The sequence below is a fragment of the Anoplolepis gracilipes genome, chromosome 14, assembly GCF_047496725.1.
Source record: "Anoplolepis gracilipes chromosome 14, ASM4749672v1, whole genome shotgun sequence".
In the NCBI taxonomy this organism is placed as follows: Eukaryota; Metazoa; Arthropoda; class Insecta; order Hymenoptera; family Formicidae; genus Anoplolepis; species Anoplolepis gracilipes.
The window spans coordinates 7,824,372-7,896,460 of NC_132983.1; the positions used below are offsets into that span (position 1 = coordinate 7,824,372).

A 72,089-nucleotide genomic window follows, 5' to 3' on the forward strand; every position below is an offset into this window, starting at 1 on the left:
AGGTCTGATGGTGAGAGAGGAATGTCTGTCAACTGTTATAGATAAAATAATCACCCCACTCTGTTTATCCATAATGTATATTTACAATAAATAATTACGTTCGCAACGTGGTAGAGGGAGACGGTGCGATAGACGTTCGCAACGCGGTAGAGGGAGAAGGTGCAATAGACGTTCGCAACGCGGTAGAGGGAGAAGGTGCTATAGGCGTTCGCAACGCGTTAGAGGGAGACGGTAATATAGGCGTTCGCAACGCGTTAGAGGGAGACGGTGCGATAGGCGTTCGTAACGCGTTAGAGGGAGACGGTGCTATAGGCGTTCTATATAGCGTAGGACAAGGAGAGTATAACGTGGTGTGAGAAGGAAAGCGCTGTATGTGTATGACAAGAGAGTGCATGATGATAGGAAAAGGAGAGCATGATGGTAAGAAAAGGAGAGCATGATGGTAGGAAATGGAGATATGGGTGCAAGAGAAAATAATAGAGAGGAAGAAGGATAGCGAGAAGGAGAGCGTGTTATGGGGTGCGAGAGAAAGAATAGAGAGAAAGGAGGATAGCGGAGGCGCGATAAGACGGAGGCTAAGGCGTACGCGAGAAAAAAGATAATTTTTTCATGTTAAGTTTTTTATAATGTTAAATGTTATCTTATTATCTAATTATATCTAATACAGAGGAAGAAGGATGGGATAGATGATGAAGGTGGATAAGTAATAAATATATATAAGTTTAACATAAATTTTATTTAAAAAGTGTGTATGTGTATACATATAAAGTGTGTGTTTTAAAATTAAAAAAAAATAGAAATCGTAATAGAAAATTTAAAAAATTAAAATAGTTATATGTTTAAATATAAAAATATAAAAAAGAATTAAAATTATAGTAGAAAATTTAAAAAATTAAAAATCTGTAGGGGCGATGCGCCATGGGAACTCGTCATAGCTGCGTCTGTAACAGGAAAAAAAAACATTTTTATTAGTACTTTAAAAATATTTTCTAAAATGATAAAAATTATAAATACTCACAATCTATTCGGAGTCTCTCTCATCTGACAACCTGGAGTCCTGCAGAGTTTCGGGGAGCCACGGTTCCTCTGTCTCCCACACCTCATACGGAAGCTCACCAAAGAGTTTCCGCAAACAAAGACGATCCTCATTAAACTGAGGAGTCACCTCCTCGCACCTCCGGTTTTCGGGAGTGTCACCCCAAAGATCGTCACGCACCCATGCGTATAACTCTCTCTCGTGGCGCCGGAACATCCTTTTAATTTGTCTATTATAAATATTTACAAATCCCTTAATTTTTACATCAGCCTGTGACTCGTACTGTAAAAAAAAACATTATTATTATTATTAGTACTATTAGTAACGCTATTAGTACCAATATTATTTAAAAAAATAAATACTTACGTTTTTAAATGCTACTATATTTAGCACAACTCTTATTAATTTATGTGTGAGATCCCTCATCGTCCTTGCCAAATAACGCCAGTTTTGAGTAAAAATTATATCCACTAACGAACACATCTCGTGGTGTGGCATCCTTAAAACTTGCGCACTTTAGTCGTTCACAGACTAACACAGTCTTGATAAAAGTTCTAACGGAGTTAGCCAACGTCTCGGGAAAGAAAAGTAGGGGATGTGTAGCAGCATCTAGGCTTAAATTACGCAGCGAGGTCGATAGACAGAAGATCCTTTGAGCCTTTTTCAGTTTTTTTCAACACATGTGTGTGTGTATTAAATGAGTTATGTACAAATCGCTTTCTTCTTTCTTCTAAAAAGGCTTTCCTTCTTATTCTTTTTACCAGTCGCAGCCTCATTTTTTTAAGATGCCTCATTTCCGGAATATGTTTTAATCGCGTACGTTCTATATCGGTATTTTCATCGATCACATCACATAAAAAATCTATTTCGTCACGGATCTCGAAAAACAGTTCTAACGATCTTGTGTAAGTCTTTGGTAAACCAATTTCACGATTTTGTAAAAATTGCACCACAGAATTCATGGCACTACCGAAGGCGTTGTAGTTTATGCGATACTAAACTATTCAAAAACTCAAACGCCGTGTGTGCGGCTGTCGTATGATGAAATCTAATCAAATGTATACAACGATTGAAATATTCGGTTACAAATGTATACGACAAAGCGTGAGATAAAATTTTTGGCTAAATGATAACATAAACAGACCGTCGACAGTACGGATGTTTGCGCTAAAGAATAACATGTCGCATAGTGGGTGGGCATTATCATGTATATTTGACTATAAATATAAATAATAAATATAATTAGGCGTTCTATAGTACGATGTGGTGTATGTGTAGGACAAGGAGTGTATGATGATGATGACAAGAAAAGGAGAGCATGATGGTAGAAAAAGGAGATATGGGTGCGAGAGAAAGAATAGAGAGGAAGAACAGCGCGCATGGTGAGAGAAAGAATAGAGAGGAAGGAGAGCGCGCATGGTGAGAAAAGGACAGCGCTATAAACGTAGGACAAGGAGAGTATGATGTGTAAGGAAAGGAGAGAGCATGATGGTAAGGAAAAAAGGTGACAGTAAAAGAAATATAAATGTATAAAAATTCCAAATTTATTTAAAATTAAAAAAATTTAATTACAGAATATAGAAAATAATACTTGAACTATAGTTTTTTAATGTAAATATGGGTTGATTGAACCTTCATGATGATGATTCGACCACCAATTGAATATTTTAAATACATTTTGTAAAGCGCAATTTCGTACATGTCTATCGCAACACAGAGTAGCATCTAAATTTATCTAAAGCAGAAACGTCATCATAGTCGTTATCCAATGTCTCGATAATAAGACCGATTCTCGCATCGTCTTCCAGTAAATTTGCCAACCATTCTCGTTTTTCATGTCCTTTGACATACACTCGAGAAGATGTATCTTTCAACGTCACAGCCTCAGTGATTAAACGTTTAGCCATGTAGTATGGAACGTTTCCATCTTCCCATTGCAGATTGTGATGTTTTCCAACCAACCATGCAACCTGAGATCTCTTAGACCTTGTGAGTAAACGGAATGGTATAAGACTCGTAAAAATATAATGAGACAGTACAGATCCTTGAGTCAGAATCGCAATTTCTTTCACGATAAATTTTTTATCGATAATAAATCCTTGAAGATCCACAAACGTTGGCACAACCATAATGAAGAGATATTAGCGAGAACTATGACGACGAACGACTGACGTTAATCATCGAGTATCGCAAGTTTTTATGTTATATGATCCTGTATGCGATTCTCCAATTTCGTTTACAGAAGAATCGAACGTTGGTTGGTTGATAAGACGAGCGTTCCTGCTCGTGTTGATTCATGTAATTTTACGTACTACATTCGTTAGAGGATTGTATTCGACAACGCGATCATGCAAAATGAGACAATAAGCGGTAGTGTTTGCCGGCACATTTTCCTTACAATCAAATTCTATTCTTACGTCTACGGTAGCATTTTTCACCGATTCGTTTTGTCGAGAACAATCGATGATTACAAACGGACCGTAAAGTAGAAACAGTGAGACGGTGAGGCTCGGTTCGAGGTACTCGTATCCGTAATAATTTTTGCAGAAACGCGCGTACGTGTCGTATAGAATCGACCATCTGTTTTTATCGAAATCCAGATTCATGTCGTACGGATAACATTCCGAGTTCAGATAAAGTTTCACGTTTGTTAATTTGCAGTCGTCGAATTTACTCATATCCACGAGCATAACATTCTTCCGACCTGTCTGCAGAGCAAAGATAACGTATCGTGGTTTTTCCAGTTGAGTCGCGGTCTTAATGGCCCACGAATGCTTGGTTGTACGCTGCAACAGCGAAAACTCGTACAGATCCCACGAGCGAAAACCCATGCTGAGGTAACATCCGTTTTCCAGAGCGCGCAGTATAGACAGCTTCTTAATTTCACTCAACAGCACATGTGGCATTCGCCATTGTATCTTGAATATGTTGATCACAGGCTCCACCGCCGAAGCTCCAACCAGACAATTGTTGTCATTGCGCGATCGTATTAAGATCAACTCGTGACGAGCGTTAATTACTATGCGTCTATAATCCTCGCAAAATCCCAATAACATGTAGAGCGGTACGCAAAAATTAAAGTGTCCATTTACAGTAGTTGGATCACTCCAGCCAGCATTTCTCATAATCACGCTTTTATCGGATGATATTGTTACATAGTTTTTGAGCATACTCGTTATTCCCACGTTTCTGTTGTGATCAATCTCCACGCCATTGAGTTCGTATCGAATCTCGTCAAACATGAATGCTACGCAATTATTTTGCAGTACCACATTAGATCCGTCAGTTGGATTGTTTATCTTCAATTCTCCCTCGATGTATAAGAAACTCTCGTACGGCAATGTATACAGATCCTGTTGTTGTATGGGTATTCTTATCTCGTCACTGTGTCCGAACGTTGTGTTGGCGAATGGGTTGTATGCGTGAGTCTCAATCTTGACGATGCGATCGTCAAAGATCGGTTCGTCCGCGATGTTGAGAATGTCAGTCATCGTTTAAATGTTTCGCACCGCGAATCCCAAAGATTGTAAAAACGCAACGTTTGATGCGTTCAATTTCTTTTTTTTAGCGCAAGATGATTGCGTATTAGCAAATCTCGATGTTGTTGTTGTTGTTGTTGTTGTCACGGGCGTCGTAAAAATTGTGTTGTCTCTCACGTCTTTCGATCCGTTCAGCACGAGCATCACACGCTAATTTTGTCGCCGTCGTACATGCACTCTAATGGTGATCTCTTCTCCTCGAAAATCAAGTAATCGTCCTTCCTGATCGACAACGCGTAACGTTAAATCCGTAATGCTCCGTACGATGATCGGTAGGTAAATGATGTGCGCCGGTGTTTTCGATATCTTATATCCTGGTGGTACCCCCGGTGAAAATTCATGTATCGTATGAACGAGTTTACCGTTGTTGTACGCACCCGCGGTGACATTACATTCGACGCGGATAATGTTCACGTTGATAATGTTAATCGGCACGTCCAACTCGTACCATTTTCGCGGCTACAGTATATAAGTTCGAGAATCCTAGCAGCGATCCAATGTTGTTAGGCTTGCTAAAATTTATTCTGTAGGCGCATTTGATCTCGCTCCGCATCGTATTGTAATTAGCGCGGAGCACTATCGGCCATTCTCCAGCCTCGAAGTCATCGTCGTCAGTTTGTTTTTTATCACCATCACGAACTGTGTGTTGCGAACGTTTTCGTGAAATTGTTTTTTTCAAAAATTCATGTATCGCAGCTCGTACGATCCCTCGGAAATCGTAATTTCCGCATCATCTTTGCCAAAGTAAAATTTATTATTCGAGGAATTCACGTTCGATATCGTGTGATAACTCTCAAAATCCGCTAGATCGAGCTCGTATTCACCATCGCTTAAATCTACGGTGGGAGAGTAATTTGCCGCGAGAACGCTGCTCTTCCCAGTCAGCGTGAATGTCATAAACATGTTGACCAAACTGTTTAACGAATACTAAGTTAAATAGCGCAATGTATGTCTCTAAATTCACGTGCCTCGACCGTTTGGAGAAACTGCAAGCACAATTGTTCGCAGATGCTTTGACTATAAGTTTGATAGGATGTGTGATTATACTCTATTTTTGACACATTTAAATATCGTATCAATTCATTCGGCGGACGAAGATTGCCAAAACTGTCAAAATATATAGCGCGATTCCCTCTCTTTGCATACGCTACCCAGTGAGTACCCGAGCCTTTAGCGTTATCCAAATTTATGATGCCGCTCTCATTTCGATATATACCACCGATCGGTAATGAGTCACGCATAGAAACACCTCTAAAATACGGAATGCGCATACGTTTTGCTAGTTGAAGCAGTTGTATGTTGGTAGTTGCACCCTCTGGCATTTTTAGTGTCTCTTTTTTTTTTCTTCTTTCTCATTGAGACTCCTCGTCCGTATTTGTATGGCGCGAGATACAATCCGCGACCTTCCATGGCGCGATTGTGGCGTAGCATCTCTTGAAACTGACGTTGCGTAGCTTTTCCGTCGTTTATCATCTTTGCTACACCAGTCGCTCCACCAATCAGAGATCCGAGAGCACCCAACACTGGTAGAATCGGTAATACGCCTCCGCGTTTCGCTACCGGAAGTATTCGTTTTTTCGTAATCTTTTTCTTCATCGACGACTTTTTCATCCCCATACCCATTTTCATCTTTGCTTTCATGACCGTCCAAACGGCCGTGGCGGCTGCTCTTTCGCCAAAATTCGAATCTTTCGCGGTAATACGTTCTTGCGCCCTCGCAGCTAGTATACTATCCACTACGTGTCGTTCGCCGAGGTTGTTGCTTCGCGAGTAAGCTAAATCGTGTTCGCGACACGCGACGTCCAATGGGTTGATGCCTCGATCGCCTCTAACCAATCGTTCTTGTAAACGAGTTTCCGGTCCGCAAAACTGATATCCAGGAATATGTAATTCGATAAGGAGTGCGTTTATCGCGCGATTCAAGACCACAGCCTCTTACGGTTTTCGCTGACAATCGTAACAATCTTTTATCATCGGCGCTGGACCGTCAATGTGCGTTCGTTGCCACGGTCGATTGTAATGTTCGAAACAGCGACGATAGGTCTGAACCTCCGAATCCGCCTTTATGTATTCCGGAAGTTTGTCCCACAGACGTTCCACGTAACGACCAAACTGTTTCAATAAAATAATCTTCGGTATATATTGCAACTGTTCTGAGGTAAGGTTGAGAATATCACAGTTATCCGACAGTGAAAGAAACATGTTTGATACTGAGCGGTTTCGATTTGATGCGCATCTATAAATAGGCTCTCCTCACCCTCCTCCTCCTCATAAAGTATCGTTAAGTCTGATTAGACAAGTCATGCGATTCGTGCTACAACCAACGGTAATTAAAGTAACAAATTTTGACAATAGGCTAATGCCTGAAAAAGAAATACACAAACATGGAAAAATGTTACCGAATACAATACGCGGTCTCATTTGCGGCCCTTTGAATTGCGGTAAAACTAACTTGTTGATAAGCTTGATAGAAAGTCCAAACAGCATACGCTTTGAAAATTTATACATATATTCAAAATCGCTTCAACAACCAAAATATCAATATTTGGAAAATTTACTATCATTGATAGATGAAATTGGTTACTTTACGTTCTCTAATAACAACGATGTCATTCCATCGAGAAAGGCGCTTCCGAATTCGGTTTTTATCTTCGATGACGTGGCATGCGACAAGCAAGATACGATAAGAGAGTACTTCTCAATGGGTCGACACTCAAGCGTCGATTGTTTCTATCTCTGTCAAACGTATGCCAAGATACCCAAGCATCTTATACGCGACAATGCTAATCTGTTGATTTTATTTAAACAAGACGGTACAAACTTGCGACATGTGTACAACGATCATGTAAATACTGATATGTCGTACGATGATTTTAGCACGTTATGCCAAAAATGTTGGCAGCACAAGTATGGATTTCTAGTAATTGACAAAGACAGTTCAATGAGCAATGGACGTTACAGAAGAGGTTTTAATGAATTTGCGGTACCGTAAAATGATCAGTTGCTATCGAAACATTGACAGAGCAACGTCTACATAAAAAAAAAACATGAGTGATCGTGAAAAAATTGCGCGAAAAATTGTACAGACGAGCGAGTCAATTCGCAAAAAATATCGCGCGTTAAAAACTGGTAAAATTGAGGAAGATGTAGCATTGGAGAAACAGTTTAAGCCGATTAGCGAGCCTCTAAAACAGCTTGTTCAAAATACCATCGATGTAGAATCCGACGTATCAAAAATCGAGCCGTTCGATATACTCGAAAAAGACCATGTGGAAAAGAAAATTATTAAAGTTAAAAAACGACCAAGAATCTCATTGAATGATTTGAGCTCAAAGCAAAAACGATTAAACGTCTCATTAAATGATTTGCCGATAACTTCTACACCGAATCAAAGACGAACGATACCGGACACATCTACTCAGATAGAAATTGCGCAACCGCGTCAATTATCGTACGAGCTACCACCCGTCGACGAAATTTTTGAAACCACACCCGATTCGTTGGTTACAACGGTACAACGTGAATTGCAAACGTCCGCAGGTGTAAACATATTTCGAGAGCATTTAGGTCCACTCGGACAAAAATATATATTAACTGTTATGAATCAAGATAAAGATAAAGCTATGGATTATGTGTACGGCATTAAGTTTTCTAACGATGGAATAATCCTCGGTGATAAACATTTTGACGTAGACAAAAATGATAATATAATTATCAATGAAGTAAAATATACGGGAACGCCTGGTCTCTATGAATTAATTTTCAAAAAAATCCCCGACGATGAAATATACACCGAAGATGATTTGCTTAAATATAAAAGTACTAGCGACAAATGCGCATAAACGTGGGAACAAAGCATATAATCCAGTATTAGGGACTAAAGGATATAAGTATAAAAATGTAATTGCACCGTTATTGTCTAGCAGAAAAGCTGGAAAAGGTATACTACCGCGCGCTATGACTCTAAACGACAATAAGATCGACTACGTGCATTGGAACGATCTAAACGAGTTGGTAGATCGTCTGCGATTACTGGATGCTTCACATCGAGCCGGTAACAATGCTCACGACAATGAAATCATGTCGATTATCGAAGAACTTCGCGAAGATGGTCTTATTATAAATTGAATGATGTATCGACAAAACTAATCAGTCGATCAGCGTCGCGTGGCACTTTACGAAGCGTCAGGAAAAAAAAATGCCTATCAACAAATTTGGCTTATTCGATTCAAGAAATGATGCAACCGGTACAAACGGCTCTTGGGATAGATTGGTAAAAAGTTATGTGCACGAAAACGCTCTGTGTCGCGTCGTTACTGACTTCGATGCGAGGTCGCGTAAGATTCGCCGTGTAGCGCAACCTGAGGCTGACACCAATGCCGTCAACAAATTGTACGTGCAGTCCTGCGTTAAAAGATTAATGAATCGACAGAAAGAATCAGACGAGAAGCTTACTTCGCTTGAGAAGGACGTGCGAGTATTACAGATTGCGCTAAACAATCTTCAACGCGCGGCTAACGCTAACACAGAGACAGCTATCTACCCGAATGAGCATCAGTGAACGGGTTAGGAGCGGCTATCGAACGGTTATCGAACAGCTACGAAGGAGTATCGAACGGCTGCGAACAAGAATTGCCGCTACGAAGAATTACCGAACTGCTATCTAACTACAATGAGTGGCAGTGGTAGTGAACGACCTAGCAGCAGCAGCAGCAGCAGCAGCAACAGCAACAGCCTCGAACGAGGCTATCAACATCTCAAGCAGGGCTGCGAACGAGGCTACGAACACGTTCTTCACGGCTGCACTCAAGGTTACAAACAACTCAAGAACTCCTACGATCGTTCGAAAGACGTCTGTGAACGAGGTTACGAACGGGTCAAAAGCGGCTACGAACGAGTCAAAAACGACTGTGAAAAAGGCTGCGAACGGGTCAAGAACGATTTTCGAATGGGCGAAGGACGGCGGTGAACAACGCAAGAACGGATTAAGAACGGATCAGAAAACGTGAAAAAAATAAAAAACATAGAAAAAACGGAACTTAAAGAACGGTTATTAAAGGACGATAAACGAAAAATGAGTGATAAAAAAGCAAACAACAAACAACCATCGAGAAAAACTGGCAAAGCAAAGAATCAACATAGTTTGGAGAGACAGCAGTTGGTAAACAAGCTGCACGCGCCACCGAGAAAAAATTTTCCCCGAAGACACGTAATAGTGCGGGGATACGATGATCTGTGGCAAGCCGACATCGTCGAGATGCGTCCGTATGCTCGAGTCAACAAGGGATACAATTACATACTCACTGTTATCGATGTGTTGAGCAAGTATGCGTGGGTCGTACCGCTCAAGAGTAACGGTGGAACCGAGACGGCCGATGCGATTGCAGAGATAATTCGAGACAATGCGAGATGCCCGAAAAATTTTCAAACCGATTAAGGAAAAGAATTTTACAATGCAAATGTACAAAACCTCATGAAGAAACATGATATTAATCATTATTCGACATATTCCGTCATGAAAGCCTCGATCGTGGAACGTTTCAATCGTACTTTGAAGAATAAAATGTGGAAAATGTTTACGCTCAATGGAAACTACAAGTGGATCGACGAACTATCGAGACTCGTTGAAGAGTACAACACGCAAAAACATCGCACTATCGGTATGAGACCTGTCGATGTTACTCCAGTCGTCGCGGAGAAACTTTTACATACGGTGTACAGCAACGTAAAGATTGCGGCGCCGGCGAAATTTAAAATAGGCGATTCGGTGCGCGTGAGTAAATTCAAGACTTTATTCGAAAAAGGCTACACACCAAATTGGACCACCGAAGTGTTTGAAATTGTTAAGATACAGAAAACTAATCCCGTGACATATATATTAAAACATTCGCGCGGAAATCCCGTCGCCGGTGGATTTTACGAATACGAACTACAACGCGTTGCTAATCCCGAAATATATCTTGTGGAAAAGATATTGAGGAAGAGAGGGGATGAAGTTTTTGTGAAATGGTTGGGATTCGATAGTTCACGGAATTCTTGGATACATAAAAATAATGTATTGTAAAAATATAACAAATATTATATAAAGTTTACATATATAAATATATATAATATTCAAATATATACACTTTTTTCTGTTTTTACAACGGTATTCTGTAATGCCCCCATGGTAGCTTATCGATACTTTTAGGTATTATATACTGTTTATCATCGTGTGGACTTAGAGCAATTTTTTTCTGCCGCATGGTATATACTTTATGCATTTTTGATCTTATACTCGATTGCTGTCGCGTCATTTCAATTCCTTCGTTCAAACACTGCATGTAATCGTCAAATGTTATCGTTTTCGCGACGACGCTATTCTTGACACCTTTTACCTTTTTCGTATCCTTTTTACCATCTACTTTTAGCGTATACATTTTTGCTCTAAGCCCGACAAATTCTGTCATTATCATACCGTTGTTTTCATCCTTCATCAGACCCGGTACCTTTTTATTCACGAGCGGTATACCGTACGCATTGTCTATTGCATAGTCGCTCGTGTCGAACTTGCCGATGTCGCGCTTCATATTCTCGTACACGTCTTCGCACTCAATGTGATATATGAGACTATCCGTGTCGGTGTACATGACTTTACATTTTTCTTTATACATTGGAATCATGTAATCGTGATGAAATTCGTACAAACACATCTTGGATACATCAAGTATACACATACCTACATAGATTGGTTTGTAAAACTTCACCTCGAGTCTACACAATTCCACAGCGATTAAATTTTCCGAAAAAACGCTCCTGCTATGAAAATTTGGTTTTGCGATCATTGCCTCTGCGTCATACCTATCGTCCCATTTTGTTATAAGTTTAATATCTACGCGATTGCGCACATTTTCCATCGTTTTGCCGAAAACTGCATTATTCATTAATTTGTATAAATTCTTTTCAAAATCATTTTTCGCCATTGTTCTAAATTGCGTGTTTAATTCAATATATGTACGTAACCATGGAGATTGCGCGAATTGTAATATGCGATGAATTTTTGTAACGCAAAGACCGTGTCGCGTACATTGCTGCAGATTGCGGTAGTGTATTACGTATCGTTTCTTATCGTATAAGGTTGCGAGCAACTTGTTCTCTCTCTTGCTGGGTGGTTTGTCACGCGTCGGACAAAACGGTAAGTCAGTATGCGCGTCGTGAAGATGTTGCGGGTACTCGAGATCGACTTCGAGGATATAGCCTGTAGGCGAATCGGACGCGATCGATGATAGATCAAAATTGCATATATTGTCGACCTATTGAAAACTAGCGTAAGGCAAAGGTTGACACATTGCCCATCCGTATAAATTATTTACATCGAAATACATTAGATACGATGACGGTTTCAATGGGTCGTATGACTGCATGTACTTGTTATTAGCATGCGCGTATCTGTTGGAACATTGACTCAAACCACCGCGTATACCTCGTTCTATAAACATTACCATATTGATGTCAGTGAGCAATTCAAACTTAATATTTGTATGCTTCAACATGGCATCCCACGTGTATCCGGGCAGAGTATAGTAATGCGCAGGGTCGAGCCCGTAACTCTTGATACAATTATCACGAAAATTTTCAAAAACATCGCCTAATAACAAGACATCGATTTTTAAATATAGATCGCTATATTCGCCAGCGTTCTGATGGAGAATCGGTTCCAAACAGTCTCGGCGTGCGCGTAATCGCTCTCGGATACTGTGTCATCGGTCAAGGAACTGTAAAATAATTCGCGCGAAGGTAAACATGTATCGTGCAATTTATCTACACAATCGATATATTCGTACGGAAAGACACCTTTTCGCGTTAACAGATCAAAGTCTTCTACCCGCAAATTTTGATATTCAGATTGTAAAATTTTTAATTTATCTTTACTGAGAAAAGATGCTAATTTATTGAGACTTGTTGTGAGAAATTTAAAAGAATCGATGAAACGTAATTTAATGTGATTTCGCGAATTGTCTTCCGTAAGTTTAACATCTTTCGTAAATGAAACGTATTTTTCTTTAGTTATCGGAAGTAGATCGATTCTTCCTTCGAACGCTGTAGCTATTTCCTCGATTATAAAATGTGAATCGTAACCGGATAAATTGTGGAAAATAATTGGAATATAAAAGGATTCCTTATAATTTAGATTGCAATTTGAATGCGCGGGACCTCTGTACCGCTCAGTGAGGTGGCAATGATCGTGTACGCGCGTATCGTCTTCCACGAATGGTTTCTCACATATGTGACATTGAGTAGCGCTGTTAAACTTTTCCAATTTTTCACGCGTCAAATTTATCATGGGAAGATTTGTAGATAAAATTGTTTTCACGCTCGTTGCTAAATTTTTTAATTCTTCAGCAAACCATGCGACGCAATTGGCTTCGCGACGAGAATGATACGCGGACAACGAATTATCGTACGAGCAATGTACATAATAAGCGATACTAAACACTTGATGATGCTGGTATAAATTTTTTTCTGCTTCTTTTTCTTTGTCCGTCTTTCTCAAAACACATTCCAGGTCGGCATACACGACGAAAGGAACCTGCTCCTTCCTGTTATAGTTGTTAAAAGCGAGCCACTTATCTTTATCGCTCGATAATCGAATAGCGCAGTCATTCATCTTCCCGCAGTCTACAGTATGTGACTGTAGTTTCTCATTCGAATAAAAATAATGTAGACATCTATAAAAAAGAAATAATAATTATATATATATTTTAACATTTATAAAAAATAGAAATAATAATTATATATTTATTTTGAAAAAAAAATCAATAATATTAAATATACATACCGATCACAGATATATTTTTCCATTGTGTTTATTGAGTTGCGAACTCACGAGTCGCGATAAATTCTTGATCCACGCGAAATGTCCGATATCTTGCACATCTTGAATGTAGAGCAAATTGGCGTGCTTGTCCCTCTTTTGCTCCGAAAGACGAATAGGAACAATATTTTCGTTTTCGATGATATACACATTGATTGACATATTGTTGTTAATTTCAAACTTTTTAATTTGAGTCACTGGAAACTCAATGTCTCGAAGATTTAACACATCCGTGTAACGCGGGTACGATAATTCTCGTTCAATCCTTCTTTCAGCGGGATACATAGCAGCAGTCACTGCCCATGCAAAACATGTATTGTCTTTGGATCGCACGTTAACTATCGCTCGCTTCATCATTATCTTTCGCGGTAATATAATATGACATCCCGCACGCATAGGATTATATTTATTTATATTTACAGTCAAATTAAATATACGCGATAATGCCCACCCACTATCACGTTCTTGAAATTCTTCGAGAAATGCTAAAGTAGGCTCGATAACACGTTGCTCGTACCATTCGCGTAAATCAGATGTACGAAATAGTTCACAGTTTTTTGTACTTACACTTTTATCGTCGTGCTTTTCACCCGCCACAAACTCACCGTTAAACATAGTATTCACTTTCACACTGCAGTGTGTTTCGATAGCGTCTCGCACATGTTCGAGCACGATATCACTCGCGTCTTCGAGAAACTGGCGAGGTTCGATATAATTGCTATTGATTATCGCACCAGTCGATATACGGTTCTCGAACGCTGTATCAATTTCTCGCCAAAATAGTGCAGCTTGATGCGCGCTGTGTCCAGCACCCGCGTGTACGAAACGTTTGCGCAACGCATTTTTCAGTCCTTCGAGTCGCGCGATCTTTGCGATCAACAATTGTCGATATCCGATCGATATTCGCGGTCGTTTAATTCGACTCTGCTCTTCCAACGACTTGATATAATCATCGCATCGCACCTCCCACGCAAAGTACTCCTCCACCGAATTTATCAAGGTGGATTGATGCGTTAAAACCTGCTCCATTTTTTTTACATATATAAGGTACACTCGTGCAAGCTTCGACAATAATGGCGAGATGTGACTCTTTGTTCTGATTTATATCTAATCTTTATATTCTTTTCACGTTGCGAAAACGTTATTCTTTCGTATAAACATCCGTCATTTCTATAATATCACGTCTCTTTATCTCACGCATATTTCGTGGTAATGTAATATATATAATATGACATCCTCTACGCATATGATTATATTTATTATTTATAATCAAATTAAATATACATGATAATGCCCACCCACTATGCGACACGTTATTCTTTAGCGCAAACATTCGTACTGTCGGCGCGTTATTCTTTAGCGCAAACATCCGTACTGTCGACGGTCTGTTTATGTTATCATTTAGCCAAAAATTTTATCTCACGCTTTGTCGTATACATTTGTAACCGAATATTTCAATCGTTGTATACATTTGATTAGATTTCATCATACGACAGCCGCACACACGGCGCTCGAGAAAGCACATGGGGCGCGATTTTTAATAATTTCTAGCAGCCTTACATTGGCGCTTGCAAAATTACGTCACAAATACTCCCCTCCTCATTACGTTTTGCGATATTACAAATTGATCGCAGTACTTTCAATAGTTTAGTATCGCATCAGTTGTCCGTGCATAAGGTTGTGCTAAAAAAAAATGTACTCCACAAAAGAAACCAGCAAGATGAATTTTTACATTCCGATTGAGAACGGTGAAATTCAATCAAAGAAAATGTAAGTTTCAATTATTTTCTAAATATTATTTCCTAAAAATTATTTTCTAAATATTATTTTTTAATATATTTCAATATTTTATATAGCGTTTCATCTCGTCGTGCGGTTTACATACTTGGAAGAAGGTATATCTTAACCCCGACATCTTACAAATATTTGGAGATTGGAATAAGCGTTGGAGCTATGTCGTATGTCGAATTGATACTTGGTGACAACCAAGGTAATCGATTAGTATTGCCTATCATACTCTGGCACTCATTGATGCAGAAACGTACAGACATTGAACGACATGTACAATCGACTGAAAGTCAACCATTATGGATCTATGTATCCAAATGATCGCATTAAACGGATCGAGAATTATTAAATTAACATTATCTAATAAGCCTTTGTGTATGCAACCTCAAACATTATTACATTTATTCGATTTTGAAGATTGTATCGATCATATGCATTCATGGTTGTGTCAAAATACACATTTCGTGAATGAAAAATTTAAACAATTTTGTAACGTTTTGCAACGTAACAATATTACTGATGTAAATGATGCTGTGAAAGCGATTCGCGAGAGTGACGCGTTCGATAGCGGATCACTCGTAGATTGCGAATTGTTGGCGTGTGCTATAAATAATATACTTTATGATACTTGTAACAAATGAAAAATAAAAAAATTATTATTAACATTAATGTTTTTCTTCACACTATTTTATTCTACGACTCTTCCTCCTCCTCCTCCTCCTCCTCCTGGCGCTCTCTTAGTCTCAGTCAAACAAAGACGTTTACCTCTCATAGGATCATATGCATAGTCTGTTTAGAAAGAGATACTCTATTTAGAGAGAGATGAGATATGGGATCTCGTGTATATATTTGAGATAAATGCGCGTGGTTAGTTTTTTCCTATACGCTCTAAGAAGAAGCTTATTACGTGCTCGTGTCGCGAGGAAATCTATGAATTGTGCTCGTGTCGCGAGTAAATCTATGCGTTGCGCGTGTGTCTTCCGAATATGGATGAAAATAATGGTGATGATTATTTTATGATAATTTCCGATGAAGAAGACTCCGACATTGAAGTGCCGCTTTTAGAACTATCTAGTGATGATGATGACAATAACGCCAATATTGGAAATATCGGTTTCGATGTTATCGAAAATAATGGTGATATTAATATGAACAATTCTGACGAAGAGGGTGATTTGGACGTTGAAGTACAACGCTTAGCTGACAGTGACTATGAAAGTGATGAAAGTGTTTTCGAAGACAGAATCGATCGTGATTTGGACTTAGCGGATATTAATTCGTATAATGAACTAACAAGAATGTGCTGCATATATTTTTGTTATGCAACTGCAGATGGCACATACTTCTGCACATCGTGTTTTATAAGAATGGCGTACCTTTTTGATGAGATTTGTGCTGTGCGGGAACATTCGATTAATATTTACGCATTAATACTCGGATTATTTTGTAGTGAGTGTCGAACTCCATTATTTCAAATTTTACCTTCCAATATGTGTCCGATTTGCATGACTTAAGACTTGTGTGAATACTACAAAAAAAAACTATTATTATTATTATTGTGTAAATGTCGCACATACACCGAGGACTTATGTGTAAAAACCAAACAAACTATTATTGTTACACATGGGTGACATTTCTGAGAACCGGAGGTGCGAGGAGGTGACTCCTCAGTTTAACGAGGATCGTCTTTGTTTGCGGAAACTCTTTGGTGAGCTTCCGTATGAGGTGTGGGAGACAGAGGAACTGTGGCTCCCCGAAACTCTGCAGGAGGACTCCAGGTTGTCAGATGAGAGAGACTCCGAAATAGATTATGAGTATTTATAATTTTTATCATTTTAGAAAATATTTTTAAAGTACTAATAAAAATGTTTTTTTTTCCTGTTACAGACGCAGCTATGACGAGTTCCCATGGCGCATCGCCCCTACAGATTTTTAATTTTTTAAATTTTCTACTATAATTTTAATTCTTTTTTATATTTTTATATTTAAACATATAACTATTTTAATTTTTTAAATTTTCTATTACAATTTCTATTCTTTTTTAATTTTAAATCACACACACACACACTTTATATGTATACATACACACTTTTTAAAAAAAATTTATGTTAAACTTATATATATTTATTACTTATCCACCTTCATCATCTATCCCATCCTTCTTCCTCTGTATTAGATATAATTAGATAATAAGATAACATTTAATATTATAAAAAAAACTTAACATGCAAAAATTATCTTTTTTCTCGCGTACGCCTTAGCCTCCGTCTTATCGCGCCTCCGCTATCCTCCTTCCTCTCTATTCTTTCTCTCGCACCCCATAACACGCTCTCCTTCTCGCTATCCTTCTTCCTCTCTATTCTTTTCTCTCGCACTCATATCTCCTTTTCCTACCATCATGCTCTCCTTTTCTTACCATCATGCCCTCCTTTTCCTATCATCATGCACTCCCTTGTCATACACATACAGCGCTTTCCTTCTCACACCACGTCATACTCTCCTTGTCCTACGCTATATAGAACGCCTATCGCACCGTCTCCCTCTAACGCGTTGCGAACGCTATCGCACCGACTCCCTCTAACGCGTTGCGAACGCCTATCGCACCGTCTCCCTCTAACGCGTTGCGAACGTCTATCGCACCGTCTCCCTCTACCGCGTTGCGAACGTCTATCGCACCGTCTCCCTCTAACGCGTTGCGAACGCCTATCGCACCGTCTCCCTCTAACGCGTTGCGAACGTCTATCGCACCGTCTCCCTCTAACGCGTTGCGAACGTCTATCGCACCGTCTCCCTCTACCGCGTTGCGAACGTCTATCGCACCGTCTCCCTCTAACGCGTTGCGAACGTCTATCGCACCGTCTCCCTCTAACGCGTTGCGAACGTCTATCGCACCGTCTCCCTCTACCACGTTGCGAACGTAATTATTTATTGCAAATATACGTATGGATAAACAGAGTGGGGTGATTATTTTATCTATAACAGTTGACATTCCTCTCTCACCATCAGACCTCCGCAGTCAATCGGAGAGGACACTCCCTCCACCTGCGGAACCATATGTATGCCTCCCCCCTTCCCCTCCCCCTTCTCAAGCAGGGGGGGTATCACCCTTCCCCCTCAGTCTAGGGATACATTTGCCCCTCCCTTCTGGTCAGTACGGGTGGCGAGGTACCTCGCCTCGTCTTCCCCCGCTTACCTTACCCCCCCTCAGATCCCAGGATTAGAACTCTCTTATATTATCTACTGAATGTAACATTATCTTGAATGTATTTAAACATGCTAAAAAAAAAATAATTTGTATTTCTTTTAATTTCTAATCAGCGAAATTTTTTAATTTATATATGTTAGAGCTATCAAGAAAGGGCCGGTTATTTTAACTTCTTAGTAGGTTTATTCATCAATCACTTATTAGGTAAATATCATACTTACGGATTAAATTATTACCAAAAGATAATTTTATTCACTACTTTAACCACTGAATAAAATTGCCTTTTGATAATAACAATTTAACTCGTAGATATAAACTTTATCAGTAGATAAAATAACAGTTATTAATATTTATCTACAATAAGTAAATAATTGATGGGTAAACCTAACAAGAAATTGGAACATTTTATAATTGCGGTCATAGTATCTGACAATATTATTAAAATCCGGTAATCTAAAGTACTCTGAATTAGATGAGCTAATAATAGATTCATATTTTACATATTCTGCTTTGTTATTTGCTGCTCGAGGCCTCTGTATATTTCTTGATTTCTTGATTAAATTTTATCTACACGTGAAAGTATCGAAAGATGAGATCAAGGGAAAGATAAATACATTATATTTTATTTATCCACAATATTATTTAGAACTTTCAAGAAAATACCAAATTTATGTGTCATGCAGCATTTAAAACAGAATTTTAAAAAAATTTTAATTTTAAAGTAATTAAAAAAAGCGAGCAAAGTTCTGTTTTTATAAAAAAATCTGTAATATTTATTTCATGTCTCACATAAGCATCTTCTTTTTTCTAAAGTTCTGAATTTATTCTGTGCTTATTTTCATTAATTGCATAAACCTATAATATCAGATTTTACACTTAAAATACATTTATTTAGAAAAACATTTTGCGTTATAAATAAACATGCTAATTTTACGTTTAAATGTATAAGAGCAAGCTCAAATGTTCTCCAATATTGTGCAAAAATATATATGTTGCTAAAATGTACATAATATTATTTAAATCCGCTTTCCTTTCTGCAAAAATAATGTTATAATTTTTGAAAATTACGTTTAATAAAAATAAAGAGACATGAGCACTATACAATTTTAACATGTTTCTGAAATGTTAAAAATTTTATATAATGAAAATATTAAAATTCAAAGATATGAAGATGTCAAGGAGATATAAGAAGAAAAATATCAAAAAGCAATAAAAAATTAATTAAAAGTGAAATATATTTAATATAGAATATACACATTTATTTATTTGATCACTTTATTGGAAATAATATTTTCAATATCTTGAAACATGCTAATAGAAGAATAAATTTGTATAATATGTATACTTTTTCTATTTCCAATCGAAAAAATTTTTTAATGTATATTTATTCGAACTATCGATTAAATATACATACTAATTAAATCTATTATAAATCTAATCAGTTCTGGAGTTATTAAAATTTAATAATCAAAAATATTCTGAACTAAATGCTGATTGGGTATAAATTCTTCAGAATCATATTCTGCTTTTATATTCGTTGCTTGAGACTCACCTTTGTCTCTTAATTTTAATAAAATTTTATACGTACATGCAAAAGTATGGAGAGATGAGATCATTGAAAGATAAATATTTTATATTTTTTATTTTTATATTTTATCTACTCACGATGTTATTTAAAACTCTTAAAAAATACTGTTTATGTATCGTTGTAATAATTAACATAAAAACGAACGATCAACTTCTGTTTTCAATCTGTAATGGTTATATTTCTCACAAAATCCGGCTCTCTTTTAGAAATATTTTTCCTTCTTTTCCTTTTCCTAGTAATTCTTTTTACTCTCTGTTACCAACTGTACATTGGCAAAAAAATGGAGACATTATGCGTTTAAATTTTTCAAAATTGAATTATTCATCTTAATTCTCGATAACTATAGTATAGTCTGTTATCATTTGCTCATAAGTTTCTTATTAACCAAGGCAGATTGAAGGCATATAATTATCATTTTAATTATTTATTTTCTTATCATTTTTTCAGTACTTTATTTTTGAAATATCACCGTCCAATTGATTGCTCAAAGTAATAAAAGATGAGAGGAATACATTTGTGTGTTCCGAGACAAAAAATCGCGCAACATATTTACATACATAATGTATATTTTCTTGATAATATTGAACGTATAATATGCGTAATCATTTTTCATCATTTTTGCAATTTATCAACTTTTATACTCTTGCATGATATTCGTGCTAATTTTAAACGGCTATTTGTGATTAATTGGAATGAATTTTATATAAACCGGACGTGAAGGACAAAGAAGTAATCGACCTTTAACTGCATATTTTTTTAAATAACCTACGAGTTCCAAGTAAAAATTGTGCACCAAAGATGCTATTGTAGCCTTCAACTCCAGCAGAGCGAATCGTTGACCTATTATACAATTCAAAGTCCATTATTGACTATCTAAAATTGTCGACACGAGCAGAAACGAAAATAACAATTCATCTATACAATTCCTCGGTCGTGCGCTGAACGGTATATAAGAATATGGATGATGATTCTGTATTCTCTCGAGCAAAAATCTGTCCGGATCGAATTTTTCTGGATTTGGCCAAAAATTGGGATCTCTGTGAACTCCGTAGATATGAAGATGTATGACTGTTCCAGCAGGTATGACATATGATTCTGAAAAGCCTATTATAAAATTACAGAATATTGAAATTTACCTAAATGAAGGTTTCTTTTAAGAAAATGTACATAATATTATATTTTTAAAAAGTTAAAGCATTTAAATTTATTTTACATTCGATAATATATACTTTGTGTATGTAACAATATACAACAAAAAATGGATTACATAATTTTATATGAATTTTGTATGAATCTGAATCATATAATAAAATTACAAAATATTGAAATTTACAAAAATACGAAATTAAAAAAAAATAAAAGATACAAAATATTGATATTCTTAAAATCAAGCAATTTAATTTATTTTACATTGTAATTAATTATTCGCTTGTAAACTTCTGATGTGCAACTAATTAATTCATAGTAGAAAGGCACAAATATAAACAAAACTAAAGCAGCAGGTTAGACTAAAGGGCGGTAAACCAATTATATTCAATATTCTTCTTTAAGGTCAACTGTGATTGGTTAATTCCTTGTGGCCCACGACTTATAACATCTATTGTAGACGGCCCAACTCTCTGGTATCGCGTATTTATTTAAAATTTTTAACTTTACTTTAGCAAGATTTTAATTCACTTTTTTCTTTTAATTTTTATATTCCATAACTTTTATTTCATGATACTTTTTGATAAATATAATTATTATAGTATCGTTTAATATTTTTGATAAAATCTTTTCTGTTTGTTTTTTTTTTAATTTTGTTCAAAACAAAGCAAAACCGAGCGATATTTTGTAGTTTTTTTTCGTAGTTTATCGATCTTTCATATGCACCCGAACTGTTGACATTTAATTTCAAGGCATTTGGTATATAAAATATATAATATGTTGTCATCTAAAAATAAATGACGTAAAAGGTTGCATTAGGAAATTAATTTTTATCTCTCCGAATGCGCCGCTACCAAGAAATTCCGTTATTGTAATTTGCTCACGTTTGATTTTTATCAATTTATTCGAATTACGTTGCAACATAGGTCTGTATGACGTATTGAACAGAATAATATTCTTAGTAGGCATCAAATCTAAACTCGCTAATTGAATATCTGTCATTATAGGAGGTAAAACTTGCTCATTACCTTCCTTGCGTTGTCGATATACTATTAAAATTACAATATACTTATCTACTAATATGTATATATGTATAATATATAATATTTACATCTAACAATAAGTTGACTTTTTTAGAAAATCTCTCTATATATAGTATCCAATATAATTTGTAATTAAAGACTGAAACTTATCAAATGTACTTACAATAATAAAAGCAGTAGACGCAAATTAGTATAACGACAATAACTATAACGGCAAACGCTGTTGCAGTGCTCGAAATATCATCACCTTAATTACGCAAAAATATTTTAATATTTTTGTTTCAAAACTTACTTTTACTTCTTTTACTACTTTATTATTTCTAATTTTTAAAATTTGATAAGCATTTTTAGATTTCAAATAAACATTTAATATGTGTTATGGTATCTTCTCTTGCTTACCTAATGTTGAAAAAGTAAATCTTCCATCAGACGGCCATGTAATGTTTTTCTCGTATTCGAGATATCTCAGTATCAAGCGAAACTGATATGAAGTTTCTGGTTGTAAATGGTTTTTATGTAGAATATTACTTCTTTTTTATAGTTTACCTTAATATTGTTTATTGTTTGTCAATTTTCTGTCAAATCATTTTTGTATTGTAATGCACAAAGAACCGTCAGATTGGTACTCGGAATCTAAGATATGTTCATAGTATTTATGTTGACTCCGCTCAAAGTGATATTGTTCGGTTCCAAGTATGTGCGAATGGTCTTACTTGAACTGTCGTTGTAAAAATCGCTGGAATTAACTGGATATACACGCACATATGTCAAGTACTCATATGCAGATAGCAACTGAATTTTTGTAAAAAACATGCCATCTGTATATTTAGGCATTTTTATTACTTGTTCGCCCGTGTGTGGTATTCCATCTAGCAAAATAAGTGACTTCCAATGCACTTTGTAGATAACAGGCACGCAGTTCAGTTTCTTGGGCGGCATCCATTGAACTGCCACTATAGTAGATGTCAGTTTGAACCATTATGTTTTTCAGTGCATTAAGCTTGCCCGACTTAGTTCTAATAAATAGTATGTCATCCGAACCCAATATAGGATTCATCAATAACTGATCTACGTAAAAATTACTTAGGTTTAACTGCAATTCGTACTCTGTAAGCGGCGTTAAATTCTGAATTTCATAATAACGCTCATACGTCTATACTTTGAATTTTTTGAATTTATCAAGGCCATTGTCTAGACAATGGCTTATGTGTATAGTATATAGAGTAGTAGGTAAATTGTATTTTTCGCATCCATTCTTGCGAAATCGGTTCCGTAAAATTTACAATGATGCTGTTTGTCATTACTTCCATTACTTTAATGTTGTAAACTTTTTCTTTAGGTGTCAGACATCTGGTCGGAGGGTATGATTGTAAAGATTTACTGAAAAGCATAAAATCTAGTAATTAAGTATGACATTTTTATTTTTTAAATATGTATATTTAAATGCATTTACGCTCTTGAGACGTGCATATATTTTTCTCAAAACATAGATTTCATCATTGTCGAATGTAGAAATGTATATGTTTGTCTTATCAAACGTTAAAAAGTTAAAACTTTTTGTATAGCTAATATCTGTGGCATTTAAAATGATATTGCTTCTACAAATATCAATGTGTGTCACAATCACGTAATTCATCGATGTCCAATAAATTAGCGGCTTTTCAATATTTATGCCGTCAATTATCATGGAAACATTATACATCGACAACCTTGTTGCAATATATACTCCTTCAAAGAAGCAGGAGTATATATTGGATGTGTCTGTTTGAAAGATTTGTGCGTGTTTTCCATCAAAATCTAATTACATTAACTTTGATTGTTTTGAATTATGATATAAAATTCTAAAAAATATATGGAATATTTTAGTTATTGTATTATACATTCTTTCGAAAATAGAACATTAATTAAAGAACAAAATTAAACAAACTACAGGTTCTAAATATTAATAAATAATAATATATAATTAGACAGGCAATAGAGAGCCGACGTAGGGCGTGAGGTAATATACAACCACTTCCAATAATCCACCGTTTATTCAGCAAATCAGATGTTTCGGACTCCTTTCGAGCCTTCTTTAGTGATATACATTACAAATGATTAAAATTAAGATAAATACAATGACGCAAGAATCAGTTAAAACAACATAGATCGCTTTATCGATACGTAAGGGCTATAATATTAATACATAATCATCTCTACCGGTGTCAACACACATCTGATGCAAGAACCTCCCAAACGGTGCAAGGCGCAAGGAAAGCTGCACTACTCAACACATATATACCCACGTGAAACTTTCAGAAGGTAGAATATGTTGTTAAAATTGAGATAACTTACTCAGACGGAAAATTAAGAACGGCAGAGATAATCACGAACCTCGTCGTATGACAAACGGCACTTAACTGTGTAATGTTTCGCTTTTCCCGACGTCTCGGACAATGCTCGCCGGTTCCAGTATTCGGGAGAAGGACAGGCACGGGGGATGATAGACTCTCTTTTTTTTATCGTTTCGGACGAGTTTATTCTATTCATACAAAGCTATTCGTAGACACGGTATGTACAAGCGCGCAGAGATGAGATACATATATACAGGGGCAGTATGTACAGGCGGGTTCCGTGCGGGCCGTCGGTGTTCGTCCTGGTGACGCTGGTTCGGTCGGGACGTCCGGGTGATGGACGACTTGGCGGTTTGGGCGGTGGCGTCCTGATGGCGGACGACTTGGCGGTTCGGTCGGTGGCGTCCTGGCGGCGGACGGCTCTCTCTCTCTCTCTCTCTCTGGTCGCCCGAAAACGGGTGGGTTGGTGGGTGTCTTCCGGAAACGGATGTCAACGTTATTCGCCTGGAGACGGGCGGTTTTCTTGTTGTCCTCCGGAGACGGACGGTTTCAAACTTGTGCACGGGGCCGGAGGCCGGGGACGTCCGGTCGGTTCAACGAGAACGTTCGTTGTCCGGAGGATCGTGGTAGAGGATAGTCGCTTGTATCTGGAGCCTCGAGAGAACTCTCTCGAGGAAGGATCAGGACAGGACTAGGTGCCGGCTTATATACCTGTCGGCCGGCCTCCCACTCTCGGTTACGAGCAGAGTAGGGAGGTGGTCGAGTGGGGAGACCGGGAGCCCGAGCGCCGATTGTTTTACAGGGGCGGTTGTTCGGCCCCTGGTGACTTCGTCACAACTGATAAATAAAATAAAATAAATAAGCAATGTCATGAGAGTACACAAGTACACCCATATACAGAACAATCGCAAACACGTGCAAAAATAACAACAACACAAAAATCAAATTTTAGAAAGATCGTAATGATTGATAAACATGCCTCATTTAATTTAAATGTAACTCTGGAGATTTAAAGAGTTCTTTTGGCGCTTAATGTGAATCATCTCGGATATCAATCTTTCCCAAGAAAGGCTCTCCAAGATTTCAATCTCATCTCAATTAAAATTATGGTTTTATGACTTGTGATTCGCAATGACAGATGTGTGGTTCTTTTTATGTTCCTTAATTCTAGTATTCAATAAACGGCCCGTTTGTCCCACATAGGACGCGTTACAGTTGGCGCAATTAATCTTATATACTATATTAATTTTTGCACCTATATGTAATCTATCTTTTTCTACAGTTATGAACCTGCGTAAATTATTTATTCCCGTGTAGGACATACGCACATCTAAATCCTTGACACACGTACTGAATCGCTCCGAGAGATGTCCTTTATATATGGGATGTTAAAATAGCAAACTTTATTTATTGTTAAATTATTATCGTCAATATGGTTATTAGTCGTTGTGGTAATATTAAGATTAAACATCATATTACCTAAACTTTTGTCATTATTAAATAAAAAAATCTTTTTTAAGCATTCATAAAATAAAAGCGAGCGGATATCCATTATTTAAGAGAATATTGATAATAAATTCGAAATTCGTCTGGTGAAACCTTGGATGAGAAAAACGAAGAACCTTATCCGTTAAACTGATGCTGCGTTTATGGCATAGCGGATGTCGAGACTCAAAATGCAAATATCTTCCCGAAAATGTTTGTTTTTGGAACCAATTGAAATAAATTAATTCGTTGTGTGAAATGATCGTGACATCGAGGAAGTTCAATCTATTGTCGTCCCCCTCCTCAATAGTGAACTGCAGTCTCGGATGGTAAGAATTAAAAGTATTCACAATCATATGAAACATTGCGGAAGGGGCCGCCAACGCAACATCGTCAACGTATCTTATATAAAATGGAAGACTCAATGGAAGAGCCGCGACAGCCCTGTTCTCAAGATCTTGGAAAGTGACATCCGCAATGACGGGGGAGAGCGGAGAGGGGAGCGTCCCGTTTGACCACGTCACGATTGACCACAGTCACTTTATCGACCGATGCCTAAGGTCATCAGCAACGATTAACCAATCAGAGAGCCTCATTTTAAACTGGCCAATTGGCGACGTGGTCAATAGACTCCCACCCGCGGAGAGCCCATGGGCGTACCAAATGTTTGCTGGTAACAAATGTCATCGAAAGTGAAATATGTGGAATTCATTACAAATTTTATCGCAATTATGAATTCTTCACGTGGTATAGAACACATTTTCTCAATATATTTCCACCGTTCAACAAAAACATTCTTGCACGTATTTGAGATTGTTCTGTATATGAGTGTACCTGTGTACTCTCATGACATTGCTTGTTTATTTTATTTTATTTATCAGTTAAGTGCCGTTTGTCATACGACGAGGTTCGTGATTATCTCTGCCGTTCTTAATTTTCCGTCTGAGTAAGTTATCTCAATTTTAACAACATATTCTACCTTCTAAAAGTTTCACGTGGGCATATATGTGTTGATTAGTGCAGCTTTCCTTGCGCCTTGCACCGTTTGGGAGGTTCTTGCATCGGATGTGTGTTGACACCGGTGGAGATGATTATGTATTAATATTATAGCCCTTACGTATCGATAAAGCGATCTATGTTGTTTTAACTGATTCTTGCGTCATTGTATTTATCTTAATTTTTATCATTTGTAGTGTATATCACTAAAGAAGGCTCGAAAGGAGTCCGAAACGTCTGATTTACTGAATAAACGGTGGTTATTGGAAGTGATTGTATACTACCTCACGCCCTACATCTGCGTCGGCTCTCTATTGCCTGTCTAATTATATATTATTACTTATTAATTAAAGAATAGCAAAAACTCATATAGTAAATATTCATTCTTATAAATGTGTCATTTTATGTGACCTTTTAAGAGAAATGATCTTAATTACAAAGTCATATAAATTTATAGCTAAATTACAAATCTTTAATGAAAAAATTGTTCATTTGTTTAAATAGATGACAGTTGACGTATCCTATAAATGGCAGTACAGTGAAATCATGGAAATTTGTTGTGATTAAAATCTTTTCAAATTTGTGTATGCCATCATGCCACATTAAGTCGAGCTTTATAATGACATATGTAAATAACTCAAAATCAAATTGCTTCCTATATAGATTTCTTGCTACCCAGTCGATGCAAAGATTGCTTGCATTATTTTGAAGGCGTGTTATTTTTGTGATATTATTTTCATTCATTTCCAATGTCATTAGATTTCTTGTGAAATCGATCCAATTTATGTTTCGCTATCGAATAGGCGACTTCTAACACATTTTGTACGGAGATATTAATTTTTTTGAATTTTGAATCTAGGTTCCATATATCGATACCGTCATTCGATACTGTCAATAATTGTGGTATTGGATTTTCATGTGCGGTTGATACATTTAAATCTGTGTAAGGACTAACACCAACTTTAGTATGCACTCGTACTCTAAAATAGTATGTCGCGTTAGATGTTAAATTTTGCACCGTATTCTCCAATCTCGTAGCGAGAATACTTTTGTTGTTGCAGATTGGAATCATTTTGTAATTTTTTATAAACCAACACTGCACTGTATAACCTAGTATTATGTCATGTGTAAATTCAAGTTGGTGGAACCAATCTGTTCAGGAAAACAAAATTTTATTGGTTTTATTTAGTAAATTTATAACAGAATTAACGTTTTTATATATCGTTAAATTTAAAAGAAATATACACTAAAAATGTATATTTGTTACCTGAATGTCACAGAAACGTCTGTTTTACTTATAAATCTATTGTGGAATTTCACGAATGCTCTGGGAGATGTTGGCCTGCTTGAAATGTACTCTGGAATGTACTCTATAAATTTAAATACCGGGATAATAATACTATTATGTACAAATTTTTAATATTAATAACTGAACATAAAATTATTGGAATTAAATAATCGTTCGTAACATTTTATCTCTGTAACATTATCTCCTATTCAAATTTTTGACGTCTTCAATAAATCTATCTTATTTCCATATATTACAATGTGCCCTACCTTACTAAAGCATGTAGAATCATATTTTGTTACTTTCCGTACTATTTTATTTAAAAATTTAATATTTCTCGCTGTGGTGGCGGCAGTGGCAGTGGTGGTGATGGTGGTAGTGGTGGTGGTGGTGGTGATTGTAAAAAACGATGGTGGTTGTTGTAGAAAACGGTGGTGGTGGTGGTTGTAAAAAACGGTAGTAGTGATGGTAAAAAACGGTGGTGGTAGTGATGGTAAAACCTGCTTTAGTAAGGCAGAAAGACTATGTAGAACCAAACTAGAATAAAACTAATTAGTTTATTTTATTTATTTTTCATTTTTTTCCACCACCACTACCGCCGCCGCCGCCGCCGCCGCCGCCGCCGCCGCCACCACCGCCACCGCCACCGTCGGTAGAATCTCTTCATCCACGAACCGTCTGTTATCACGGGTATATGCGGAATTCCGTCTATGATATCTTCTCTTTCAATTGCCAAACGTTTTTCCTCTTCGCCAGCCACGCGCATTTCTTCTTCCGCGGCGGCGGCGAAGGCTTCCGACATTTCATTATGATGCATTATACCTATATTTTTTATTACCCATGCATGGAATATCTACAGCAGTAAGAAGTTCTTCTAGCTGCTTATGACCAGTCCCTGTCAATATAGTACTGGTTACGATACACTTATTGACATCCAATATTCTCTCATCTGTCGGTTCACTCCAAAAATCATCTGTGAAGTGACACATTCGACATTTGACAGAAAATTGGGTTTTCAGACCGTCACGCATCTCTAAATACAAGATCAGTAAAACGATATTCGCCGATCCAATGAGTGGACAGTCTCTGCAATTCAGCAAAAACATGCCCCAAATTGGCGATACGTCGTCCATTAATCTCTTCAGAATACAAATGAAATGCGTCGATATTATCATCAGTATGCAAAATATTTTCGATAACTTCGACATCTTCGATGTTTTTGACATCGTCGACGTCTTCAACATTTTCGACGTTTTCAACGTCTTCGACGTCTTCGATATCTTCGATATTGTTTTGCATTGTATTTTCCGATTCCGTACATAAATCTATAGAATTTTCCAAAAATGTATTCAACGACTGCGGTGTAAACGCATCATTATCTACTGTCATTACATTTCTCTCATCTATAATATGCGTGCAGCTCATTCGATAAATTTGCCAAATTTTGGCAAAATTCGCGAAGGTCCGACAGAGATCCTACAGAATCATCATCAATAATATTATTAATATAATTTTCCGATTGAAGTTTCTCTGTTGCGCATGCATCTACAAATGATTGAGAAAATGTATCCAAAGATAATTGCAATGTCGACATGTCATTATCTATATTTCTCTCATTTACATTATCTTCCCATGCATATAATTGATTTGACGTACTTAGCATTACCATGAATTTCAATGTAGCTTTATCTTCAGAATTTTCGATAATTCTTTCTTGATTAAAAGAATTCTTCTTCTCACATATTTGTTGTACGTAATGCATTCTCTTTTTCATAGGGATACGTTTTGCCGACAGAATTTTGTTATTATTAAAATATTTAGGCATGATAAATATAAAATATTTCGTATGCCTCAAAATAATACTAATAATAATACAAATAATAATAAATAATAGAAATATAATAAAAATAAATTTCTCAATACTAATAAGAATAAAACACTGTATAACCTGTCCTTTACTCTGCGTTACTAAACACTACGCTAACAATAAACTATATCGATACATGAAATTATTGCCATAAACATACAAAATCAACGCACCAATCATATAAAAGCATTTCATAGGTCGCGCGGTAAATGTGCGCTTGTAATTTTGCAGTACATGTTAGGTTTGGCATAATGGCGAATCGGCGTGAACGTGGTCAGTAATTATTCTTTTTCTTTATATATGTATTTATATATATATATATATATATATATATATATATATAATCGGACCTTTTATCCTACGACCTTCTTATGCTACGAAACCTCTTATTCTACGACAAAAAATCCTCTCATGCTACGACCGCGAAAGAGGAATTATATCCCCACTCTCAAATTTTTGTCGTAAGATCAGAGGTTTAAGGGGAAGATTTCGGACCGAAAATGTCGTAGGATAAGAGGTCCGACTGTATATATATATATATATATATATATATATATATATGTGTATATACGTACATATTATACATTTATTGCATTTTATTTATATAAAATATTAATTATTTGATTATAGCATTTTTAAATTGTCATTTTTGTAGCAATAATTTTTTAACTTCTCGTAACTTTCATTTTAATTTTTGCATAATGTTTGATCAATATACGCATATATACAGGGTGTCCCAGAACAACCTTTCGTCCGTAAAATGACGTATTCCTGACACAATTTTAAGACAATTTTTCTTTTACCAAAATTTGATTTGAAGCTTAGTTTTTGAATTATAAACAAAAATAGTTAGCAAATCACACGTCGAGTACAGAAGGCAGATAGGAACAGCGCGGCACACCGCGAGCGCGGGCGCAGCTGACCGTCCGACGGGTGATTACCGCCGCATGAGTCGCTAACTATTTTATCTTATAGCATAAAATTATGCTTTAAAATTTTGGTAAAGAAGAAAATGTCTTATAATTACGTCAGGAATAAATGGTCCTTAAAATAACGTTGGACGCTGTGATCAGCTGATTGCTACACGCGATGTGTCTCTCAGCTGAGCCGGAAAATCAATATATCGATCAGTCTGAAGTCGTTGACGACAATGTCGATGACAATCGAAGGAGCGTCGCCGTCGCTGAGGCGGTTATTTCTCTCTCTTTCTCTTTCTTTCACTCACTCTGTCCCTTCCTTTTACGCACACACTCATACACATCGCGTGTAGCAATCAGCTGATCGCAGCGTCCGACGGCCGGCGATCCGGAACAACTTTTGGTCATTAAAGTAATATTATTTTAAGGAATACGTATTCCTGACGTAATTATAAGACATTTTCTTCTTTACCAAAATTTTAAAGCATAATTTTATGCTATAAGATAAAATAGTTAGCGACTCATGCGGCGGTAATCACCCGTCGGACGGTCAGCTGCGCCCGCGCTCGCGGTGCGCCGCGCCGCTCCTGCCTGCCTTCTATACTCGACGCGTGATTTGCTAACTATTTTTGCTTATAACACAAAAACTACGCTTCAAATCAAATTTTGGTAAAGGAAAAATTGTCTTACAATTGTGTCAGAAATATGTCATTTTACGGACGGAAGGTTGTTCTGGGACACCCTGTATATATATATATATATACAATATATATATACAGGGTGTCTCAAAATGACCGTATCACTTCTCGGGTGCAGGTAGAGCTGGTTAAATAGAATAGAAAAGTCCTGTGCCATTTTGCGATTTTCAGAATAATTATTAAGATATTAATTTACAAAGATCGGCAAATCCGGCGCGAGTATCAGCCTGCTGCAAAAAAGATGGCGAGAAGGACGGCCCACCGTTAGGCCGGTCGCTAAATAATAATCGTTAATTTATTGTTCTTATCAACGCTTCTCGTCTATGCCCCTGGTAACCGCGAGGCAATGGCGCCTATTTACGCCGCGCGCGCTTAGCGACCGTCTTTAGGGCCGTCTTTTTCGCCATCTTTTTTGTAGCGGTTTGATACTTGCGCCAGATTTGCCGATCTTTGTAAATTAATTTCTCAATAATTATTCCGAAAATCGCAAAATGGTACAGGACTTTTCTATTCCATTTAAGCCGCTCTACCTGCACTCGAGAGGTGATACGATCATTCTGAGACACCCTGTATATATATATATATATATATATATATTTATATATATATATATATATTTATATACGTATATAAATATATACGCATATTGTATGCATGATGTATATAATATATTTTTCGCAGCAATACCGATGCCATTTGTATCACACCGCTCGGCGTGCCAATATTCGTGTCGTCTGATGTATTACCCGGAGCTAGCACAGGAAGCTGATTAATTTTTTACAGCGACAACAAGCTGTATTTCGATATAAATTATTATTAATTATGATAAATTAAAATAATGATGTTTGTAATATTATATTTTAATATAATCGATATTACACAATTTCTTTTTATTTTATTATAATGAATAGAGGAATATTGTTTTCTTTATGATAATTATTGTTAATTATCAGAGGAAAAGGTGCTGATGTGGCTCCTGCTTATATATTGGCTCCCTCGCTTAAATAAATTTTTCAAGTCTCAACAAATGACAAGACGCATTGTCAGACACTGACATCTAAGAATGTTATTTCATTATTCTAAGTTTTATAAAATATGCTAAAGAAATTTCATATGGTGTTACTATTTAATTTAATAAACGAAGAGGAATATATTGGGTAGTCGAAAAAGTATTGAGCCCTTTTCTCGCTAGATGGCTTTAGAGTTACATATCTTAGGTAATATAAGTCGCATCAGGTTATACTTAGCGTCAATTAAAAGCTGACATTTGACAGTATTAAATGTACAAACACTGTTGAAATTCGTTTATTCAGACTTAATTTAGTGTGCCTTGAAGATGAGTGAAATTTCTGCAAAAATTTGCTATATTTTACAATTTTATTTTGATAAAGGCACAAATGCTACGCAGGCCTGTGAAAAAATTTGTGCTGTTTTTGGTCAAGATACGTTATCAAAAGCAACAGCCAAAAGATGGTTCAGTCGCTTTCGTTCTGTTTTTTAAATTTCGATGTCAAAGATGTTCCTCGCACTGGCCGACCAATCAGAAAAAATTGATGAAATTATGGCAAAAGTTGAGCAAGACCGGCATGTAAGCAGCCATAACATCGCTAAGGAACTAAATATAAGGAAAAAAATGGTTTAAAAAAGTTCTTTTACAATATAAAAAATAATTGTCTCAATTTTGACTTAAAAAGGCTCAATACTTTTTCGACTACCCAATATAAACAGGGACCACATTAGCATCTTTTTCTCTAATAATTATAGTTATAATAAAGAAAACAATATTACTCTATATAACTAATATATATCTTACACTTTCATTAATAATTTTTTATTATAAAAAATATTACACACATATATAATTTAAAAAAATGTAATATAAAATTAATTTTGTTTAGATTTCTCATGGTGGAACGACGACGGCGTTATCGCCAACGCCGTCGCGAGCGTCGACAGCAAGAACAAGAGCAACAACCTTCGCTACCACCGGTTCTTCACTATTTCGATAACCGCGCGCTCGTTTTTATCAGTCTGGACGATAGGCAAGCTGAATCTGTCGCCTAAACTTAATATGTCTAGGATGTTATCAGGAATTTTTTTGTTACTGTAATTTACGAGCCATTTAGACCTATCAATTTTATTAAACGGTCTCTAAATCTCAAAACCTACCTGTCCGGACAGATATTTAGATTATTATTATAACCATCCCTTCAAACATAAAATTAACATTATTAATAACCTCGTAGACCACGCGATTTTACTATCTGACGAACGGTTTCACGTGAATAACATCCACACGACAAAACAAATATATTAATCAATAACTATTACCCCTCATATATTATTGACCGTTATGTACACAAGAGACTATGCACTCTGAAACTCCAAAAAACAATGTGAACGTTGATGATGGCCACCGTGGATTTGACATCTTGTACTAATACCTTACGTTAAAGGTTTAAGCGAAGAGATTAGCAGAACGATTAAGAGCAGAGGTTTAAACGTAATCTACACAATACCGAAAAAACTCGACAGAATTATTAAATGCGGAAAAGACAGACTGAGCACACTAAATAATACCGAGGTTGTTTATAAAATTGACTGTAAAGATTGTGACGCTACATATATAGGACAGACAAAAAGTATTTAAATACACGCATTAAAGAACATACAAATAATATCAGATCTCATGCTAGCAATCATTCTGTTATCAGCAAGCATAGGACAGATTTTTTACATGAATTTGAATGGACAACATCCAGTATACTACATCGCGAAAAATATAAGAGAAAAAGAGAAATTGCGGAGATGTTTTTCATCAAGATGCATGACAATGCGATTAACTTACAGAAGGATACCGAAAATTTAAACCCGATTTACAATAACATCATAAAATATTTTTAGATGTTCGCCTTTGCGTCTGTTTGTTATTGTACTACGTGTGACTGTTAATCGACTTTCTGACGTGTAAGTTTAATGTTCGATCTGTAACGCCTCAACTGTCAGCGTCAATCAAGACTTGAAAAGGATCGAAATCAAAGGTCGAAACGTCGTCGATGTCAACCTTTTAATAATAAATTTGATTTGCCAGTTTGGTCGCTTAAATAAATCATTGTATAATTTTCATTACTGGTGATATAAATTAGTATCAATTTATCATGTTTGTCATTCATTCAAATAAATTGCAGAGAATATAGATAAAATTTATAAATACGTTTTATACGAAAAAAATTTCTAAAATCTTGTAAAAACATTGTATTTTTGTTTTAGTTATAGATTCTTTGATCAAAGATAGTTTATCTACAAATTTTATTATACAATTAATTTTTCAATATTCTAATATTTTCAATATTTGCAACATTTCAGAAATTACAAATTTTTATTTTAAAATAAAATCTTTTCGCGGAGAGCAATACATTTTAATTCATAATTCACAGCTTAAACAAATTGTCTTACTAAAATATAAATAAATCAGTGTAATGTAAGTGTAATAAAGGTATGGAGAACTGTAGTTTTTACGTTAAAAATTAAAATTAAGAATATAAAAAGTACATAAAGTTTATTACAAATATAATATCATAAAAATATATTAAAGGCGTATTGAATTGAGACAAAGAAAATTATGAAATAATATAAAAAAGCAGACGTTTCGGCTTGATATTTTCAAGCACTCTTCAGCGCATTAAAATGACAAAAAATAAAACCAAATATAAAAAACAAACAAGTTATTCGCAAACATTAATAAACCATCCGACAAGGTCAAAACGCTTTAATCACCTCTGTATTATAATGAGGCTAATTTTTATTAATATGTCGGTAATCGTATCAAACATGTAATTCGCGAACCGTGCGCTGTGAGTAAGATGGAAAAAGTTCACCTCGTACAAGCTTGCGGAAGACATTCTCAAAGTCAGGTGACTGTCGCCAACTTGTAGATTAGGAGGTGTGTGAAAGTGATGTTGTAGTTCACGATTGTCCTGGAAGTCGTCATATTTACATGAGTAAAAATATATGCAAATTATTAAACAAAACGCATCATCCATTTCAATGATCAAGTCAATAGTTCAATATAATTTATTTATATGTCAAACTTCTATAAAACTACTTTATTTTGAAATGAACAAAACTGAGATGCGATAAGAAGAGAGAAAAAATTAAGATTAAAATAATGGTGTGTCAGTTTATCTGATTAAATTAATGAACAAATACATGATAGTAGGTGTACTTACATTGTTGTATAAAATTCACAGATATTATACAATTAAGATTAAATTAATCAGAACTCTCTTCCTTTCGTGACAGTGTTCTACTACACAGTTTAACGGTTATGATACGAATAGATATTTTTACTTGTCGACTATTCTAAATCTTTCCATGTACAACCTTCAAACGCTTGGGAGATTGTTGATAATATTACAGTATATTTCAGGTAAACAATCAGTGTCAGTCTGTAAATTAAGACTATTTTTTTGTCGCTTTATATACACCATTTCAGAAATTAGTCTTTTATTATAATGATGTTCATTATCTAATATCGTTACGTCCCACTAGAAATCATGATTATTATTGATTCTATGCTCCGTTATAACTGACTTATTAGATGTATTCCTATTAGTGACTTTCACTCATTTCGATTCCGACGGACGGAACGATGGTACGTGCTTTGACTCTGAACTGTCACAGACTCACGCTCGGTCAGAGTCACCTCAAAGTCGAGTACGCCGTACACAATGACACGCGTGCATATTTTCTCGTATGCGTGTGTATAATACATACGTATTATGCTACGCGATAAAACTTAACGCGTTATAAAATACAAAACGATTCCGACCGATATTTAAAGCAGCAAATAAATCGCGGTTATACATAGTATTGTAAGATACCTAAGAATGTTCCTTCCCTAATCTCACTACAGGTAAGTATCACAGCTTTTAGGTTTTTTAGTTTTTTAGGACGGCGTGCAGTAACGGATGCTTGAATGCAGGGAAACGGTAGGTGCCGATGAACCGGGTAAGTAACCGTAAAACATACTGACTACCTTATTTTTACTTTAATAAATGAAACTTTCACTTAATTCGTACAGAATGTTTATAACAATTGGTGCGAATCTCGCGAGACCGCGTGACGGTGCGCAAATCAAAAGATTCCGATGTACGGTAAGTAATCGGGATTTCTCTGTCCATAATCGCATAATTCGATTATAAGCTGACAACCGTTCGCTTCGACGTCTCGTGTTCGACTCTCTCGATTCTCTGGTGATCTTTCGTTCGTAGCTCCGTTGTTTGTCGCATTCCTCAGTTTTTGTGTATCTTCCGCGATTCGGGAACGTTCCTATTGCTCGCGGCATAATATCGATATCGATATTTATGTATATATGTGAGTATCGATAGCGCTGAGGTAAACCTTTTGCCTTCGTATATCTTATAGTATAAAGAAGCGCGTAAAATATATTAATCGACACACTCTCTCTATTTTCGCCACGATATTACATACGCATTTTATTACACGATAAATCTTACGCGTTAAAATATGTCTAAAGCGATTCCAAAATACGTAAATAAAATAACAATATGTCATTTGGCCTTGGCGACAAATGTTACGTGCTGAACGCGACGTAATGAATAAAAAGGTACAGTTATCTAGTTACAAGACTTTATTTGGCGCAATGCTACAAGTCGAAGGTGTTTTCTCAGAGAGAGAGACGACTTAGAATTGACTAGTTTTATATCGTTGGACCTTTATTCTCGGAGGTCCCCCCATGCAGATAAAGTCGTGTGGCATCTCGAAGTGATGCGCTTATCGCTTAACCGAAAGAGATATCTCACGAAGAGATATTAAGAGTGTCCTGTGGTTTATGCACATCTAGCGTGAGAAACTGCTGTCTCTTAACAAGATATCTATTCATGAAATATTTGCGTGGGAAAGTTGCGGTACGTAACACATATAGCGCGTTATTGTTTACATTTTCGGTTTCGTCTCATAATCGCGATCACGATCGGGTTTTTGTTCATATAATATCCTGATTTTGATCACGAAATTGTTGTCGAGAGTCGTATTTGATGTCAACTAAATGGGATTCTCTCAGAATTACTTTTCAGTAATAAATGATTGATTGAAAAGAAGACGTTGAATCGATGTAAACGTTTATCGGCGGTTATTCGGCGTTTTTTTAATTCTCATTTTTTATTGCGCAACAACATTTACACGTCTCAGCATCACAGCTGATGTATGTTCGTGTATAGAAAGATACATCTCGCGCGATTGATATTGAATAACTTGCTGGAAGCACGTCTGCTTCAACAAGTGTGGGTCCCAATTAATCAGAGCTCGATTATTCCAAAATTTGGGAATTTACCGTCAAAGTATCGTATGTTTTTACGGTACTTTTGTACAGTTTAAAATATTGCACAATTTTACTTTTGTGCGGTTTAAACAAATTAAAAAAAGTATGTCTCTCGTATAAAACATTAGATATTGACGATCCTGACAATCTGAGGAGGAGAAGGCCTAGGAGAGGCTTATTTGTATATTAATTATATTGTAAATCGCATACACGTATTAATTCAGTTTATTATTTGAATAATTTTAACAAAAGAAATTAAAAAGAAACTGTTATATTAGTCCTATAACAGTTTTTATTTAAAAAATTCTTTTTTTTTAGAATTTACAATGGTGCAGAGTCGATATCTTTTTACAGAGATGCTACCATGTCATGAAATATGTTGCAATTATTGCTATTAGGTGTCTCTTTCTGCGTGCTGTTATCAGTGGTCGCAATATTTTTAGTTGAAAGTTGTTATAAATTATTAAATGCACTTGCTGTGCTCTCTGCGACTGAGTGGTATTTCTACGATATATTTACATAAGATAAACAATGATAAAATTCTATTTTTTATTACCGTAAATACATTTATGTTTTAAAATGATCTTTTCTTATTAATTTCATATTGTGTCTATGTAAAAATTGATTAATTATAATTTTTATATGATCAAAAGTAAATAAATACGTTTTGAGGCTTAATGAAATATTAGCCCACCAAATGTACTTTTTATTTTTATATTAAAGAAAGAAAGAGAGTATACATAAATGCTGTCAAAATTAATACCAAAAATTATTACATTAAAGGATATTTTTCCATATTTTAAAGAGAAAAATATTTATAACAAGAGAATTGTTTTTATTTATTAATTTATAGTTATCATTTAAAAATACAAATCTATATTCTTATGTTCTATATATTATATTATAATATACAACTTTTAAGAAATTTTAGACATCAATGTTAATGAAATAAACAGGTTTTGGAGGTAGTCCATTATACCCCGCATGAAAAGCATATCACGAAAATTTAGGCTTTTACTAAATCAATAATCTCGTCTATTTAAACTATTATTTTATAATAAACATGTGTTTTTTCTTATAGTGGATATTCCAAAGAATATTTTTAGTAAAAAAAGATCGATTTATTCTTTTTTAATATGTTGAAAACTTGTTCAATGCTTACGTTGGCCGTTCTATCTCACGTTCCCCTATATTTGTTTATTACTGTTCGCATCGAATATAAAATTTGGTGAGAATAATAATAATTTCTTGAATATTAAACGCTGTTATAATTTGAATTACATATTTGTATGATACAGACAACTTCAATGTCGCATATTCTAATTTCGTTAAATATGTCAACATAATTGTTTATGATTTTCTTCAAAACGGAGCAAAAACGAGCAAGTCGTTTAAGAACTTCTTTTCTTAATTTATCGATCTTTCACGGTACCAAAGTTTTGACGTTTAATTTCGAGACTCACTGTACATTAGTTTCTACATATATACCGAGAAAAAAATGATTTTAAAATGAATATAAAAAATTTATTTTCATTTTATCAAGAGTTATTGATTTTAACCCTCTTGCGGCTCTATTTAATGACAGAAATCGTATCAAAATGGTTAAATTTTTCCTGCATAGAAAAATATTTACTTTCAGGTTATATTGTATAATAGGTTTTGATGGTGCTAATATCAAATTTGTGATCAAAATTACAAAAATTCAAAATGGCGGATTTAAAAGTAATAAATCTTAAAATACATGTTTATTTGCGTGAAACTTAGTTTCTGTAGGTTTCTATAATTTTTGAGAATGATTACTATCTATTCGGTCAATAGACGAAAAAATTGAATTATATGTTCGCGAAAATAATAATATTTATTGTTCTAAATTACATCGTAGTGAACAGTATAGCGTGGAGTCTGTTGGAAGTGACATGTCTCTTCTAGTAAGGCAGCGTTTTGATAATGCAATGAACACACAAGTAAGTTTTAGAGGGGAATAAAAAAATAAAGAAATGGTAATTAATTGGTTATTTTCGAGATTTTAACTTCATGTAATAACGTTAACGTAATTTTAATATTTTTATAGAATTTGCAACTTTATGCATCCAAATACGCATAGATCGTTGTTGGTGAATAATTGTAATTTCTCGCCCTCAACCGAACAAAGAATAATGACTTATTAATAACTTGCGATGTTGGAAAAATATTGTAATTCTTGTGTAGGAATTGACTGTTAAATTTATAGTTTTATAATTTTTTGATGACAAAAAGAAAATTATCCACATGCTTTCTGACATTGATTGTAGTTCCCGTCACACGTAATATTAGCATTTGTATTTACGTTCATTATGTATTGAGAAAGACTGCGTACAGTCGAAACGTTTACTACAATGTAATTTAGAACAATAAATATTATTTTCGTGAACATATAATTCAATTTGCTCGTTTATTGGACCAATAGATAGTAATTATTTGTAGATTAGAATAAGAGCGATAACAATTTATGTATTTATTTATTTTTGAGAATGTTTTGATAGAAATATGTTTTCACTATAAACTATAATAATTATAATTTATTTTAATTTGTAATTACTTGTTAAATTATTTTATTTATCGCTACGCCATTTTGAATTTTACAGCAACAAATTTTGCCACAAATTTAAAATTAGATACTCAAAAACTGCTAAAATATCATTCTTAGTTAATATATGTAACTAATAACTGCTTTTTTACATTTTTTTGTACCTTTCAAAAATTCATATTTTTTCACAATATTTAGATGAGCACAACTTTGCAAATAGTAATTTTTACCATTAGTATAACTAATCACTGAAAAGTACAATTCTTTAGCTTTAATTTGCACCTTGGTTCATGTTCCTACGATGTCTGGTTCTTAAATTATAAAAGAAAATGTTACCCCGAGTCTGACTCGGGGTAACTGTTTGGGCACAGTCCGCTTACCCCGAGTCAGACTCGGGTTAAACCGCAGGGGGGTTAATAAAAATATATTTGTATGCATGTACATAAAAATCAGAATAATAAACAATATATTTTAAATATTATCAACATAGGATCGTCTAAGGGTTGAAATCGATACTGTGATGCAAGAGAACAGAGGAAAACTTACGATGAAGGCGTTGCAAAATTTATCATATTTAGAGAGATGTTTAAAGGAAACACCACGTTTGTATCCCAGCGTGTTTTTCATAGTACGAAACCTTACGGAGGATGTAAAATTGCGTAATTAACTATCTTTTTGTATGAGTTGCCCTCCGCTACTGCGCATCAGCGTCGATGAGTGACAAAAAGCTTTTATTTTAAAGCAACGGATTTGTAGATATTTGTAGGTGGAAATGTAGATTGTAGATAAATCCCTTGCTATAAATCCGTTACTTATCATTTAATGCAACTTTAATGTATCTTAAAAATGGAAAGAATATGCGTTTTAATTTAAGGCATATAATTATCAATTTAATCATTTATTTTCCTATGATGTTTCCTATGACTGCTCTATCTTTGAAATATCACCGTCCGATTGATCGCTCGAAAAAGAAGAGGAGATGCGAAAAATATGTTTGTATGTTCCGGGACAAAAAAATCACATAACATGTTTACATATGCAATGTATATTTTCTTGATAATATTGAACGTATAATATGCGTAATAATTTTTATTTTTGCAATTCATCAAGTCCTTATACTTACATAATATCCGTGTCAATTATACGGCTATTTGCGTTCAATTGGAATGAATTTCATATAAACTGTACGAGAAAGACAAAGTAAATCCGTCTTTAATTGCATATTTTTCATATCATCTATGGATTCCAAGTAAAAATTGTGCAACAGAGATGCTATTATAGCCTTCAACTCCAGCAGAGCGAATTTTTGACCTATCATACAATTTAAAGTCTATTATCAACACTATCAAAAATTGTCGAGACGAGCAGAAGCGAAAATAACAGTTCACCTATGCAATTCCTCGGTCCTGCGCTGAACGGTATATAGGAATATAGATGACGATTCTGTATTTTCTCTGGCAAAAATCTATCCGGATTGAATACTTCTTCATTTGGCCAAAAATTAGGGTCTCTATAAACTCCCATGATATTAAGATATAAAGTTGTTCCAGTAGGTACTACATATGACTCTGAAAGACATATTATAAAATTATGAAATATTTTTACAAAAATAAGAATTTTTTTGATAAATAAAATGTACATAATATTGTACACAATGTTCTTAAAATGTTAATGCAGTTAAACTGATTTTACATTCGTTAATATATACATTGTATAATGGACCATGTACAAAATGCAATAAAAAAAGGATTACCATACCTATTTTATATGAATTTTATATGAATCTGAAATATATTATCAAATTACAAAATATATTAATTTACAAAAGTACGAGTATTTTAAAGAAATAAAATGTACATAATATTGTATTTTTTAAATGTTAAAGCAATTGAACTTATTTCACTCGATTATATGTACTTTATGAAATATGACATGTTCAATATATACAAAAAGATAGTTAATTACGTAATTTTACATCCTTCGTAGGATTTCGTACTATGAAAAACGCGCTGGGATACAAACGTAGTGTTTCCTTTAAACATCGCTCTAAATATGATAAATTTTGCAACGCCTTCATCGTAAGTTTCCCTCTGTTCTCTTGCATCACAGTATCGATTTCAACCCTTAGACGATCCTGTGTTGATAATATTTAAAGTATATTGTTTATTATTCTGATTTTTATGTACATGCATACAAATATATTTTTATTAAAATCAATAACTCTTGATGAAATGAAAATAAATTTTTTATATTTATTTTAAAAACATTTCTTTCTCGGTATATATGTAGAAACTAATGTACAGTGAGTCGCGAAATTAAATGTCAAAACTTTAAAAATGGCGACAAAAAAATAGCTTTTTCTAAATAACTCAAAAACGGTAAAAGATATCAAAAATATTCTTTATATAAAAAAGTATCTGGATATCTTTGTGTTCAACTAATAATAATAAAGTAAACATTACAGCCCTCGATATAGTATCATGACCCTGTAATCATCATCACTTATTATTGTATTATTATATTACTGTTATGCCCGTCTACTATAAAGTAGAATGGAGAAGGGATTCTGGCTGCCCAAAAGATTAGAACCCACGCACTAAAAAAAAACACTCCGTACACTATCGTAAAAGAGTATATTTCGTCGACTACAATTATACAGTGGTTGCGCTTAATGCTTATACTGACGACGACGCAAGGATCATTGCGACGTCTTTATATATCTAATTTTTCGTAGGTGGGAAAGACGGTGTTCCTGATCGGAGCACGTATTGTTTTCATTGTCGCTTCCGCTTACACAGCATCTTTCTGCCGTGTCGTATTCTAATTTCCGTCACGTATGCTTATCTTTCTCAATATCCTTATTTACTCGTTCCTGATCTTTTTCTAAACTTTTATATTTAATATTTTTTATTTAATTCCTTCTTCCACCCTTAATTCTTTCTACAAATTGTTAATATTTTATGTCTGAACTGGCCGTGACATCCTTCCCCCTTCGGAAAAAGAAAATTAACTATCGGTGAATTTTCGTCTACTTCTAATTTTTTACAGGATTCTTCCGCGTTAATTTTATAATCGTTTCTTAACCGCTATTCTAGTATAATAATATCGCAGTATCGTCTATTCTATCGTCTATTCTCGTACTAGTGTCTACTTCTTCTGACTTTTGCGTGTGGTGTGGCAAGTTATAACTATGTTCTTCTATTATGCTAGGTCTTGCCATCGGGTTCAAATTTCTAGTTACCTGCGGTTTTTGCTTGTTGGCGTATTTTTCTTATTGCAAATATTATTATTACTATACCAATTATTACTATCGCTCCCATGCAACTTGATATTACATAGTAAACTATTGGCTTATTTAAAACTGTGAGAGTATTGTCCTGTAGTTGTTCGTCCATGTCTCTTAAGGTTTCACTTAATTCCATTAACTCTGATGAATTTTTTATTATTTTTTGTAACTTAATTGCCTCGATTTTATTTAATAATCTGTCTGTTTGTTTTCGTGGTGTCAGTGTTAAGTTATAGTCTGGTATGTGCGTTTCAATGTATGTTACTAATGTAGTTTTTTTCGTTCTTATTATTACGTCGGGTGTTAGGATTTTATATTTCCTTTTAATCGTTAACTGCCCCGTCCTATCGATCTCGACTTTCTTAGTCGTTTCGTTCTCGCACGTTATCTCTATCTGCTGTTTCGTCCGCGTGGAGTATATCCATGAGTTCGCGTTACTCAGCATCGTCCAAATTGTTGTGTTCGTGTGTACGTGTCTTATGTTACAGTTATCTGTGTGTGTTCTTAGCTGTACATATGTTTGCACTTCGCATAACGCTTGGTCATCTACGCGATGTATCGGATAATTTTGTTCCCATATATACTGCTGATTGTTTATTACGCAGTTTTGAAGATCCCTTTCCGTCATAGTAAAGTATGTTCTACTGTCTATATCTATTACTATCCACGGTTGGTTTACTTCTATGAACGCAAATACATTGTTGTACTTATATACATATAGTTAAAGATATCGGTTTTATTAATTCGTATTCTAGATATCCTACTAACGGAAATCTTAATATCGTATATACATGTGAATTATCATAATATGCGCTAATCGTTATGAATTTTCCAATTGTTTCCCAATTTCCTTATGCTATTTGAAATGGAAAACGCGTTCCTTGTGGTATTTGCGACACTATTTCCCTGAGATTACTTATTACTTCTTCAATTGGCACCAATCTTATATTGACTATTCCCTTTTTCACGTCTTGTAGATGTGTGATAATGTCCATCATATCGTTCATTAAGTCTTCTATAATTGCGTTTAGTACAATAAAATGCTCGTCTAGCTCTTCTCTATATCCGTAACCTTTTTCCATTTGTAACCAGCTCTGCCTCATTTTTTCTGTTATGTTGAGAAATCTGTCTTCGTTTCCTTGAATAACTTTTTCCAGATAATCCACATGTGCTATTGTGGCGTTTAATACTTTGATCTGATTCTTCATAACATGCTGTAGCGTCTGTTGTTTTCTTTGTAGAAAGTTCATTTGTTCTTTGATTATTCTTTCATCATCGGCGTCCATTGTTCCGAATAACGTTTTTGCTATTGTTCCTAATCCATCGATTAATCCTCTACGTGGTTTTTCCGATGTCTGGTAAATGGTTTCGATTCGAGTTAATAATGTCGTTACTTGTTCGTTATCTTTTTCTGTTAGCTGTAAAAGAGTATCGCAAGTATCCTTCATATCTTCTTCTAAAGGTTTATCGTAATACAATGCCCTGGTCTGCGCCATATATCCTTGCAATTGCTGATGTCGATGACTCAACGCCGTAATGTCTAATTTTATTACCATTTTCCACGCTGATTCGACTTGATTTACTTTCCCAATTTTTTCAAAATAAATCCTTGGCTCGTTTGAGAATTTTTGGATGTTCCATGCTGTCGTAATGTCTGGATCCGTGCTATCCACATTTCTAGCTATCATACTCCTGTAATATGAATATCTTTGTATTATATAATGCAGCATGTATACTGAAGTACTTTCTTCCTTATCTCTCTTTTCCGCGGTGTCGCATCTATTTAATTTTCCACGAAAGATTTTAATCGGTTCACGTGTACGCGTAAGTTCTTCTCCCTTTTTTATTGTGTAATTTACATCCGAATTTCTTTCGGCGATTACGTAAGGTCCTATCCATAATGCGTTTAATTTTTTGGATCGCCCTCTACGGATTGTTTCATCATGTAAGAGAACCTTTTCTCCTACTCGAAATTTTATTTCTTTGGTTTTTTTATCATACTTCTCCTCTGTCTTAATTTTTTCTTCTTGTATATGATCCTTTGCTAATTTCTGCGTTGCTCGCAGTCTTTCTCGGAATTCATTTACATAATCGTCGTACGTACAGTGGGCTTAGGCGGCTGCGTCAGTGCCGTAGGTAGAATTGCCTTGTGTCCATACACCAGTTCGAACGGTGTAAATCCCGTCGCAGTATGTGGTGTAGTATTATATGTAAACATGGCGTAAGGAATTCACTCATCCCAGTTTGTCTGATCCGCGTTAATATAATGTCGTAGATACTCTGCCAATGTCCGATGAGAACGTTCTAACGCCCCGTTACTCTCGGGATGATACGCCATTGTCTGAATTTTCGTGATCCTTAGAAATTTACATACGCTCTTGAAAACGTCACTCAGAAAATTCGTTCCTTGATCGGTTAAAACTTTATCCGGAATTCCATATTCGAAAATGATTTTCGTCGTAAATTCCTTTACAATTGTCGTAGCCTTTTGATTAGGAATCAGCATTGCTTTGCTAAATTTTGTTAAGTTATCCTGAAATCTTAGGATGTATTTATTCCTTTTATCCGTTACTGTCAACGGCCCTACAATATCCAGAGTACATTTTTCAAACGGCTTGTCTGGCGTATCCGTTATTTACTAATGGTACTTTGATTTTTCTAGATAATTTGTTCCTCTGACATAATTCGCATTTCGCGATATAATTCTCTACGTCTCGTGTTAATCCTCGCCAATTATGTGTTAATCGAATCCTATTAATGGTTTGTTCTACTCCTTGATGTCCTCCCATGGGTGCATCATGATATTCGTATAGTATACGTTGCTTCTCCTCTTCCGTGTAGTTTTTCGCTATCCCTGTGCCGTGTTCTCCGTCCTCGTCTAACACGTTAACGCCTGGCACATGTCTGCTTAGCGCGTCAGCATTTCTGTTTGCTATTCTGGCCTTATGTACGATGACATAATCATATTCCTCTAATTTCAATCGTCATCTAATTAATCGAGATCCGGGATCGGTTACGTTGAATAGCCAAACTAATGATTTGTGGTCCGTTATTATTGTAAATTTCGTTCCATATAGATATGGTCGAAAATGTTTTACCGCCCATATTATCGCGAGTAATTCTTTTTCCGTTGTCGTATAGTTCTGTTCTGCTTTGGATAATACTCAACTCGCATAAGCTATAGGCCGGTCTCGTCCTATGTTTCCTTGTGATAGTATTGCCCCGATTGCGTAGTCCGACGTATCCGTCGTTACAATGAATTCTCTTTCGAAGTCTGGGTATCTTAATACCGGTGCTGTCGTCAGCTTTTTCTTTAATGTTTCAAATGCGTTTTGTTGCTCCTGTGTCCATTCAAATGTGTTTTCCTTTTTTGTCAGTTTTGTTAGAGGTTTCGCTATTCTTGAGAAATTTTCAATAAACCGTCGATAATATCCGGCTAACCTTATAAATGCTTGGATATCTTTTAATTTTCGGGGTACCGGGAAATTCTTCACGGCTTCGATTTTGGATGGATCCAGTGAAATCCCTTGTTCATTGATCACGTGCCCTAGGTAGGCTACTTCTTTTCGGAGAAATTCGCATTTGTCAGGCTATAGTTTAAGCTTATTCTCCCGTAGTCTCTTCAATACTTCTATTAATCGCTTATTATGTTCCTGCAAACTTGCACCAAAGATAACAATATCATCTAAATATACTAAACATTTGATGCATCCCGGTTAACACTGCGTTCATTAATCGTTGAAACGTTGCGGGTGCGTTCTTTAACCCAAAAGGCATTTGATTATATTCATAATGCCCATATGGTGTGGAGAAAGCGATCTTATTTTTGTCTTCTTCATAGGGATTTGATGGTATCCTGAGGCTAAATCTAACGTTGTAAAATATTTCGCGTTTCCTAACTGATCTAATATATCTGTGATATTAGGTAACGGAAACGAGTCATCTATTGTGAGATCGTTTAATTTACAAAAATCGACCACTACTCTGAATTTCTGCTTTCCTGATGCATCCGCTTTCTTTGGTATCACCAATAGTGATGCGTTCCACTGACTCGTACTAGATCTAATAATTTCATCTTTTAACATTTCTCGTATTTGTCGATGTACTTCTGCTTTATGCTTCTCTGGCAGACGGTACGGTCGTACGTTGACCGATGAGCTATCTGCTTTTGTTGCTATACGATGTGTGACTGTGTTAGTGCATGTAAGCGGCTCTCCTTCGTAATGGAATACATCGTTATACTCTCGGCATATTTCTTGTATTGCTCTTTTTTCCTCTTTGTTTAGATGTTCCGCTCGGAGGACTCGTACTATTTTTTCGGTACGCGGGGTGTCATCTTCCCCGTTAACAGTATTTATTTTTATTCTCGTTTCCTTCAGTATCTTCTCAATCACTACCTGTGGCATTAAATAAGGTTACCTCAGCATCGGTTGTATTTATCACACTTGCTGGACATAAATAATTCTTTGGCTCGACTAGGCAGCTTCCTATAACAATTCCGGGTCTCGTTTCTTCTGCTTGTATTATTTCAATCATATTTTGATCCGTTGCTACCTGAATTATCGTTTCGCTGCGTGGTTGCAACGTGAACTTTCAGTACGAGTTTAACTTCAAAATACTTTGCCCGATTCGTAGTTGCTTCTTGGTATAATCGCAAATGGTCTCTTGTTTCTTCAGGAAATACTCCGAGTATTCCGTCGTATTCGATCGAAAAATCGTCTTTTACCACATACATCTTATGTTTAATTCTTCTTTCCTTAAGATTTATTGTGGCGTTTATTGTTCCTATTGTATAAACTTTATGCCCTCTAACTCCCGTGAGCGCTATTTTATTTTCGGTGATCATAGTTTCTCCTTTTAAACATTTAACTTTTATTAACGATATCGCTGCTCCCATAGCGAACAGCACGTTTACCTTGCTTTGTTTCGTTTCTTTTATGGGTAATTCGACTAAGTCCAGCCCTGCATATGTATGCGCTGCTGGTCACATATGTGTGACGTGATATTTGATCGCCGGTCTTCTTTGTCTTTTCCCTTCCTTGTCTTCCTCGTCGCTACTCTATGCGGTGTCGGTCTTATTCCTTTTGTTGTCATATTCTTTACGATCTTTATTTTCGTATCGTAAATTATTATGTTTATTCTGAGGAGATCGGTCTTTACCCGGTCCTTTGGATAGTGATCAGCATTCGTCCCTATTGTGCCCGATCTTTTTGCAATAGCTACAATATTTATTGACTGTATTAATGCGTGATTGTCTGTCTGGTTGCGGTAGTGAAATTCGCGTCGCGTTTCTACTAGTATGACAGTTCCTGCCGTAATGTCCGATTTTTCCACATTTTAGACATCGTATGCTTAGTTTAATATCACGGTTAAAATTTGGCAAATTGTTTGCTTTTGGTCGTGTACTCGCTAGTATCGGTCCCTTAATTTTTTCTTCTGCACCAGCGGCGGTTATCGCTTTCTGTAAGGTCGTATACCCTCGTGAGCGTACTATTGTTTTAATGTCTTCGTGCAGACCGATCTGAAAATTTTCCAATGCTTGTTGCTGGATAATTGCGCGTTTATTATCGACAGTGTGTTGTCGACCCTCGAGCATAGATTCGTAAAGTTCCATAGCTAATTTATCCGTGCGAAGACCATATGCTCGCGCACTTTCTCCTGGCTTCTGTTTTAATGTGTTAAATTCTAGTTGCAAATGAGTTGTGCTCTTTTTACTAGCATAACACGCTTCTAATTCTTGTTTTAGCTGTGCAAAATCTCTAATTTTTCGAGTCTGGAAATCCATATTTGCTCGACCTTTTAATTTAGTACAGAGTACTGCTCCAAATAATGATACTTCATCGAGAGGATCGATGTTTTCTACCGCGTATGTCGTAACACTTAAAAATTCTTGCAATTTATTTGATGACCCGTCGAACTCAGGAATCATTCCTCGCGCTTCTTTTAATGGTAAGTAACCTCGCCCTCGATGGCGTCGTACGTCTTCCGGAGTAAAACTACTTCCGAGATCTCGTCTATAATCTACTAAGTTCGGACTTCCGTATCGTCCACTTTGCCTGTTCCGCATTTCATCGAGTTCCGCACGCATACTATGAATCTCTTGTATCAGGTCGCGGAGCATTAGTCTGACGTCGTCCGGTGACTCGTCTGTCTCTTGTGTCGATTCTTGTTGTGTTTGCGCGTTCGTGATATCGTTATTTAATTCTTCTCGTAACAGATCAATCTCCCTATTTATCTCGGCGGCGGTAATATTTCGTGATGTACCCAGGGGTGTGTGTATCATGTTTTTCCGTTCACGATATATTTCTTCAGGGTCAAAGATATTCGAATCGTAGGTCGTTAGTGAGAAGTTACGCTTATGTGTCACTCTGCTAAGCGAGCTATCAGTTGACTCAGCGTCTGGCGCAAGATCGTCGGCGTTCGCGATTAAACTCGGATCTATTTCGCCAAATGAAAATTCGCATTCTATTAATAACATTAGCGCCGTATTCGTTTTCAGACAAACTATTGCTTGAGTAGTACGCTTCTAAGTTTCTGCGCACTCTATTTCTAATCTCTCTAAGTACGGTTTCTGCTATTCTCTGTGAGCTTATGCGACTATTTGCTATTGTCCTTCCCGCAGATCCGCTATGTAGCCACGATGTGTTTGCGTTAGTGTTTCGCGTGTTTTGATTGTCCGACATATAATTTTATTAATGTGTCTGACTTACATTAATACCAAGAAGAGCATTCTTGTTGCCGTCAGTTGCTTTCCGTGAGGTAGGTCAGTATCTTCTTTGTGTTGTCGCCTTGATTCACCGTCACGTGTTGGCCTCTGTTCCTCGATCGTCGCTGTCGGCCTATTCTGTCTGGACTTTTGTTATTGTTCGTAGTTTGACGTTATTACCACTTTTGTCTTCCTCGTGCTGGCAGACTACCACCGCTGCCACCAATTTATGTTATGCCCGTCTACTCTAAAGTAGAATGAAGAAGGGATTCTGGCTGCCCAAAGGATTAGAACCCACGCACTAAAGAAAACACTCCGTACACTATCGTAAAAGAATATATTTCGTCGACTACAATTATACAGTGGTTGTGCTTAATGCTTATACTGACGACGACGCAAAGATCATTGCGACGTCTTTATATATCTAATTTTTCGTAGGTGGGAAAGACGGCGGTCCTGATCGGAGCACGTATTGTTTTCATTGTCGCTTCCGCTTACACAACATCTTTCTGCCGTGTCGTATTCTAATTTCCGTCACGTATGCTTATCTTTCTCAATATCCTTATTTACTCGTTCGTGATCTTTCTCTAAACTTTTATATTTAATATTTTTTACTTAATTCCTTCTTCCGCCCTTAATTCTTTCTACAAATTGTTAATATTTTATGTCTGATCTGGCCGTGACACGTCCCACACTATACCACACTATGATTGTAACTAACAATCTCAAGTGAATAAAAAATAACTTAATAACATTAAATTTACTTGCTCGAATATAGCCTTACTGTTAAGATCATATTATACAAATTTATTCTTTTATTAGCATGTTTCAATAGATTCAAAATATTCCAATAAGGTAATCTACAACTACTTTAAATAAGCTTACTTTTGTGATATCTTTTTTTTATATATTCTTTATAAATATTGTATATAAATTTTATATGCTCATTATATAAAATTTTTAACATTTTAGAAACAATGTGGGATAATAATGTTAAATAAAAAATATAAAATTTTATAGTGCTTGTATTTCTTTATTTTTAATAAACATAATTTTAAAAGTTATAACATTATTTTGCACAAAAAAGCAGATATAAACAATATTATATACATTTTATTAATATACTTTTTGCACAACAATTATTTTTATGTTCACTTGACATTCTGTTTTATTATCGCATCGTTTTCAATGTCAGTCTTTCTTAATGACACCAACTTGACTTATTAGATTAATCATATATAAAAGCAAATGCGAACTTAGCTTAATAAACATTAGGTAATATTCTCGTACTCTTACATGATATTATGCTATAATTTGTAAATATGTTGCGATTGTAAGATAATGATTGTCGATATAACCAGTGAACTTTGTTCTGGTTTAAGTATGCACAGAGTAATGTTAATAAATTAAGTCTGTTGATTAGACAAAAGAAAAAAATTTATAGGAATCAAAATTTTATTCTTCTCGTACTACTTATTGTATCAAACTCGTATACGCTTATTAAGGAAAGTCTATAATTTGTTAAAGAAAGGAGAGATAAGATTTTTGACAAGGAAAGTGACACAAGTGTTTTCGTCTTATTTTAATAAATTTTAAATATATTATCTAAATAAGAATAAGAAATATTACTTTTATTAAAATAAAATATTCAAAAATAACAACACAAACGAGTATTGTCCATGGATTTTTCTAAAGATAATTTGTAGTGAGATACTAAACTGCCCAATGCACGTCCTGGACTGATTTTTATATACTAAATCTTCGAATTACTGAAGCGTTCGACAATATACACTTTTCTATGAAAATAAAATTTGGTAAAAAAAAATAAAATTGTTGCGTTTGTATATTGTTAATATCGATGTTAATATTTTCATTTTGAAAAAGATTTTAAACAATAACTATTACTATTTTAAATTAATAGTTCCACAATTACTATTTGAAATGGTTCCACAATTTTTATCTTTTTAAATAAAAATATGCCTAAGGATGTATAGTAAATGTTTAATTTATACAGCTCAGATTGTTTTCATTTTTATATGTATTATAGAGAATATATTCCTGACTAATACACTGTTGAATTTTGTAACCCCCTCGTTTGGTTTTTGAGATTGCCGATTTTAAAGTATAATGTCATAATTTTGACAAAACTGTATAAAAGATTATATCTCACGATTTTATTGCCACTTAGTTAGATATGTTGTAAAAGGTATTGTTTTTCGGAAGTAATTCTTGTCAATTATAAAGTAAGGGAAAGCATTGGTTTAGAAGACAAAACAAATTAAAATTTCATAATTTTAATGCTTTTTCTTAGATATAAACTGATATTACAAACAGCAAAGTTATACCAATATTTTAGTAAACGTATGGGCGATAATTTTAATATTTAATGCAAAGAGAGAGAGAGAGAGAGAGAGAGAAAGAAAAACAAGTTGGAGAAATGTATTTTTTTGCGATGGAGGGTACAGAGAGAGAAGTAGGCGAAGCCTCTTCCCCGCCCATACATTTATTTTATGAAAATTTTTGAAAACACATGTGAAAGTTAAGATCATTGAGACATTTATTTTATGAATAATTTTGGAAACATATGTCAAGGTTAAGATCATTGAGACTAAATTTCTTTTTCTAAAAGTATTATTTTTATAATATTTTAAAATCATATGTTTCAAACAAACTGACGCCACAAAATTCAAACAAATTGTAATTTAGGAATGTACCCTCTATAACATATATAAAAATGAAAAAATCCGATTGTAAGTACACATTTATCAAATGTGTTGTTTGGTCTTTAATAAAAAAAAAATGGAATTATTCAACTTGCCTCTCAAGTATGAGACTATGATTATTATTATTAATACGCTCTTAGGCAAGAGATATTATAAGTATATGCTTCAGATATGCATTGTCAGTTCGCGGAGATTTGTTTCATTAGCATATGAATCTGCTTGAAAAGATTTGCAATTTATTTAATACATTTTAAACATTTGAGTGGTGTTTCAATTGAACGTCACTTCAGAGAATTTGCCAGGTAAGTTTGAGTAATACTTATTTATGTAAAGTAGAACTTTACAAGATTTTATTGCAATATCTGAACTATGGTAAATAATATAATTAGTCTTAGTGTATGAGTTTTATACACAGTTTTTTTTCTAATAATACAAATTGTTAACCTTGTTTGATTATTATAATCATATTGTTATAATCTTATTAAATGTATATTATATTATTTTTGAGCAAATGTTTAACAATTAGGTAAACAAAAGAAAAAACGCTGTTATACAATCGTGATAATTATATAATGTATATTATATGAAAATACAATGTGTTTGTGTGTGTAGCGTGATAATTTTATAGAACTCAACTTTAAACAGACATTATGATGTGATCGCTTAAGAGCATTTCTTTATAGTTATAGAGTAAATAAAATTATTAATAATGCTAAAATAACTGATACATTTTTTAGGTAATTAAGTAAAAATAATGCTCGATCTAATTATGATACTATATTAATCACTAATCAGATTTTGCAATGAAATCTTAACAAATTATATTTTATAAATAGAAACATAATTATAAACAATTACTGATAAAATTATTTTTATTTAATTTACGCAAATAATATATTTTTCATTTTAATAAATAATTTATCACACTATTTATAACTCTTCATAGTTATTAACTATATAAAATATATAGAATTAAGGTATTATAATTCAATGATTATTTTCTCTTTCTTTGTCAATCTCTTTCACTTTCTTTGTCTCTTTCTCTCCTTTTTTCTCTCCCTTTCTCTCTTAGCATATTTAGAATATTAAGGCAATTGTGACAGTTTTGCTGTGAAACAAATATCACTTTGTTACACGTGTGATTCAAGGATCATAGAAACAGGAAGCTAAAAAAGATTAAGCTAAACTAAACGGTCAAGAATATCACGTCAAGAAACAATGTTTATCACCATATTGTTATTATTCATGTTTATTTCATTGGTGTATAATTATTATGTGCATCATGGAAGAAATACACGACTTATTAATCTTATACCAGGACCACCGGGCCTCCCGATTCTTGGCAATGTATTGGAAGCCCAAATTTCAGAAGGCAAGTATAAAATTTCTAATTTATTTACATTAATTGACAAAAAATTCGTCATTTGTGCACACATGCTAGTAAAAATTAAGTTCATAAATCTTCTGCTTTGAAATAGTTATCAACATTTATTGCATGCAAATTACTTATATTAGCATTTCTTTTTGCAATATCAATAGCTCTTTATTTTCTTAATTATCATTACATAGTCTTAATTATCATTTTTAATTTATTTGAGTAAAAGTAACAATAAAAATAATGACAAATAAAGTTCCTCAATAATTTTTATGTATTTATAATATATTTTTTAGAAGAGCAAATGAAATTGTTGTTTAAATACGCTAACAACTATTATCTCATTTTGAAAGCCTGGAGTTTCTTCATGCCTGTTGTGTCTATCCGTCATCCAGATGATTTGGAGGTAATAAAAAAAATTAATAATCAAGTAAAATAGCTCTCTATAAATAATAAAATTACATAGTGTCATAAGGCTTAAAGAGCTAAACAATTTAATATAATATAAGTATTTATTTAATCGTCGAAAAAACACATTAAGAATGTAAAGATTGGTGAAATATAGCGATATATAACAAATTTAAATAGTGAATGGATGATAACGGACGTTTCGACCCTTCTTTGGGTCGTCTTCAGCACTCATATAATAATAAATCATAATTAAAAGACCGGAAAGAGAATTAAACATATTAGCAAAGGTTGATAAGAAAGCTTAATAGAAACATAGTACCGCAATCGGAAAGTCAGACCGTACTAACATAGTCGAGTCGATATGTGTAGCGGAGTCACGGTCCGAAACCAAATTAATGATCTGTTAGTCAATAAGTTGTGGATAGAAGGAATGCACAAGTCAAAGGCACGCATGGTAAACCGTTCTGTAAAATGTACAAAAATTGTGCAAGGTCAAAACGCAGGATTCGCAATGATAATTAAAGAACTATGATGTCTGAAATTTAACAAATTTTATCAGTCAGTGACATTGGAATAACTTATTTTTAAAAAAACGGTCATGTAACATAACAAAATTAAGAAAATTAAGAAAACAAACAAAGTAAAAATTAATTCAACTTAAAACAAAATTAAATTTGCGTAGACTGCACAAAAAACTTTGAGCAAGACAAAAATCATGGTAACTCACGATGCGGTAAGATGAAATTATAAATCGACCAAGTATCGGTGGCACTTTCCTCAGCAATTATAATTTATGACTAATCGTCACGACAATGTCAAGAGGAGTGACAATGTTGTTACAAAAATCTTTCCACGTATGACCCCTAAATCTTAGGCAACTTGTTTATTACCTCATTGTAAATTTCGGACAAACAATATGTGTCACTTTGAACATTTAAACCGTTATGTTGTCTTTTAATATATAACATCTCAGATATTAATCTTTTGTTGAGAAATGTTTCCCTATCTAATATTCTTACGTCATCCCAATTAAAATTATGATTATGGTTTAATCTATGTTCGGTGATGACCGACTTATTAGTTGTACTGTTTGTTACATTTTTCTTATGTTCGCTGAAGACGACCCAAAGAAGGGTCAAAACGTCCGTTCATCCATTCACTATTTAAATTTGTTATATATCGCTATATTTTACCAATCTTTACATTCTTAATGTGTTTTTTCGACGATTAAATAAATACTTATATTATATTAAATTGTTTAGCTCTTTAAGCCTTATGACACTATGTAAAAAAAATTAATTTTTTTACAGGTTATTTTTTTTTAAAGACATAAAATTACGATTTAGCTAGATTTAAAGATCTTGCGCCTCATAAATAGATTTTTGCTTGTAAAAAAAAAGGTTCTTAAAAAATGAAAAGAAGGAAACATCGGTACTCGATCAAATCTAAATTTTAATTAATTTGAGATATAATTAATGAATTATTTGTGTATCTAAGATAAAGTGACACAATAAACTAATGTTTTTTCTTAAGATGTTTTTGATAATTTCAGACAATACTAAGTAGCACCAAGCACATTGAGAAAAGTTGTATATATGATACGTTACTTCCTTGTTGGACACAGGTCTTCTTACCAGCACAGGTAACGTAATAACATATAAGCGTACATACTCTTTACTATTACAGTCTGTTATCGGTCTCTCTCCATCAGAGATAATCCAATAAAATGTTACAATTAGACTTAAATATTATCTTATACAATTAAATAATAAACTTATACAACTTCTTTGTTATAAAAACTAATAAATTTAAAAGAAATTTATAAGTAAAGATTATAATGATGGATAATTTCGCTGTGATACACGTATTCTCAAGCAAATAAAGCAGTAATATTTTAATTAAAAATTATTAATTAAATTATAAACACTATCACACGAGGGCACGTAATATACTTTTAATAAATTATTTTTATTTCCCAATCCATAAAGCTTTAATTATAAACTAAATTTTATGTTAATATTTGTTAATTCTTTTACAGTTTTATCAAAAAAGGTTTTATAAAAAAGTTTAAAGGATTATAAATATGAATTTTGCAATAAAACACACACACAAAATAAATTTAAGATAATTAACTCTTACTCTGTATTGTTATTTTTGGCACCTTCTAACCGTACAGATAGATCAGCGTATTTTCGATAAGTTTATATTAATAAACTTATCGAAAATACGATGTAAAAGTGTTTTTAAAAAATCTGAAAAAATTTATATACTTTCTTTGAACATACTAAATAAAGACTAAAATTAGAAATTTGAAAAATAATATACTTAAATATATTATTTTATGATTATTCGTTTTCGAAAAATTGACGTTGTTAGAAAAATCACGGACAAAAATGACCCATTAATACGAAATAAGTGTTAATATATTGTTTAAAATTGATCAATTAAACATTATAATGTAAGAGAAAATGTAATTTTATATAATATTTTTAAAATTTATTTATCATATAATTTTATGTTATATTGTTTTTCTTTTAGGCACTAAATGGCAAACACGGCGAAAGATATTAACACCTACATTTCATTTCAGTATATTGAATCAGTTTGTTAATATCTTGATCAAAGAGAGTAATTGCATGACAAAATCGTTGAAGGATGCTGGAGGAATAGTTGTAAAAGATTTATTATTATTTGTTAGCGGGCATACATTAAACGCGATATACGGTAAGATTTCTGAAGAATTCTTATTGTTTTGTGTTATATATAGAAATTTTATTATACATATAATAATCTTCATAACAATCATTCTCCACAATAACCGATATTTTTGTTTTATATAATCAATGCACTCATAGAAACTGCTATGGGCATCTCTCTGCAAAACATCGGCGAGTTCCCGCAACGCTATCGAAATGCGATTCATTATGGAACTGATACTTTATAGGTAACTTATTATATACATATAATAAATAATTGTGTGATCTTCCTTTATGTTGTAATTATGTAATATATGTATACAATTTGAAGAATAGTTTAATTATTTATTTTTTAGTCATGTGAAGGTACAATTACTATAAATTACTATAAACAATTAGTGTAAAACCGAAATTCTGTTTACCGGCTATTAGTAATCCAAATATTGTACGTGCCCGACTAAATGTTTAATTTCAAAATATTGTTTGCAATCTTTAAAATGTTAGAAATATTGAAATCATTAAAACATAGAAAAATTAAGAAAAATGAATTGTGCAATAAAACTAACAGAGAAATTTCCTTTGATCAAAGAATCTATCTTAATCTAAAATTTAGCTAAATGGTAAAACAAATGGCTAATGTTTTCGGAAATACTACATATGTTTTTCGTAACATAGTATAAATTTTATTTATATTCTCTATGATTATTTAAAGTTTACTTTAAATATTTATCCTGACCTTAAATAAGTTTGTTACAAAAATATATAGTTTTATTGAATTACGTTTTAGAATTTTTAGGCTTTGGTTCTATAACAATTTGTTATTCTCGTTATCGCCACAAGGAAGAAAGCAAAAAAATATCTTGAAAATATTGCATGGATTTACGGAAAAAGTACGTTCTAAATCATGTTATTTTTATCCTTTAGGTACTTGAAAAACCTTGAAAGCGACAAAGAGCTAGATGATGTCGAAGTATTTGGAAATACGTAAGAGACCAGCTGCTAATTTAAGCTTGTTTACTCAATCTAAAATTATTATTGTAGTATTTGTACAAAACATACGTAATGATACAGCTTATGTCTGTCGTAAAATTAAATCATTATTATATATAATAAAGTTTGAATTTTATACAAGAACAATGTTAATTAAAGGACGCAAAAATGAGATTGAGCTAATATGCAGTTTTTATTTCTAAAAAGTTAAAAAAAAGCGGCTAGCCATGTTGGACTAGCGGCATCTCGAAAAGGTTTATTAACTGATTCGGACATTAGAGAGGAAGTCGATACCTTTATGGTTGCAGTACGCATCAGTATAATCTTTTTTTTTAATTTTGTGTATTTAAGCATGTATGACGATATTATATACATGCATAATATAATAATACAATAATAAGTGATGATGATTATAGGGTCACGATACTATAACGAGGGCTGTAATGTTTACTTTATTATTATTAGTTGAACACAAAGATATCCAGATACTTTTTTCCAATATTATTGTGATGTATTATTTAAATGTCAAACGGGAACATATAAGAGATTGATAAATTAAGAAAAAAAACTCCTTCACAGAATCGATTTTTTTTGTTTCGTTTTACAAAAAATTGAAAAAAATTTCACTAAAAATATAAAACGATACTACAATTGTTAAATTTATAAATAAAAAGACAGTTGTGGAGCATGAAATTTAAAAAAGAGTGAATTAAAAGCATTCTAAAGTAAAACTAGAAGATTGTAAATAAATACGTAATAACACAGAGTTATTGAAACTTGCTTACTTTTGATTTGTTTATTTTTATATTTTTGCAACAAAACATAAGAAATTTATTTTGATTTTATTAGGAATTATTAATATTATTAAAAATTTATTTGTGTGCATGAACATAAAAATCAGAATATTAAACAGTACAGTTTAAATATTATCAACACAGGAGCGTGTAAGGGTTGAAATCGATAGTGTGCTGCAAGAGAACGGAGGGAAACTTACAATGAAGGCGTTGCAAAATTTACCATATTTAGAGAGATGTTTAAAGGAATCCCTACGTTTGTATCCTACCGCATTTTTCAGATTACGAAACGCTGCGGAGGATGTAAAATTACGTAATTAATCACTATCTTTTTGTATATATTTTGAACATGTCATATTTCATGGAGTATATATAATATCGAGTAAAATAAGTTTAATTGCTTTAATATTCAAAAAATAAAATATTACGTATATTTTATTTCTTTACAATACTCGTACTTTTGTAAATTTTTATATTTTGTAATTATATATTTTTCAGATTTACATAAAATTCATATAAAATTACGTAATCCACTTTTTATTACACATTTTACCTGTCACATTATACGATGTATATATTAATGAATGTAAAATAAGTTTACCATTTTAAGAGCATTGTGTACAATATTATGTACATTTTATTTATCAAAAAAATTCTTATTTTTGTAAAAATATTTCATAATTTTATAATACGCTTTTCAGAGTCATATGTAGTGCCTACTGGAACAATCTTATTTCTTAATATCATGGGAGTGCATAGAGACCCTAATTTTTGGCCAAATCCAGAAGTATTCGATCCGGATAGATTTTTGCCAGAAAAGATACAGAATCGTCATCCATATTCCTATATACCGTTCAGCGTAGGACCGAGGAATTGCATAGGTGAACTGTTATTTTTGTTTTTGTTCGTGTCGTCAATTTTTGATAGTGTCAATAATAGACTTTAAATTTTGTGATAGGTCAAAAATTCGCTCTGCTGAAGTTGAAGGCTATAATAGTATCTTTGGTGCACAATTTTTACTTGGAACCCGTAGATTATTTAAAAAATATGCAGTTAAAGGCCGATTTATTACTTTGTCCTTCCCGTCCGTTTTATATGAAATTCATCCCAATTAATCACAAATAGGCGTTTAAAATTGACACGGATATCATGTAAGTATATGTATAAGAAGATGAATTGTAAAAATAATGGAAAATTATTACGCATATTAGACGTTCAACATTATCAAGAAAATATATATTGCATATGTAAAAATGTTACGTGATTTCTTGTCCAGGAACACACAAATGTATTCCTCGCATCTTCTTTCCTTTATTTCTCTTGCGATTAATCGGACAGTGATATTTCAAAGATAGAACACTGGGAACATCATAGAAAAATAAATAATTAAATTGATAATTAAATGCCTTAAATTAAAACGTATATTCTTTCCATTTTTTTGCCAACCTATGATTAACAACAGTCAAGAGTAAAAAGAATTATTAAAAAGAAGAACTATTAAAAAGAAAAGAAGGAAAAGTTATTTCTGAATAAGAGTCGGATTTTGTGAGGAATACCCATACCACAATCACAGATTGAAAACAGAAGTTGCTGATTCTTTTTTATGTTAATTATTACAACAATACATAAACAATATTTTTTTGAGAGTTTTAAATAACATCTTGAGTAGATAGAATATAAAAATAAAAAATATAAAAGATAAAATTTATCTTTCAATGATCTCATCTCTCCATACTTTTGCATGTACGTATAAAATTTCTCTTTTTTTAATTAAACTTAAGAGACAAAGGCGTGTCTCAAGTAAGGAATAACAAAGCAGAATATGATTCTGAAGAATTTATACGCAACCAGCATTAGGTTCAGAATATTTTTGATTATTAAATTTTAATAACGCCGAAACTGACTAGATTTATAATAAATTTAATTATATAAATTAATATTAATCACTCTCGAAATAGAATACTGACCTGAGAACAATATAATTGTGTTTATGAGTATTAACATAAATTCAATTCAAGAATAGCAACAAGCTTTTTTGAAAACAATTTGCGGTGATACATTACTAAATGCGCGGATTGTTTTCGCTTTTATTTACTAAACTAAAGATTTGCTGAAGAGTTAAAATGTTCGACTACATACATTTTTCTCGTGAAAATTAATAAAAAATTTTTAAATGGAAGATTGATGATTTCTCAAATTTATTAATAATTTTTTGGTATGAAATAGTAAGCTATTAAATTTTGAACAATTTTACAACGAAAACGTTAAAATTGAATACATATCGAATATATTAATTTAATGAATTTTCTGTTATTGTACGTGCTTTTTCCCTTTTGTGTAATTTTTTCCAATAGATAATCAATGGAATTTTATAATGGACATAAATTTTAAAATAGATATATTTTAAAGGAAAAGAAAATATAAATAAATAATATTTTTTTCAGAAGAATAAAAAAATTAAGAAATATGAATTACATTCAAAAAATTCAGAAAACAATTATAAAAAAAGATTATAGTAAAAATTAAAAATTAAAAATTTAATTTAATGCACAAAAATTATGAAAAAAATATAGACTTAATTGTGTAAGATAAATTAAATGATAAGTAACGGATTTAAAGCAAAAGGGATACATTTATCTATAATCTACATTTCCATCTACAAATATCTACAAATCCGTTGCTTATCGTATTTGTCTTTAAATTATCACTGAAAGAAAACTTTAGCACGAACACACCAATCCTTGAATGTGACAAAGAGACGGGGTTAAATGATGTTGAAGTGTTTGGATGTAAGTGATCAAAGCTTCTAATTTCAATTCAAGTTTGATTACACAATCTAATATTATAAATTATTCTATTAATGCTAATGTAATTATGCACATAATTACACGTAATGATGCAAAACTTGTCTGGGTTAAAAGTAAATCATTATTTTTAATAAAGTTTGAATTTTAAACAGGAACATTGTTATATTGTATAATTAAAGCGCGACTTACAAAAATAAAATTTATATTATTTTATTAATAGCGGCATCTCGAGAAAGATTTTTAACTGATTTGGACATCAGAAAAGAAATCGATACTTATGTTTGAGGTACGTATCAGAAAATTTTAAAAATTTTTAAATTTATATATATCATTATTTAAGAAAGAATGATATACACATATATATGACAATTACAGAATCATGATACTACAGCGATGAGTATAATGTTTTCTTTTTAAACATGTTATAATAGACAAAAATTAAATTTAATTTGCCTTAACATTTTAAGAATACAATATTATTTACATTTTGTTTTTTAAAAGAATTCTTATTCTTGTAAATTTTAATATTTCGAAAATTTTATATTACGCTTTTCAGAGTCACGTAGTACCTGCCGGAACTAATTTACATCTTAATATCTGCGGAGTTCACAGAGACTTTTTTTATTGTTTTTGTATATGTTCAACATTATAAATAAAATATACATTGTAAACATGTCGCGTAATTTCTTATCTCAAGACACACAAGTGTGTTTTGTCTCGTGTCTCCTCACCTTCATTCTTTGATTGATCGCGAATGATGATATTTCAAAAAGAGAGAACTGAAAAAAACAAGAGCTCACTATTAAACGTTTAAACGTAATTAGCATGTCTATTTATTATACAAAATGTTTTCCCAAATAAATGTATTTTAAGTCTAAAACCTGATATTACACATTTATGCGATTAACGAAAATAAACACGGACAAGATACTTTTGTGAAAAATAATATAAATATTACAGATTTTTTGATAAAAACCGAACTTTGCTCGTTTTTTTTTAATTAATTTAAAATTTTTTAATTCTTTTTTATAATTCTGTTTTATTTGTTACAACGATATAAACTTGGTATTTTCTTGAGAATTCTAAATAATATCGTGGATAGATAAAATATAAACTATTTATCTTTCGATAAACCATTGATCTCTTGATACTTTCATATGTAGATACATAAGTATAAAATTTAATTAATATCAAGAAACATACAAACCCTCAACGACAAATAACAAAAGAGAATATGGAGAATCTATTAGCCTATCTAATTCAGAGTATTTTAAATTACCAAATTTTAGTAATATATTGCCAGATACTAACGAATTATATAGAATGTTCCAACTTTTGGTAGATTTACCCGTCAATTATTTATTGCAGATAAATATTAGCAACTATGGTTCTATTTTTTGATAAAATTTATCTCTACGAGTTAAATTTGTTATCTAGAAATATTTTTATTTGCTGATTGAAATAATGAGTAAAATTATCTTTCGGTAAAAAAATTAATATGTAGATATGATATTTACCTAATAAGTGACTGATGAATAAATCTACTATAAAATTGAAACAATCGGCTCTTTTTTGATAGCTCAAATAAATACATCAACAAATTTCGTTGATTAGAAATAAAAAAAGTTATACATATTATATAAATTAATTTTTTTATTAGCATGTTTCAATACATTCAAGATATTCCGATAAGGTAATCTACAATACGTGATTGTGTATTTTGCGTTAAATATATTTTACTTTAAATAAGGTTACTTTTGTGATATCTTTTTTTTAAATATTCGTTATAAATTTATAATATATAAATGTAAATATATTCTTTATAAATATTGTATATAAATTTTATATGCTCATTATATAAAATTTTTAATATTTTAAAAACAATGTGAGGTAATAATGTTAAATAAAAATTATAAAATTTTAGAGTGCTTGTATTTTTTTATTTTTAATAAATACAATTTTAAAAATTATAACATTACTTTTGCACAAAAAAGCAGATTTAAACAATATTAGGTACATACATTTTAACACTACACTTTTGCACAACAATTTTCTTGACGCTGACTTGACATTTTGTTTTATTATCGCATCGTTTTCAACGTCAGTCTTTTTTAATGACACTAACTTGACTTATTAGATTAATCATATATAAGAGCAAATGCAAACTTAGTTTAACAAACATTAGCTCCTTGTATTCTTATATGATATTTTGTTATCATTTTGTTGCAAATATAAGATAATGATTGTCGATATAACCAGTGAACTTTGTTCTGGTTTAAATATGCACACAGCAATGTTAATAAATTAAGTCTGTTGATTAGACAAAAGAAAAAAATTTATAGGAATCAAAATTTTATTCTTTTCGTACTACTTATTGTATCAAACTCGTATACGCTTATTAAGTAAAAGTCTATAATTTGTTAAAGAAAGGAGAGATGAAGTTTTTGACAAGGAAAGTGACACAAGTGTATCCCTCTTATTTTAATAAATTTTAAATATGTTATCTAAATAAGAATAAGAAATGTTACTTCTCTATTAAAATAGAATATTCAAAAATAACAACACAAACGAGTATTGTTCGTGGATTTTTCTAAGGGTAATTTGAAGTGAGATACTAAACTGCTCAATGCATGTCCTGGACTGATTTTTATATACTAAATCTTCGAATTACTGAAGCGTTTGACAATATACACTTTTCTATGAAAATAAAAATTGGTTAAAGAAAAATAAAATTGTGTTTGTAACATATGTGTGTTATATTTTTAATTTCAATGTTAATATTTTTATTTTGAAAAAGATTTTAAACAATAACAATTACTATGTTAAATTAATAGTTCTATAATTACTATTTGAAATGGTTCCACAATTTTTATCTTCCCAAATAAAAATATACATAAGAATGTATGATTTTAATATTAAAAACAGATAGAGAAAAACAGGTTGAAGAATGGTATTTTTTGCGATAGAGGGTACAGGGAGAGATGTAGGCGGAGCTCTTCCCCTGTCCACACATTTATTTTATAAAAAATTTTGAAAACATATCAAGGTTAAGATCATTAAGACATTTATTTTATAAATAATTTTGAAAACATATCTCAAGATTAATATCATTGAGACTAAAATTGTTTTTCTAAAAATATTATTTCAAAATTATATATTTTAAAAACAAACGCCACAAAATTCAAACAAAGTGTAATTTAGGAATGTACCCTCCATAACATATATAAAAATGAAAAACCCGATTGTATATTTATCAAATGTATTGTTTGGTCTTTAATCAAAATGAGATTATTCAACTTATCTCTCAAGTATGAGACTCTGATTATTGTTAATACGCTCTTGAGCAAGAGATATTATAAGTGTATGCTTCAGATGTGCATTGTCAGTTCGCGGAGATTTGCTTTACTAACACATGTATCTGCTTGAAAAGATTTGCAATTCATTTCATACATTTTAAACATTTGAGTGGTGTTTCAATTGAACGTCGCTTTAGAGAATTTATCAGGTAATTGAGTAATACTTATTTATACAAAATAAAACTTTATAACATTTTATTGTAATATTTGAACTAGGATTAATAATATAATTCGTGTAAGTGCATGATTTTTATACATAATTTTTTTTCTAATTAACACAAGTTGTTAACTTTGTTTGATTATTATAATCATATTGTTATAATCTTACTAAATGTATTATATTCTTTTTGCACAAATCTTTAAAAGTTAGATAAACAAAGGAAAAAATGCTATGAAACAATCGTCATAATTATATAATTTGTATATGTATATTAAGTATATGGAAACACAATATGTTTATATGTGTAACGTGATAATAAATTTGATAAAAATCACATAAAATTTTCAAATTAACTTTTTGTTTATGGAAGTGTGCGAATGCTTAACTAATAGCTCCGTTTATTAGAAAACAATTCTATCTTTGCTTAGTAATAAAAATATATTTTTAAATTTAAAATTAAGTACATACTGTTATAGCCCCAGAAAAGGCTACAGATTTAATGAATATATATACATATATATATACATATAATTATATTGATGCAGGAATGCATCGCGAGCGAAGCGATAATCACGCGAGCCGCTGACGCAGCGAGCCACGCGCGCCCGAGACCGAGCGCGAACACGAAACCGGAAAGGTGCCGCCGAATTGCTAAAAAGTACAAGCGAGGAAATTCGACTTTGAACTTCCTCGCCTGCACTAAAACGCGAATTCAGCAACATAACCATATTTGGTCATGTTGCTAAGGGATCCCCTCCGAAAAACCATGCAGTTCGGAGGGAAGCTCAGCACCCGCCGCGATGAAGCGGCGGGCAGTCGTTGATCAGATCTTAAAGAGGAATAATCGTCACGGACAGTTATTAAATAGAACGAGATACACGAATAACTAAGAGATATACGCGCGCCTGAGATAAGCCGACGCGTATCAGACTATCTGTACGACAGAGTATATGAGAGACACCGCTCTCTCCCTTTAACCGACAATATACACGAGTGTAGATACGTACGCTGGGAGCAGTGATAAAATACCAAACCTGTGATTTCTTTTAAACTGCTATTTATTATAATAAAATGAAGGAAGTAAACAAGTAAAAATAATATTAAAATAAAAGGTGGCCACTGCCCGTCGTATCCCCGGCCTTCCCTGAACGGATCCCGAAAAATCCTGTGCCCCCCTCCTGGAGGCACAACAATACGCACAAAAATTTGCACAGAACTAAATTTTAAATTAAACTTTAGAAGGATATTATGATGCGATCACTTAAAAAGCATTTAAATAAATAAAATTATAACAATGTTAAAATAACTGAAATATTTATAGATAATAAGATAAATATAATACTCGACCTAATTTTGATACTATTTATGAAACACAGATCAGAATTTGCAATCTTATTTTAGAATCTTAAGAAATTAAATATCATAAATAAAAACATAAGTATAAACAATAAACGATAACATTTTTTTTGTTTGATTTACGTAAATAATATTTTTTTTATTATAATAAATAAAATTATCACATTATTTATAACTCTTCAAAGTTATTAACTATAATACATAAAATATATAGGATTAAGGTATTTCAATGATATTATCTCTGTCTTCATTACTCTCTTTTACACACACACGCACGCACGCACGCACGCACGCACGCACGCACGCACGCACGCACTCTCTCTCTCTCTCTCTCTCTCTCTCTCTCTCTCTCTCTCTCTCTCTCTGTCTCTCTGTCTCTCAGACAATGCAATTATGACAGTTTTGCTGTGAAACAAATATCACTTTGTTACACGTGTGATTCAAGGATTATAGAAACAGGAAGCTAGAAAAGATTAAGCTAAACTAAACGGTCAAGAATATCACGTCAAGAAACAATGTTTATCACCATATTGTTATTATTTATGTTTATTTTACTGGTGTGTAATTATTATGTGCATCATAGAAGAAATGGACGACTTATTAATCTCATACCGGGACCACCAGGCCTTCCGATACTTGGCAATGTATTGCAAGTCCAAGTTTCAGCAGGCAAGTATAAAATCTCTAACTTATTTACATTAATTTACAAACGGTCCGTAATTCGTGTACACGCAAGTAAAAGTTAAATTCACAAATCTTCTATTTTGAAATACTTATTAACATTTATTGCATACAGATTATTCATCTTAGCATTTCTTTTTGCAATATCAATTTGCAATGTATTTTCGTAGTTATCATTATAGTCTGTTTTCAATATCTGAGTAAAAGTAACAATGAAAATAATGACAAAATTAATCCCTCAACAATTTTGTATATTGACAACATATTTTTTAGAAGAGCTAATAAAACTGTTATGGAATTGGGCTGATTACTATTATCCCATTGCGAAAGGCTGGGTTTTCTTCATACCTGCTGTGTCTATCCGTCATCCAGATGATCTGGAGGTAATACAAAAAATTAAATTTTTTGTGGATTATTTTTTTTGAAAAGATAAAATTATGATTTAGCTAGATTTAAAAATCTTGCGCTTTATAAGTAGATTTTTGCTTGTAAAAAAAAGATTTTTAAAAAATGAAAAGAAGCAAACATTGACTCGACCGAAATTAAATAAAAATTCGAGATATAATTAATAAATTATATGTGTATCTAAAATAAAGTAACACAATAAACTGATGTTCTTTCTTAAGATGTTTTTGATAATTTCAGACAATACTAAGTAGCACCAAGCACATTGAGAAAAGTCGTGTGTATGATTCGTTACTTCCTTGGTTGGGCACGGGTCTTCTTACCAGCACAGGTAACGTAATGCAATTTACATATAAGCGTATTCTTTACATATTCTTTACTATATCACAGTCTGTTATCGATCTGTCTCCATCACAGAAAATCCAATAAAATGTTACAATTAGACTTAAATATTATCTTATACAATTAAATAATAAATTTATACAACTTCTTTGTTATAAAAACTAATAAATTTAAAAGAAATTTAAAAGAAAAAGATTATTAAAATGGATAAAATCGATAAAAAAATTAATTTAAGATAATTAATATATTATTTAAAAATTGATCAATTAAACATTAAAGTAAGAATGATAATGTAATTTTATATAATATTATTAAAACTTTTTATTGTATAATTTTACGTTATATTGTTTCTGTTTTAGGCACTAAGTGGCAAACACGACGAAAGATATTAACTCCTACATTTCACTTCAATATATTAAATCAGTTTGTGGATATCTTGATCAAAGAAAGCAATTGCATGACAAAATCGTTGAAGGATGCTGGAGGAATAGTTGTAAAAGATTTATCATCATTTGTTAGCGAGCATACATTAAATGCGATATGCGGTAAAATGGCTGTAAAATTCTTATAGCTGTTTTATTTATAGAGATTTTATTCTTCATAATAATTATAGCTTTAGATAAGAAGATAGTTTATTCCTATATAAAATATCAATGTTACAATGAAGATAGAAATATATAGAATTTGATTTTTTTATACTCAAAGCTATCTATGAAATATAATATTACAATAAATCTTTGATTATATTTTTATTTTATACAATCAATGCATTCTTAGAAACTGCCATGGGCATCTCTCTGCAAAACCTTGGCGAAGCCCAGCAACAGTATCGAAATGCGATTCACAATATTAGCGAACTGATAATTTATAGGTAATTTATGTTTAGTAAATAATTGTATGATTTCTATGATCTTTTCTTTATACTATGATAATGTATACGATTATATAATTTGAAAAATAGATTAATTATTTAATAGTCATGTGAAGCTACAATTAGTATAAACAATTAGTGTCAAAATATTGTATGTGCTAAATGTTTAATGTCAATATATTATTTGTAATCTTTAAAATATTAAAAATATTGAAAATATTAAAATATTAAATAGTTAGGAAAAATAAATTGAGCAATAAAATTTATAGGGAATTACATTTACATCAAAGAATCTATTTTAATTTAATTTAACTAAAACAAATGGCTAATGTTTTAGGAGATTCTACATATTTTCGTAACATAGATAAATTTTATTTATATTATCTATAATCACTTACAGTTTACTTTAAATGTTTACACTGACTTTAAATAAAGCTGTTACAAAATTATAATATTTTTAGAATTATATAGTTTCATTGTATTACGTTTTAGAACTTTTAGGCCTTGGTTCTATAACAATTTGTTATTCTCGTTATCGCCACAAGGAAGAAAGCAAAAAAAAATCTTGAAAATATTGCATGGATTCACGGAAAAAGTACGTTCTAAATTATGTTATTTTTAATATTATGCTATAGCACAATATGCTACTGTCATTAAGTACAAAGAATCATTTTTAAAAATTTATATTAATATCGTATTTGTATATGTAGGTCATAGCGGAAAGAAAACTTTATCATGAACGCACCAATGGTCGGTATTTGAAAAACCTTGAAAGTGATAAAGAGATAGATGATGTTGAAGTGTTTGGAAGTACGCAAGAGACCAGTTGCTAATTTAAGTTTGTTTGCGTAATTTAAAATTATTATAGTATTTGTAGTTAACATACGTAATGATATAGCATATGTCTGTCGTAAAATTAAATCATATTATTTCTAATAGAGTTTGAATTCTATACAAGAACAATGTTAATTAAAGAATGCAAAAGTGAGATTGAGCTAATATGTTGTTTTTGTTTCTAAAAAGTTAAAAAAAAGCGGCTGGCTATGTTGGACCTTTTAATAGCGGCATCTGGAGAAGGTTTATTAACTGATTTGGACATTAGAGAAGAAGTCGATACTTTTATGTTTGAAGTACGTATCAGTAATCTTTTTTTTCGTTTAGTGTATTTAAGCATGTATAATTGTATTACGTTATACATAATACAATAATACAATAATTAATGATGATGATTACAGGGTTACGATACTACAGCGAGGAATATGATGTTTGCTTTATTACTATTAGCTGAACACAAAGATATTCAGGTACTTTTTTTCAATATTATTGCAATATATTATTCAAATTACAATTTTTATTCAAAGTATTGTACAGATAATTATAGTGCAGATAATTATAGTACAGATATCAAAATTTTTGTTGCAATATATATATATTCTATATACCAAATGCTTTGAAATTAAATGTCAACAGTTCGAGTGCATATAGGAGATCGATAAACTACGAATAAAAACTCCTACAAAATATCGCTCGGTTTTGCTCCGTTTTGGAAAAAACTAAAAAAAAAAGATTTCACCAAAAATATAAAACAGCACTACGATTATTATGTTTATTAAAAAACACCAGAAAATAAAAGTAATAAAACATTAAGATTAAAAAAGAGAGTAAAATCTTTCTAAAATAAAGTTAGAAGATTATAAATATTAACACGATACCGTAGAGTCTTCTACGTAGACCACAAGAAATTAACCAATCACAGTTGACATTAGAGAGGAATATTGAATATCATTGATTAGACTACCCTTTATTGTAACCTGCTTACTTTAATTTATATTTAGTTTATGTTTATATTATGTTTATATTATTGCCTTTCTATTATGAATTAATTACAGTTGTTTATCAGAAGTCTACAAGCGAATAATTAATTACTTTCTGCCACAATATGCCAGATATTCTAATTTCGTTAAACATTCCAACATGGGTTTTTGCGAATTTCTTCAAAACGAAGCAAAAACGAGCAAATCATTAAAAGACTTCTTTTCTTAATTTATCTTTCACGATCCTAAAGTTTTGACATTTAATTTTGAGGCACTCTTTACATTAGTTTCTACATATATATCGAAAAAAAAGTATTTTTTTAAATAAATATAAAAAATTTATTTTGATTTTATTAAGAAAAATTGATTTCATTAAGAATTTATTTGTATGTACGTACATAAAAATCAGAATATTAAACACACTTTAAATGTCATCGGTGATACAGGAACGTGTAAGGGTTGAAGTCAATACCGTGATGCAAGAGAACGGAGGAAAACTAACGATGAAAGCGTTGCAAAATTTATTATACTTAGAGAGATGTTTAAAGGAAGCGCTACGTTTGTATCCCAGTGTGTTTTTCATATTTCGAAAAGCTGCCGAAGATGTAAAATTACGTAATGCAT

The 72,089-nt window shown here is 33.0% G+C and overlaps 5 protein-coding genes and 3 pseudogenes across 11 annotated transcripts in view; 3 read left to right on the plus strand and 5 right to left on the minus strand.

Moving 5' to 3' along the window:
* Nucleotides 1-10,715: 10,715 nt before the first annotated feature.
* LOC140673497 (uncharacterized) lies at nt 10,716-11,327 on the minus strand. The gene has a single exon (XM_072906478.1). The coding sequence runs from the start codon at nt 11,289-11,291 to the stop codon at nt 10,716-10,718; it is 576 nt and encodes a 191-aa protein (XP_072762579.1). The 5' UTR covers nt 11,292-11,327.
* Nucleotides 11,328-11,395: 68 nt separating this feature from the next.
* Nucleotides 11,396-13,591, minus strand: LOC140673498 (uncharacterized; annotated as a pseudogene).
* A 9,079-nt stretch (nt 13,592-22,670) lies between these two features.
* On the minus strand, nt 22,671-23,590 carry LOC140673500 (proto-oncogene tyrosine-protein kinase ROS-like; annotated as a pseudogene).
* A 2,054-nt stretch (nt 23,591-25,644) lies between these two features.
* Nucleotides 25,645-29,118, minus strand: LOC140673501 (uncharacterized). Its single transcript, XM_072906479.1, has 6 exons — nt 28,977-29,118; nt 28,281-28,383; nt 27,890-27,993; nt 26,665-26,860; nt 26,132-26,515; nt 25,645-25,822 (listed from the first exon to the last, which is right to left on the minus strand). Exons 1-6 carry the CDS (start codon nt 29,116-29,118, stop codon nt 25,645-25,647), a joined length of 1,107 nt encoding a protein of 368 aa, XP_072762580.1.
* Nucleotides 29,119-35,384: 6,266 nt separating this feature from the next.
* On the minus strand, nt 35,385-50,773 carry LOC140673324 (uncharacterized). 3 transcript variants are annotated; one of them, XM_072906225.1, is made up of 3 exons: nt 50,689-50,738; nt 43,218-45,670; nt 42,709-42,826 (listed from the first exon to the last, which is right to left on the minus strand). In XM_072906225.1, the coding sequence occupies exons 1-2, from the start codon at nt 50,706-50,708 to the stop codon at nt 44,830-44,832; spliced, it is 861 nt and encodes a 286-aa protein (XP_072762326.1). In that variant the 5' UTR covers nt 50,709-50,738; the 3' UTR covers nt 42,709-42,826; nt 43,218-44,829. The 3 variants fall into 3 exon arrangements, 2 of the variants coding, with proteins under 2 accessions (XP_072762326.1, XP_072762324.1); XR_012048041.1 differs by lacking the exons at nt 42,709-42,826; nt 43,218-45,670 and adding an exon at nt 35,385-35,760 and having other exon boundaries at nt 50,689-50,773; XM_072906223.1 differs by lacking the exon at nt 50,689-50,738 and having other exon boundaries at nt 43,218-47,794.
* A 3,687-nt stretch (nt 50,774-54,460) lies between these two features.
* LOC140673327 (cytochrome P450 4C1-like) lies at nt 54,461-59,922 on the plus strand (annotated as a pseudogene).
* LOC140673328 (cytochrome P450 4C1-like) lies at nt 59,860-60,897 on the plus strand. Its single transcript, XM_072906227.1, has 3 exons — nt 59,860-59,986; nt 60,375-60,554; nt 60,632-60,897. The coding sequence occupies exons 1-3, from the start codon at nt 59,875-59,877 to the stop codon at nt 60,796-60,798; spliced, it is 459 nt and encodes a 152-aa protein (XP_072762328.1). The 5' UTR covers nt 59,860-59,874; the 3' UTR covers nt 60,799-60,897.
* A 4,960-nt stretch (nt 60,898-65,857) lies between these two features.
* LOC140673060 (cytochrome P450 4C1-like) overlaps nt 65,858-72,089 on the plus strand; it is a 7,198-nt gene continuing 966 nt past the window's right edge. For 2 of the 5 annotated variants that reach the window (XM_072905650.1, XM_072905653.1), the window contains exons 1-11: nt 65,881-65,985; nt 66,542-68,021; nt 68,307-68,416; nt 68,679-68,769; nt 69,140-69,325; nt 69,558-69,651; nt 70,144-70,246; nt 70,362-70,461; nt 70,675-70,781; nt 70,887-70,955; nt 71,912-72,080. In XM_072905650.1, coding sequence (XP_072761751.1) covers nt 67,868-68,021; nt 68,307-68,416; nt 68,679-68,769; nt 69,140-69,325; nt 69,558-69,651; nt 70,144-70,246; nt 70,362-70,461; nt 70,675-70,781; nt 70,887-70,955; nt 71,912-72,080 — 1,183 coding nt within the window. In that variant the 5' untranslated portion in view covers nt 65,881-65,985; nt 66,542-67,867. Of the gene's footprint in view, nt 65,986-66,541; nt 68,022-68,306; nt 68,417-68,678; nt 68,770-69,139; nt 69,326-69,557; nt 69,652-70,143; nt 70,247-70,361; nt 70,462-70,674; nt 70,782-70,886; nt 70,956-71,911; nt 72,081-72,089 lie in introns of all 5 variants that reach the window. The other 3 variants (XM_072905651.1, XM_072905652.1, XM_072905655.1) reach the window with 3 other exon arrangements.

What these genes read in the sequence shown, in the direction of transcription:
- LOC140673497 (XM_072906478.1), bottom strand. Translation starts at nt 11,291, where the DNA reads ATGTGTATACTTGATGTATCCAAGATGTGTTTGTACGAATTTCATCAC.
- LOC140673501 (XM_072906479.1), bottom strand. Translation starts at nt 29,118, where the DNA reads ATGCATCATAATGAAATGTCGGAAGCCTTCGCCGCCGCCGCGGAAGAA. An exon ending in ATTGACAGTATCGAATGACG is followed by an intron (nt 26,861 to 27,889) that starts GTATCGATATAT and finishes CAATGTCATGAG; the next exon opens with AGTACACAGGTACACTCATA. An exon ending in ACATTTGGTACGCCCATGGG is followed by an intron (nt 26,516 to 26,664) that starts CTCTCCGCGGGT and finishes CGGGACGCTCCC; the next exon opens with CTCTCCGCTCTCCCCCGTCA.
- LOC140673324 (XM_072906223.1), bottom strand. Translation starts at nt 45,708, where the DNA reads ATGCTGCATTATATAATACAAAGATATTCATATTACAGGAGTATGATA.
- LOC140673328 (XM_072906227.1), top strand. Translation starts at nt 59,875, where the DNA reads ATGAAGGCGTTGCAAAATTTACCATATTTAGAGAGATGTTTAAAGGAA. An exon ending in TGCGGAGGATGTAAAATTAC is followed by an intron (nt 59,987 to 60,374) that starts GTAATTAATCAC and finishes TACGCTTTTCAG; the next exon opens with AGTCATATGTAGTGCCTACT. An exon ending in AGGACCGAGGAATTGCATAG is followed by an intron (nt 60,555 to 60,631) that starts GTGAACTGTTAT and finishes ATTTTGTGATAG; the next exon opens with GTCAAAAATTCGCTCTGCTG.